This window comes from Protomyctophum bolini (assembly GCF_963924005.1).
Source record: "Protomyctophum bolini genome assembly, chromosome: 11".
Taxonomy (NCBI): Eukaryota; Metazoa; Chordata; class Actinopteri; order Myctophiformes; family Myctophidae; genus Protomyctophum; species Protomyctophum bolini.
The window spans coordinates 35,106,251-35,178,339 of record NC_137872.1 but is presented as its reverse complement, the minus strand read 5'-3'; the positions used below and the strand labels follow the sequence as shown (position 1 = coordinate 35,178,339).

General features: G+C 44.3%; 3 protein-coding genes across 4 annotated transcripts; 2 read left to right on the top strand and 1 right to left on the bottom strand.

Annotated features, from left to right (window-relative positions):
• Nucleotides 1–1,872: 1,872 nt before the first annotated feature.
• Nucleotides 1,873–5,628, bottom strand: LOC308323566 (migration and invasion enhancer 1-like). The gene is made up of 4 exons (XM_080775300.1): nucleotides 5,466–5,628; nucleotides 5,152–5,249; nucleotides 4,501–4,577; nucleotides 1,873–3,023 (listed from the first exon to the last, which is right to left on the bottom strand). The coding sequence occupies exons 1-4, from the start codon at nucleotides 5,492–5,494 to the stop codon at nucleotides 2,940–2,942; spliced, it is 288 nt and encodes a 95-aa protein (XP_080631426.1). The 5' UTR covers nucleotides 5,495–5,628; the 3' UTR covers nucleotides 1,873–2,939.
• A 2,988-nt stretch (nucleotides 5,629–8,616) lies between these two features.
• Nucleotides 8,617–14,486, top strand: LOC308323431 (GTPase IMAP family member 8; the record flags this gene model as incomplete). The annotated part of the gene is made up of 5 exons (XM_080775162.1): nucleotides 8,617–8,668; nucleotides 10,661–11,374; nucleotides 11,625–12,338; nucleotides 12,841–13,512; nucleotides 13,690–14,486. The coding sequence occupies 5 exons, from the start codon at nucleotides 8,617–8,619 to the stop codon at nucleotides 14,484–14,486; spliced, it is 2,949 nt and encodes a 982-aa protein (XP_080631288.1).
• A 16,506-nt stretch (nucleotides 14,487–30,992) lies between these two features.
• Nucleotides 30,993–68,624, top strand: ngfra (nerve growth factor receptor a (TNFR superfamily, member 16)). Of its 2 annotated transcripts, XR_013964830.1 has the most exons (7): nucleotides 30,993–31,397; nucleotides 35,359–35,521; nucleotides 44,877–45,239; nucleotides 55,272–55,515; nucleotides 57,213–57,412; nucleotides 63,659–68,121; nucleotides 68,292–68,624. XR_013964830.1 is itself a non-coding variant. In XM_080775372.1 (6 exons), exons 1-6 carry the CDS (start codon nucleotides 31,359–31,361, stop codon nucleotides 63,709–63,711), a joined length of 1,062 nt encoding a protein of 353 aa, XP_080631498.1. In that variant the 5' UTR covers nucleotides 30,993–31,358; the 3' UTR covers nucleotides 63,712–68,624. The 2 variants fall into 2 exon arrangements, 1 of the variants encoding a protein (XP_080631498.1); XM_080775372.1 differs by having other exon boundaries at nucleotides 63,659–68,624.
• The last annotated feature ends 3,465 nt before the right edge of the window (nucleotides 68,625–72,089 follow it).

The window sequence follows — 72,089 nt, the reverse complement described above, 5'->3', positions numbered from 1 at the left end:
ATGCAGCCAGATAAGATTTATGGCACTTGAATGAGTTTATAAAAGACCTGCGGTTAGATAAGAGTTATGCAATAATAATGTTATAATAAGCCCTTTCAGGATTAAATTCATTGGATATCAATCATGAGAATGCCACACAGTACATGCCTGCCCTACATACTCCGACACCTTCATCACATAAATAAACTAAGGCTAAGGTCTACTATTTATTACGCATATGCACTAAACTGTTTCTACTTAAACGCGTATTCCCCTTCAAGGAAATGTGTACTGCCATTGTGATTATGTCTACCATACAATGTTGCTAGGTTGTACTGTATCTGAACTTTTATTTTAACTGTCTACATGCACCCCAGATTTTAATGTATGGTGAAATTGTTATGTCAAAGCAATAAACTTTAAGGTAATATTGCTTAGTCATCCTGAAGTCAACACAAGGAATGACAGCAGGATAAGAAACATACTTGTCAAATTCACAGTAGAGTCTAGTCAGACCTGTTTACCCAGTAGGTCAATCACATAAACTCATTTCTGTTCTTTTAATTACCATCTATGATATGGGCACACGCCCAAATCAATTGTATATGTATGCTATTTGACATTTCTAAAATGTTTTAAACTTTCATAATTAGAAAATGGCTATGCAGAATGCAGCAATTATCTTAACTTGGCTTTTGATTATTGGGTTATTGTATCTATATAATTTGAAATGGGTTTTTTATGCTATGTGGGCGCACATACTTTTTGTTGCTTTTAATTTAGTGAGTATAAATGCTCTATAAAGTTTTATTTTATTCCAACAAAATCTTTGTTTTCATGGCTTGAACACTGATTTGTAGGCTGTCAAAAGTCTACAAATCTGTGAAACAGGTTCTACCAGTACTGTTTACAGTAACAGTATCCAGTGAGTCTCAACGATACTATTTTCACAGAGTGACACCATAATGCATTTTTTGATTACCCCCAAAAACTTCCACCTATAATGACATGCACAAAATGTGGATGGCGGGTCTAAAGTGGTTAAGAAACATTACCATTACCACTGTGCGTGATTTGACATTCTACAACAGGTCGTTTCAAGGACGCATTCTGATTACCGGTAGTTGAAACAGCCTTCTAGCCGTGCCTTAAACCAGCGCAAAGGAACACTTAATCAAAACATAGAAATCAGCTGCTCTGACTCTGTTCTACCAGAGCGAAGCGGACTGGGTTGATAAGCTAGCGAGTTTCTTGGGACATTTGTGGTCGTAGTGGCTACATCTGTCATTAAAAAAATGATTTTTTTTTTAGCGATTATCTTACTTTTAAGGGTAACTGTTGTATAATTGCATTACACTCGAGGGTGTTCTTTATCGTGCACTTCATTAAGGCGTGCATTAATGACAATAAAGAACACCCTTGAGTGTAATATATCGCATAATTCAGGGCTTCTGTTGGCATATGCATGCTACTATATATTATGGACTGTACAGGTAGCATTCTCTGGAGAGACTAATCACATGGCAGTGCTATTCAGTAGAGTATGACTGCTATTATCAGAATCGTACCACCTTCAGGAGTGGAAACGTAGGGTTAATTAGCATAAGGAAGTAGGAATTGGTTAACAATAAGAATGTGTTTTTCTTTACGCAAATGGAACGGAGAAGGAATTTTGGAGATAAAGGGAGTGGAAACGATGAAACAAAAACATGACTGACGCAGGTTGGTCGTTGGGAGTGCTGAACAGAGTTGAAGACAGATTCTGCTAGTATGAACACAAAAGCAGCAGCTGTCAATCCCCAAGGTGCAGGGGACTAATTAAAAAAGGGAAAAAAAGTTAAACCAATGGTTGAGTCAACTAGAGAGAAGATCAATCTTATAAAATAAGACAGCAATTATTTATACCTTTATTTAAAGAAAACCGTTGAGATTTTACATAGCAAACAGTTGAGTTGATGTGCGTAAGAAGAGATGACATAAGTGTGAGCCGAGATACTAGTTAGCATTGGTCCTCAGCCGCACTTATAATTGCCCTGGCCAGTTTGAGTCAAACAAATACCTTGATAGGAAAATTGAAGACCAAAAGAAACATGAATAACACAACTAATGAGTAACATTCCATTACTTTTTTGGAGGTATGTTTATGTTGCAAGTTGACAGATGCCCCAAATAAACTACCCCTTTACAATAATTGGTCAGTTTGTTTTAATTTGCTTATCACAAGATTTCAGGGTCAAACTGGCCTAACCTTGTAAAGTGCAATGAAAAGGAAAACAAATATGTAACTGGACATTAAATTGGCATATTGGCAAAGAGGTAAGAGTATGTTTAACCCATTTAGACATGATGGAACCTGTAACCTGTCGTTTTACCTTTGAATCCGGATGCTACATCTGTCTCATTAGTTATTGCTATACATGTACCAACATAATTTTAATACGATTTTGAAGGTTTAGGTTAGGTTTAAGAATCAGCCTCAGGTCCAAATGGGTTAAATTGTATAAGACCATTTCCATACCATCTTTTGTAGATGTCATGGTAGCCATTAACTAGAAACAAAAAAATTATAAAATCAGCTCGAGGCATTTGAAGTATAAAACAGCTTCCCTCTAGCATGCATGGTCTTCTCCCTGTCTATGTTCCTATAAGAGGGAACTTCCAAGACGTGGAACATCATACCGTAACGGTGTACATTTTAACGTTACAGTAATCATTAATGTCCTGGAACACCATAATGGGAACGTGGAGGGGAGACAGAAGGCACACCATAGCCTTGTTGCTCCATACCAGAAACGGTTAGCAAGTGGTATCAGTGCATCTCTGTTGATGTGTTAAGAATTTTCCTGTACAGTTGTGCTAAAGATGGATTAAGCAACACACGACAGTGGCAGTAAGGGATTGCACTGGCCTTTCTTGACATCTCCGGACGGCAGGGTCTTCAAAGCCGGAGGGAGGGCAGTTCACATGATGACACAGGGCGCACGGCTTTTAGTGATCTTCTGTACAGGTTTGCCATCCTGGGCTTTCTGGATTGCATCCATGATCTGCGTTAAGAGGGAGTGACACAAGTAGAAATCACTATACTATGCAAGTATGCAGGCATGGATTATTTCACGCCAGTGCCTTTCATTGTGGAAAAGGGCCTCGACCATGTCATGTGAACGTTAAGCGTGTGCATGCTGTGACTGTAAACGACCATTTACCAAACATTGGGTCAGGACCCATTTGTTGGTCACGAATCCATTTTAGTGGGTCTCAACTCGTGAGTAAATGTTCTTTTCTCCTTTATTTACCCAGGCTAGTAGCTGACCACAAGTTCTCATTTTCAGCTACGCCCTTCACATAGAAACACACAGACAGACACACATTAAAACCTGGGAGCAGAGTAGCTGACCCTCTTGGCCACTAAGCAGCTCCACTGGAACAGTTCAGTGCCTTGCTCAAGGGCACTTCAGCAGTGTTGGGTGAGTGATGACCAATCACTTCCCGACCTAGATTTTTCCGGCCCCTCCGGGGAATCAGATCCAAGGTTTTAATGCATGTCTGTGTTTCTCTTTTTTTTAAAAATATTTTTGAAGCTTTTTCTGCCTTTATTTAATAGTTTACAGTAAGATGACAGGAAATGGGGGGGGAGAGATGGGGAGTGACACGCAGCAAAGTTTGTCGGGATCAGGAGTCGACCCGCTGTCAGACTGGATTAGCAGCATAGGTGCCCGGACCGCCAGGTCGGCCCAGGCCTGTCTGTGTTTGTGTGTTTCTAAATTATGTGCAGGGCGTTGCTGAAAATGAGCAAATGAGCTCAGCTACTAGTACCGTTTAAAAAGAGTGACACCCTGTCGCTTATGGGGGGCATGACATGCTACAAAAATTGGATTTGGCTTCCACTTTGTTCAGCACTCCAATGACGCAGTGAAGTGTCAGTCATCTTTTGGTTTCATCGTTTCCACTCCCCTTCTCTCTTTTCTAAAGATTTCCACAGTCGAGGTGAAAACAATGAACAATTTATGAATAAAATAAATCACAGAAATCTCCTAAATTAGAAAACAAATGTTTATTCACGACACGTTGCGAGCTTGCAGAATGTCTATTTTCTACAATAAGGCGAGGACAGGCGGCCCGCCTGTCAAAAATAATTTCTGCCATACACAGAGAAAAAAAAGAGAGGGACAAATACCAGGCGGCCGGCCGCCTGTCAAAAATCATTTCTGCCATACACAGAGAAAAAGGAGAGGACAAATACCAGACCTGAGAACTATTGCCTTTCAGCATTTGTAGCCTACTCGTCTGACAGGTTACGGTATATCTCTTTGAAAACATTTAGTGCTTGGCCGGGACGACGACGACGAAGACAACACTTCTTGCCTGCCCAACATGTAATTCCTGGAAACGCCTCCGTTTTCACTAGTTTGGTGGGCAAACATCTGATTTATCTTTTGGTTCTTGCGCTAAAAGGTTTGGGAACCACTGGTGTTAAAGTATGTATGGTGAAAGGATAACATAACACACTGGAAGGATACTCACATCGTCTTCATAGGGGAAGCCGCTTGTCTCAAGCTTAGAGAAGACCAGCTGCCCATTGATTTCAACCTCAAAGCAGCCTAAATACACATTAAGAAATGTAACATCTCAGTTATTAATTCACTTATATTAGAACAGTGGCTCTCGACCAATGGAGAGTCCCTCAAGGGTTCCAGGCAGGTGGAATGCTAAATGGAAAGTCGGTAACCAAATGGACCCTGGTAGATATTTAACTCTTGAGTGAGTGTAAAATGAAACCGGGTCCATTTGCTTTCATTTTAAACTCAAGAGTAATTATTTCGTTAAACAGCTTCATTACTTAATTTACAATTACAAGATTTGATCAATGCTTGCCTGTTTCTCTCGTTCTCTCCTATGGTACCAGTACACATCAATACAGCATGGAATCTTAGCCAACGAGAATATTCTTTAGTTTTGCGTCGGTAGGCTAAATCTCATGGTTGTCCGTGACTCAAATCATATGCAAATGGACCTTGATATGAAAAGGGTTGAAAACCACTGACACAGTAGTGACAGTACTGACTTAATAAAGTGTTATTTGTTATTCACATTCACTACCGGCAACAACCATGATATGTCTGGGTTTAGTGGTGGTTACTACTTTAATTTACCTTAAATAATAATTTAACTTACTTGATCTTCCCGTGAAGCCTGATACCTCCGCATCGGGAAACTCCTCGGTGACAACCTTAGCGAGTTCCCGATAGCGGGGCTCGTACCCTCATCCACCGCTGAAAAAAGAAAACCCCATTCAATGACCAGCTAGAAATTGCTACAGATAGCTTAGCAGCCGGTTTAGCTATAGGGTTAGCGGCGGCAGCGCTAACGCTAGTTAGTTATAGACTAATTTAGATAATGTTACAAATACTGAAGCCATTACATAAATAACAAAAATACAATAATGTAGGTGTACTAGGTGGGGAAGAATAACACAGTGACATAGCTACCAATATTCGACTCGGACTTTCACACCCATCGCTGCTCAGGTTACGTGTATGATCTTCTAGAAAGCATAGAGTTGTGTCATGCAGTGATGCAGAGTAGACAGTGTGTGATGTACAAATGTACAATACATCAAGCGTCAACAAGCCGTGGCCATGGGATATACCGGTTCCGATACACGACACTTCCGATTGTACTTCAAAGTAAGAGTAAGACGCAATTTCACACATCCAGATAGAGCCATCTAATAGAAGAGTTGCGATATTGACGGGGCAGAAAACAGCCCGGTCACGTGGTTCATGTACTCGCGCGAGCCCATAGCCCAATGCATTCCGTAAACATGCATTCGGGGTTGTCCCCATGCTCAATAGCCCCATGAAGTGAATGGAGTTTGCGTAACTCTGTCTTAACTGGCTCTGCTCCACCAGACAGTCACTCTAGTCTATTCTATATGGCTCTACTACTCCATCCATACCATAGAGTTATTATACTCTAAGATCCATACTCCTGAGAGTCCTGACTCCTGACCCAGATGAGCAGGCTGGTACGTATCTTGCATAAAGTTGCATTGTTGCATTATATATATAGCCATATTGCATTTTCTAATGTAATTTACCTGCATGCAGACTAAATTATGTTATTAGTCTCCAAATGGATACAATTGGTATCCCAACTGAAAATGTCACTATTAAACTTTAGTTTTTTTTCAACCAAGGTTCATGTTTTAGGTTGTTTTAGTTTTAGGGATTTTCGCTGTTTATGACAGGGGGGGCGGGAGCATTTGAGCATGGGGCTAAATATATATTTTATAATTTATTGCAACATTTTATAGCGATTTTCTTTATTTATTATTTACTATAGTCCTACTAGACCCCAATAAATTACATCTGGCCACAAAAGATTACAGGATCTACTGAATGTGAAGGTAGCCTACTGGGGGGAAGCCACACTGTGTGTCATAGGCTCAAGATGTCAGTTTGACACATTCAATTGCTCACCTAGTTAACAATGAAACCACCACCAGCCAAGAAGAGATTCATAATTCATGAATCATAATTGAATCATAATTGTCACGGGGGATAAGAACTCGTCTCTGCAGGCTTTTTCCATTTATCCAAAGGAGATAGACAGTCAGTACCACTCTATAGTTGCCAATTTGTCAGTAAGGGGTTTGTCATTCAGATTTTTGGGCGGATAGCACACTATCCCCACAGTTGACATAGCCTAACTCTAAATTACCCTAACCCTACTGGCAACAGTGTTTGAAACACTATGGATATTGGAAGTTCTAAAGGCCTATTCATAGTCTGGAGTTTCGGTGGTGAGCTGACCACCGCTCCGGTGGTGAGGTGACCACCGGAGCTGAAATAACGTTGTGCGGTGGTGAGTAAAAACAGAGAGAAGGGCTGGGGCGGTGGCGTTGGTTTGCTCTTCACCGCGGCACATGACGTCATGTTGTAGTTCGGTGGTCACCTCACCACCGAAAATCCAGACTATGAATGAGCCTTTATTCTTCCAGCTCTAGATGTGTACCATGGCAGCAGATCGATGAGCTCTCTCATGTAACTGTGAGTTTCCCACGCAGCCACCTTTGTCTCCGTTATCAATACCATGTGTGTGAGGGGCCTCTCAGTGCTTGTGCAGGACAGTTGCATCCATCATTCTCTGGGTCACTGCAGGTACCGTAGGGACTTTGGCACTACAGGTCTCCTAACAGGGTCTGCATAATGATATGGTATAGTAATCCTTTATTACAGAAAGACAAACACCCTTCCTGTCAGTCAGTGTGCAGAATGTGAAGTAGGCCTACTACACCTACAGTCCTACACTACTACCTACACTTCCAGTAGGCTGGAATATCAGTGACTGTCCTATTATATCCGCTTCAGCTTTAATTAAATAGAAGAGCCCATATGGCCCCCAACATGTATAGTTACTCTACTACGATGCCACCTGTGCATGTGCAGTGTTCACGCTCCACTTGGCCACTGGAAGTGAGGATCACCCATGGCTTGAGCGGAGGTTAAGTCCATTCATGAAATGAAGACGTAGAGAGACTTCCGTCCGCCCGGAGCCGGCTCTGCCTGTGGACCTTTGCGTCTCTAGCAGTGTAGTGGCTAATCAACACATATGAACAATAAAACTTAAAAGCACCGGGCAGCGAATCGTACGCAGTTGGTAGGGAATAAGACCATTGTCCAGTCAAGGCAGCAACATTTGATGGTGTTTATTTTGCTTCTCCAGACACAGTACAAGATGTCATCATGTCACAGTGCTCTCCCTAACCTGCTGGTAAAAAACCATGGACCTTCCCAGTGCTCTCTCACTCCCTGTGTGCTCTCTTAATTAAATAGACTCATAAATAGACTTTCAATTTTCAATTTCCCATTTCCGCAATTTCCGCAATTTTCAATTTCCACAATTTCCACAATTTCCGCAATTTTTCCGCAATTTTCCGCAATTTTCCAGAACACTGCGCAATTCGTCCGCAATACTCGGCAATTTTTTCGCGACACTACGCAATACTCCAATTTTAAAAAAAAATAAAAAAACATGTGCTATAAGACATCGTTTTTTCCGCAATTTTCCACAATTTTTTCCGCAATATTCCGGATTTTTTTCCGCAATTTTTCCGCAATTCCTCTCTAACACTTTTTTTTAACTTTTTCTTTTTTTAAACACTCCGCAATTTGCTAATGTTTCTCATCCTCCGCAACACCGCAATTTTTCCGGTAAATAAAACACATTGAGCAGGGCACTGCAGGGAGTTGAACCCCGGTAAACCAGAAGTACCAGTACCAGTGCCTTAGCTTTTGTGTATTCAACTATTTGGGTAACATGTGAGCTTTATCCTCTAATTCATGGGCCTGGATTTTTTTTCTCTACAAATTTAACAAAAGCTATATCTGCAACAAAAATAATGGCTGTAAACAAACCAACATAAGCAAAACAAACTAAATAATACATGCATTAAATGATATAGAAAAAATACTGAATTAGCACAGATACTTAATAGCTCCCACAAGGTTCAAGGTTCAAGGTTCAAGGTTATTTTATTAGTGTCCCCGAAGGGCAAATGGTTTTACAGCAGGTCATAAGGCATTGAAACATGTGAATACATCAGTCAAACCAAAATGATTGCTGCTGGTCGCAAGCATGAGCTGCGCCCGGCCTACTTGCATCTTCAGAAAAGAAAGAAAGGGGATAGGTGGGGTGGGGGAGGCTTGGGGGCGGGGGGGGGGGGTAATGACAGAGAGGGAGGGGGGGGGTAGGGGCAGATTATCACACACATTACAGTTGCATTGTGCAGGCACGAAATGAGCAGCTCAGTGTAAAACCTGAAACATAAATAACATTGTATAAAGATGAATGAAAATGAAAAACAATAGTAGGCTAACAACAAAGGTGTTTTGGCTGGAAAGCACATTCAGTAATGGTAGCCTAAAGTTCCCTAAACAACCAAAATGTGGCTTAAGAGAAAGACAACGTAATGACAGTTGACCTTGGAGAAGTTGCTTTGTTGAGCTTAGAGATGTGACACAGAGAGGTGTGGTGATTATATGTTACCTTTGTGTGAATGATGGTTTCTAATTGCCTTGAGAGATTTATAATTTTGGAAGAACCACTCGAATATGTTAGTGCAAGTGTTACTGCAAGTGTTGCTAGAATTTCTTAATGGTCTTGTCTTTTTGATGCACCTTGTCAGTGGTTGAAACTTGAAGTTGTACGAGAAATTCCAGAAACGCTACTTATTCGCCAATACCAACAATAATCTGAAAGAAAGCTTATCATATCCTACAGTGTAGACTATACCTCATTTGAACTCAATGGATATAAACAGTGGTGGAGTGTAAATAAGTACATTTACTTAACACTTAAGTACCGTACTTCTACTTAACTTCTACTTCACTACAGATCTCGGATCCAAAACTATAAGCCTGCTCTGTAACTGGGTGTGGTTGTTCTCTGCAGTAATAACATGGTGTAGGCCCGCTGCCTATCTGTCCGGTTACACATTACAGGCAACCTTCAGACTCATAAACACGGGAAAACACTCCCCATTTGCCACCACTCATTCAACATCATGCTTTCTTTAAACAAGGACCAGGAAAGTAGAGACTGAGGAAGGTCTTGAGGAAATTAAAATCTATCTGCTTTACAGGATTTCGGCATCAGGCACCGTTGGCTTAAAGAGGGTACAGAAATTGAAATGGCAGCAAGAGATCTATCAACTTGTGAGTGGTGATTTCATATAGCTATACGTTTGTGTTGAATTTGATCAATTCTGAGCACGGCACCTTTAACTCCAATCACATGACTGTAAAATAATCTTTCATGACATAACATTTCAAAATTTTGTTCACAAATTGTGCCTATTACAGCAATGCTGGCAGAATACCTTAAGTTATTCTTCTTTTTGGATCTGCAGATTGTGCAGACAGTACCATTTTAGCACTTTTACAACCGTAAACATGACTTATGAATGGATTCACAACAGATACTAATGAATATTAATCAGTATATTAGCATTAGTATTATAATTTCTTCTTATTTCTTTCCCCTTTATTTACCTAGGGTAGTAGCTGAGCACAAGTGCTCATTTTCAGCAACGCCCTGCACATAGAAACACACAGACAGACACACGCATTAAAACCTGGAAGCTGACCAGTACAACCTCAGTCTTATACTGTTGGCCACTAAGCAGCTCCACTGGAGCAGTTGGGGGTTCAGTGCCTTGCTCAAGAGCACTTCAGTGGTGTTGCGTGAGTGATGACCAATCACTTCCCGACCCAGGTGTTTCCTGCCCCTCCGGGGAAACGAACCGTCAACCTTTCGGCAACAAGGGCACTCCTCTAACCTAACCCTTAGGCCACCGGCACGGCTGCCCAATTATTTATCATAATAATATGTGGCTGTCTTAATTATGTTCTAGCTTCATACTGTATAGGTAGGAATATAACTGCTAGGCTAGACTGTGACAATGCTTGCTTTGTTGTCTTTTTATTTTTCCCGATTTTGTCTTTTCGTTTTCTCGTATTCTTGCTTTTGTATTGCATCTTTTCTTTTTTGTTTTCTCAACTTGGTGACAAATTGAACCGTGGTAACACAACACAAACATTTAACATTAAAACGTAATAATCTTCCCCTCCCCCTCTATCCCTGTCCCTGTGTATTGCTTTCTTTCCTCTGTTATATATAGGGGACAACAGTGCAGGGTGCACAACATCCCACCTAAGAATTGTCTTGCTCGGTGGGCGAAACTCCGGAAAGAGTGCCGTGGGGAACCTCATCCTTGGCAAAGAGGAGTTCGTCATCAAGGAGAGGACCACCTGCTCCAGGAGACGAGGCGTGGTGGCGGGCCGGCGGCTCACCGTGGTGGACACCCCCGGGTGGTGGTGTGACTCCGGTGCACGGGACACCGCCGAGCTGGTGAAACGGGAGATCGTCGGGAGCGTCTCTCTGTGCTCGCCGGGACCACACGTGTTCCTGGTTGTCGTCAAGAGGAGCTCCGCCTTCTCCGGAAAACGTCAGAGGGCACTGGAGGAACACCTGGCCCTTCTCGGCGGCGAGAGCGTCTGGAGCCACAGCATTGTTCTTTTCACTGCCTGCAGCGATTGGCCAATAACGCGTGCCGCCGCCGCGGCAGAGGGACCCGTGAAGACGGGCTCGAAGGCCCTCGAGTGGCTCGGTGCAAAGTGCAGGTGTCACAGTGTCGTCTTCAGTAGAGATAATGTCAGCGCTCGCGTCAGAGAGCTACTGGCGAAGATACAAGGACTCATGACGGAAAACGGAAACAGGCCTTTCGTAGTGGAGGAAAGCATCCTCCGAGCAATTGCAGGACAGAAAAGGATAGTGGAGGAAAGGGCCCAGCAGAGGTTCATGAGGATGAAGAAACAGAGAGCTGTCCTACAAGGTAAGGTTTCCGTTTATTTGCTTTACTTTTGATTCGACAAATGCTTTCTAAATCAGTAGTTCGCAACTTCTCACACTTTCAAGATTTAAAAAAAAGAATCCAAAAATAGCAGATGTACAAGCTCGTAGATCTGCTGAAATGCAAAAAAACTAAAATCACAGATGCCTTCCCAGTTTTAATGGGTTAAACACTATAATTATTTCATTTTTAACAGTTTGAGTGACAGCAACACTTTGAAAACCCCCCACAGAACAGTTGCACGGCCTCTTGGACGTTCAAATTGTGCTGCTTGGAGCAAAAGGTTCCGGAAAGAGTTCCGCTGTGAACACAATCCTGCACAAAGAGCAATTAAGCCTGGGACTGAGCGGCAGGACAGCCCAGTGTGTGGCGAGAAGCAGTCCTGTCTTTGGGCGACATGTCACCGTGGTCGACACACCGGGCTGGTGGATGAACTACTATGCTACAGAAACTCCCATGTTCGACCGGAGGGAGATAGTGCGTAGTCCGTCTCTCTGCTCGCCGGGGCCTCACGTCTTCCTGCTGGCCATTCGTGTGGACAGGACGTTCACGGAATCCTATAGGAGAGCCGTGCAGGAACACCTGGAGCTCGTCAGTGAGCGAACGTGGACACACGCCATCGTTCTGTTTAACTTTGGGGACTGGCTGGGGGAGACGACAATAGAGCAATACATTGAGAGCGAGGGGGAGCCTCTTCAGTGGATTGTTGAGAAGTGTAGCAACAGGTATCATGTTCTCAACAATAAAACCAGAGGAGATGGGTTCCAGGTCAGACAACTGATGAGCAAGATAGAGGAGATGGTGTCTGGTAATAGTGGGGTTCATTATGAGATGGAGTGCAGGGAGATTCGACAGCTAGAAGAGACAATGAGGACAGATGAAGAGAGAGTCAGGGAGAGATTGATGGTGCTGCAGAATGGAAGACAAATGGCAAGGTCTCAGCGTGGTGAGTTAATAATTAATTCAAGTGATAACTAAATGAGTTTGCTTTACATTTCGAACATTAATCATATAAATTAGTTAAAGGACCACTTCACCACTTTTCAACTTATCCTCATACAATGTTTGTGATAAAATAGCACTATTTATTTCCCTATGCAGTCTGTGTCTCATAATTGGGCTATGGGCAGTTCAGAAACCTGCCACCAGTTTCCCCATTTAACCCATTAAGACATGGGAATCTGCACTTCCATCATTAGGCAGATTTATTTTTAAACAATATTAAAAAATATATATATTTAGATTTCTATTATCGTGAGAATGATGGCTTCCATTATCGCATTGCAACTTTTCAGGAATAGAAAGCCTGCCGTTTCTATTAGCGTGGATTCCCAATCGATGATGTCACTGGTGGATGGGTTTCTGAACTGCCCACAGCTCTCCCATGATTTTGTCATATAACAAACTTCCATCCTGTTCCTACGCTAAATGTTTTTTATTTCTCCCAGAAAAGCTGAACCGTCTACCAGAGCTGAGAATGGTGCTTATGGGAGGCAGAAACACAGGCAAGAGCTCATCTGGAAACACTATCTTGGGCAGAGAATGTTTCGATACAGAAAACCAAACTACTGTCTGTGATGAAAGACAGGGCAAAGTCAGCGGTAAAACAGTGACAGTTGTGGATACACCTGGCTGGCAGTCAATGACCCCTGACCTCCTGAGAGCCTCTTCAGCATTTGGGCTTAGCGTTATCCTTCTGGTTGTCAACGTCAGCTTCTCTTTCACTCTCTCTCTTGGGGAGGCAATAGCTAAACAGCTGGAGACGTTAGGAGAGGAGACATGGGGCCGAGCCATGGTCCTGTTTAGCCATGGAGACTGGCTGGGCGCCACGACCTTAGAGCAACGCATAGAGAGTGAGGGAGATGCACTGCAGAAGCTTGTTGAGAGGTGTGGGAACAGATACCATGCCCTGGACAATAAGAACTGGCTAGACGGGGCCCAAGTCAAGGAGCTACTGGACAAGGCAGAGGATATGCTAGTGGAGCAGAGACTGACTATTCTCCAGAGAGGTGTCCCAATAGGGAAGAACGTCACCGTAAACCATGACGGCCTGTTACTGGATGGAGTGACACACCACGAGGTGGCGCTCAGGAGCCATTCAGTTCAGCATTCCCATAACAGTAAGTACACTTTGTTTGTTATTGTTTAAACACAGTTACCGTGTATTGAAAATGGCTGGATTCATATTTTACAGCTGTTTGGTGATCATTGTACGCGACACAGCCACTGCATGCAGTCAACCATTATACTTTCTTTCACAGTGAACGAGTTAGCCACAGTTTATGTTCCGCTACTAGCATCCTGTTCAAGAGGTTCAGACGTCTGCGGTCAAGAGGTGGCCGTACCAGACACCGTGGCAGAGAGGAAAGCAACAGCAAGCCTAACCATAATGGACAGACACGGCTTCATGTCCAGCATGGCTGCTATGCTGCTCCGCGGTGGTGACGAGGGACTGAGGTCGGCTACAGAAGGCATACAGACACTAGTGGTGAATCTCCCCGAGTGGCTGTCTACTGCTGCGCATCCACACCACGGCTGCACGCCACTAAGCCAAGTAAGTCCATTTCTTCCACCCGGGCGAACCAATAACGACTGCTCATTGGTTCTGATGTTACCGTTAGAGCGGCCCCGGACAGAACATGACGTTCTGGGAGAGGAAAGGGAGGGTGCTATCGGCGTACGTCCCCTCTGCCATCCCACGCTGAGAGAGAGGACTCTTAGGAAGCTGCAGGCCACGTCAGGTGGTCTGCAGGCGTTGATTGACCAATGGGGGACCAGTGACTTGGAGGAGCTGGAAGCCTTCATTGACTACTACTTTGAGATGGTGTGGGAGCAAGCCATGGCTGCAGAGGTGGCCGAGCAACAGGACTGTCCCACTGCTGACTTCCTGCAACAAGAGGCTCTCGCAGAAGAGCCAGGCCGAGAGGTGTTGTCGTCCATTGACAAGAAGCTGTCCAAGCTGGATCTCCTCGAGGGGATCCAGAGGGACATGAGAGAGCTGAAGCAGAGCCTGGAAACCTTGCGGAGGACCACACGGGACCTCTGTGTCAAAAGCAAAGAGGAACAGGAGCCATCAGCACCTGACACAGAATAATCAAAAGATAAAGACTGAGGATGTTTAAGCTACTTTAATTATATGCTATTTCATCAGAAGGATTTTGATGTGAATTTGTTTCAGAAGTGACTCTACTATTCACTCTATTATCCAACTCTTCAAATATAGACTATTTGAATTTGAATGCATTGCACAAAAGTGGTTTGGATGTATGTCCTAAGATTTCTCCACAAGGGGGAGCTCTTAGATAAGATGACATTTGAATAACCTGCTTATAGGCTACTATTGAACCAAGATGTGACAGGTCTCAACTGAAAATCTTCTAATGAATTAACCCGGGTAGATTTCAAGAACATGCAGTTGCAGCGAGAGTCATACACACTGCATGTAGAATAATGGCCAAAATGCCTTTGAAGAATAAAGGAATTGTCTTACATTTGATGCAACATATTCTTTCCTTTTTCTTCTTTCTTTTCCCCTTCTTCTTTTTAAACCAGAGACTCAGCAGGCACGCTGTGCTGTTAGGAATACAACAAAGAGTAGAGAGGAGCCAAGTGCAGATGAAAACACACTTTCTATAACATTGGCACACGCGTCCTTTTGGTACAGGGAGAGCAGAGCATGAAACACTCTGCAGGTGCTGCAGATATAGCCTGTTTGCCAATCGGATGAGTCACCGTAGAGCATGTGTGGACAGAAGAGATTGTGAAGTGAACACAAAGAATAGTTAATAGGCATCGCGTGTGTGTGTGTGTGTGTGTGTGTGTGTGTGTGTGTGTGTGTGTGTGTGTGTGTGTGCGCATGCATTTTCATCTATTATAGTTACAAACATTCCCCTGGGTTTTGTCTCTCGTTCTCAGCGCACACATACATACAGTACGTGCATCCTGACAGCCACTTTATATTACTGCGTGTTATTCGTTATTCCAGCCACAATAGCACTGTCTTTGCCACTGACTGAGTCATCCATTTTCCTCAGGGAAGCTAGGCCCGAGGCTGGCTGCAGCGTCATCTAATTAGATGTGATTATGTGTACTGTGTGTATGCATAAGAGCGGACACGTGTGTGTGTTTAGTGTCTCATACCTCACAACTTACAAGGATGCCTGTAGCCTATAGGCTTGATCTGTATATAAGTTACAGTAAAATTGAGAAACCACTAACCACTTTTCTGGGCTGGGTCATAGTACCTTTGAGGCCACCCCCCAACTTATACTACGTAGACTGAATGCTCCTGTTCGCTGTAGTTTTTTAGCTTTTGTTCTCAACCGGGGCGGCCCGTAAACTTGGCCCGGCCTCGTCCCTTCTCATTCGGGCAGAGCATCATGTTCCTATATTCACATCCCATCTTGCTTACTTCTGTATAATTTATGCTGCACAACACATTATTTACACAGATATTTTCTGGTCACGTAATATGACTTATAAAGGCCTGCATTCTGTGTCTAATGCATTTCAGAACATGCTGTGCCTGTGTGACACTGCTGAGCTGTCAGATTCTTCTCTGAGCTTGTGTTTGCTTGTGCAGGCTAATATCTAACAGAGGATTACACATGATACGAATATTACATTATTAGACATTTACTGCAGTGCATATGCACTATACATATATTTCAACGATAGTACATTTTCTTCGTTTTTTAACCCTGACAACCAATAAAATTAAGCTTTCCTTCATTTTTATCTGCACTCTTTTCTGGGCAACAAAAAAAAGGCAAACATTCAGTGAAAACGCATTGTAACATGACGCCGGGTAAACCGTTCAACAAACCATAGACTATACAGTTTAAAATTGTAATTCAACTGTTTTCCCGAGGCATTGTGAAGCTTGTAGTTTAATTGCTGCGTTTTATTTCAGCATTTCAATGAGTTCAAAAGCTGAAAGTCTTTTCTGGGCACATGCAAAAAGCTCCCTTTAAGTGACATGATGAAAGACAAGAAAGATGAAAATGGTTGGCGTTGGATGCAACGGAGCGAGGCATGCAGGCTTTTGAAGAACATATTTAGTGGCAGTGTGTAATATTATAGTATAAAGGGTGATTTGTTGGCAATGATGGTTATTTATCTCTGTCTGTCTTTATCTCAGTCCTTTGTTTGGATTATATATATTATAATATAATAATAATATGTATACCCTCCGTCCTCTCACCCATGTCTCTCCTGTCTTATCATCTATCTCCCCCTCTTGTCAACATGTCATGCCTTTCACTCTATGCTGCTGCAATCCCTGCACGCGCATGCACGCACGCACACACACACACACACACACACACACACACACACACACACACACACACACACACACACACACACACACACACACACACACACACACACACACACACACACACACACACACACACACACACACACACACACACACACACTCTTATCTATGTGTCTTCAACTCTCATCTCATCCTCTCCCTGCAGTTTCTCTCTCTCTCTCTCTCTCTCTCTCTCTCTCCCTCTCTCAATTCATCGTGAGTCGTGAGACAGCCCTCCCCTCTCATTAAAAGGGACCTAGCAGCTGGGGAGGAAGCAGGAGAGAAATGGATCTCTCTCTCTCTCTCTCTCTCATGGTGGCTGTTTGGGAGACGGTTCTCAGCCCACATCCATCTCTATTAGCAGGACAGTGCAGCAACCAGCAGGACGACACCCACCCCACCCGACACACAGGATCACGTTTCCACCACCTTCTATTCTTCCAGGTGGACAGAGAATAAAGGATAGGGGCGAGAGAGAGAGAGAGAGAGAGAGAGAGAGAAAGAAAGAGGGAATGAGAAAGACGGAGAAGGGTCATTTAGGCCTAGTGAAGAAGAATTAGCCACCCTTCATTTCCTCTCTGTGCTTCGGTGCAATAACCACCATGGGGGTACAGTGTAAATCAACTGGAGTCATGAACCTCTCTACCCCATACGTTACTTTACTTTACTGTATGTGTTTATTTGTTATGGGACTACACTTTACAAATGTATAGTCCCTCATAATTATAAAACGTCACAACAAGAACAACATGACAAAAACAGAAAAGCGATTTACATTAAGCATGAGGAACAATACAAGGTAATACATCAAATACACAGAATTGTCATCAAGAATCATAAGCAACCTACAGTAGATAAACTGTATAGCCTGACTCTGACCCTGATGTTTCTCGCCAGACTCATAGCGAGAAACATCAGTGAACCCTCGCCATGAGTCTGTCTAAATCTAATGAAATGCTATGAAATGCCAATCTAAATGACATAAATGTAGCCCTTGCATATGCCTGTAAGGTCGTCGAGGCTAGTGCAAGTGCTATACGGCAAGTTCTACAGGCCAAGATGGAGTCTGAAGTGGTGGGCTGTCATAGTCTACGGCGGTACAATATACAACTGCCTACAAATTATTTAACACTCACTTCACACGAGGCCGCTCTTATCATCATACTGTACATCACATTCCATGTTCCGCCAATCAAATCATTCCGGGGCCAATAACTTTTTGCATTTTCACTTTTCTGCCTCACTTTAATCCTCAATATGTACTTTGCTCAGCCAATCAAATCATCGCTGTATGGGGTGAGATCAGCCAATCAAATCATCGTGACTGTGTTCACACAAACAGACAAAGCTGGGCATAGGAGGGGGTTTTAGCGCCCCTCAAAAATACCATACCTAATTTTAATTTAAGCCTATAACTAACCTAAACACCTAGTACCTAACCAATAGAATACCTAAACGCCTATTTTGACACATCTAGGATTTAAAATGTACCATGTTTCAGGGTGGGGGCTTTCCCTTCCTTATAGTGACTGGGAGGCTATCCATCGTAGGCTTCCCTTGATGGAGAGACGTTCTGTCCAAAAGTGGTCTGCCTATGATGGACCTCACTCACAGTCCCCACTGCCACGCCCACTGTGTCTCTTCTGTGGATACATGTACGTTACTGTACACAGGAGGAGCCAGTACATGCAGACACATGTTGCAAAAGCCTTAAAATTATCAAAACGTAAGAGGTGGTATGCTTTCTTGAAATGCTACAATGAATGCTATGAGTTTGTTTTTTCGTCTAAGACCTTGATGGCTCCCAGAAAGGCCTCTCATCTGCACGCAGAGTAATGTTTCACATAGTTAATTTACAATACGAGTGAAATATAGAATGGCATAGCAACGAGCCATATATCAGTGGCATACCAGGGGCTGCCCTGCTGGAGTTAGCCATGTTGGAAACACTTCTATCATACAACCACTGAGAAGTCTTCAGCATTAAGAAACTTAAATCAATGCTATACACAGCATGATAACAACAGTGAGAGGCAATCCCATGGGGCATTTTGGCACTGTGTTATCAAGAGATTTTAGTGCAGACAACAAGATATGACAAGTTGTGGCTTTGCCCTAACTCTAACTATTTCATATTTATGCCAACTGGCAACTGCCACTTGCAATACCAGTCAAGTAAACAGAGTAGATTCATATGGAATCTTTTGGTCTGTTCATGTCCCCTTTTACACTGTACTGCATTGTGCCATTATGTCTGTGGTAACAGTCTCACTGGGAAGCTCTGGGAATACATGAAGAAGGTAGTGCACACACAGCGTGGCCCAGGTGCAAGACAAGCAAAAATATCAAAAAGAAGAGTATAGTTTGCACACTGGTGGTGATGCTGAAAAAGCTCCTCTTAAGTTTTATTGCATCGTCAACGTTATTTCTTATTCGATCTTCATCGGGACATAATTGGCCATAAATGGTAAATGGTGCATTTATATAGCGCCTAATACATAGATTGTGCATTACATTCACCAATTCACACACACACATCCATCCACCGATGGCGGAGGAAACCATGATGCAAGGCACCAACCTGCTCATCGACAGCAATTATTGGTTTAAAGTCTTGCTCCAGGACACTTCGACACTAACTCTGGGGGGCCTGCAGGGATCGAACTGTGATCGAACTGGGAGCCTCTCTATACCGGCCACTCTACCCCCCCCTACAGGCTACATACACATACGTTTATATAGTTCACCAATCACCATCTATTCTACACACTGATAAGGGCAAGGGAGGTCTCAACAGTCAACTATTGTTGTCAAGTCACAGTATAGGACATCAACCTCTTATCCCTATTGAAAAACATATTAAAATTGTCCAACTATAGTCAATCTACATCAACACGTTGTGAGCTTGTAGATATTTGAACTATCCAAAAAAATGATTTTCAAAATAGTTAAAAAGGCAAAGAAGTTTAGGCATAAGGGGTTTAGCACTGGTTGGTACCCCTGAGGAGGACATAATGTGTTTATTGTGTGATTTGGAAGAAAGCGAAATCAGTTTTAGTTTTACTGACAAACTATTGTTTTATTTCAGTAATATAAAGGTTTTGCTGTAGCATTCTCTACGTAGGGCATGGGGAAAAGGCAAAATGTTCTGTTTGCTTGAAATGGAGTTTTAAAAAGTTTATATTTTATTTAATTGTGCAACTATGCAATGTTGATGCAGTGATTTATACGTTGTGTCATATAAGGGCTGGGCACCTTTGGTGCATGGCACAAAAATAAAGAATCTATCCAGTGTTTTTTGTTCAAACTACTTCGTACATGATGTCATATATTGTAGCTTGCCGCTGTGTTCCCTTGTTATTTTAGTACCTGATATATTTATATATAATGTATTAGTCTTTCTTGGGAATGGGATACTTTAAATGTAAATTATGTTTATTGCTTTTTGAATTCTGGGATACACACTGTTTATATTTATCTTTGCAAAGCCAGACAAATGATGAGTTGAGTTGACTGCTGTGACCTCACTTTCCCTTAGCCTATCAGTGTGCATGGCGTATATGGCCATTCCCGCATGTATATGTCCCGATGAAGATGGAATGAGATGAAATGTTGACGACGCGATAAAACTTCAGAGGAGCTTTTTCAGCATCACCACAGTGTGCAAACTATTCCTCTTTTTACGCTCTGGGAATAACCTCAAAGTTTAAGTGTCAGAGATAAATTAGGTGCGCTTATGGCTGCCACTGTGTCATGGAGCAGAGGCCGCTGCACAGCAGCACTTAGACCCTCACCTCCCCCATCTCTAACCTGGGACGTCCCTGCTCCCAAAATCACTTCAGGTCTCTGTACAGCCTTACCAGGATATCCCAGGTCTGGGTAAATCCTCAAGGGTGAAGTTCAGGAAACAATTATAGCAAATAATTGGGCACCAGTGAACTGAACCCCAGTTCCCTTTTTGAATATGAGCCTGTTTCTCAGGTCATTTCACCCATTAAATCATTAAGCCAGTGACAACATGCTACAAAAACAAAAAATGTTTAACTCACTTCTTCTACGTCCAAACTATGTCTGGTCTGCTAGATCTACTGATGGCAGGATGTGGGGGAGGTGGATGGGGGCGGGAGGAGAGCCCTTATCTGATCAATGGAGGTCCTGGACTGTGGAGTTGACCTTCAGACATTAAGCTACAAACAACTTCCAATCAAATGCTGTGCCAAAGAATGCTTGCACTGCAATTTATCAAAGAGATATGTCAGCAGCACTTAATTATGATATATAGAAGTTATAGAACCCCCAGTGTCTGAGGTTCGATAATGTGTGCACAGAATTACCTTGGAAAAGCGCAACATTAACATTGTAAACGTTTAACATTCCGAAACACATCTGATGCCTGAAAATGTCAATGTGTCTTGGAAGTTAAGATTTAACTTCCGAACACATTGACATTTTAAAGCAAATTAAGCATTTAATGCTTTAACATTATTTATTTTATTTTAATATTGAATTGCTCTGAAGATGTAAAATGTCCTATAGGTAGAAGATACAGTATAGAGTATATGCCTTCACTTTAGACGAACCCAGGCCGTGACCTAAAACGAGTTTGACACCCCTGATTTAGACTGTCTCTTTTCATCAGACATATATTTTCATCAACATATATTTGGATGGATCACTTTAATCACCACATATAATGGATGTAATTGGATGGATCACTGTAATTGCATGCAGCAAAATGGCTGTGCAGCCCACAGCGGTTTCCTGATGGGCTGAATGCATGACGCAATGGAGATAGTTGGCGCTTTAGAGACTGCAGTGTGGCAAAACAACACATTGATTTAAAGTGGCTGTCAGGATGTTGAGCCGCATTGTGGAGGTTTTGTGAAGTGATGGTGGCTGTCAGTGTCAGACAATCTGGAGGAACAGTGCAGATTTTATGCTCGAAGCATATCACAAAGCAGTTAATAGTTGACTATACTGTACATATACTGTAGCCCAGGAGGCACCATAGCGGGGGCAATTCGGTAAGGAGAGGAAGATGAAATGCACAAGCACACAAATATGCAGTACATGAGTTCATACACGTGAAATGTCGCACGCACGCACCCACGCACGCACGTGCACATACACAGCAAGGATGTTTATTTTCTTACAGCATTGAGGATTTCCAGGACATTAACAATGAGCCATGTATGCTGGCTGACTGAATGTGACCCATAAGAGAGAGCCCACACAAGGTTAGGGGCCTTGATCACCGCCAATGAGCCGGACAACACAATGGGGCTGCCACGTGCACAAACATGCGCACAGAGGCATGAGGACACAGAAATGCACACAGTGGTGGGTGTTTACTGTTGCTCTTCATTTACTAACGTCATATAAATCAAGTAAACACTCACGCTATATTAAATTATAGGTATAGGTACTATATTCACCCCATGAGACAATTAACCCATTCTGGGCGGTGTTGGGATAAAGTAGACCTTTTAAGCAGTTAACCATTACTTATAAGAGTGTGCACCCTAGCTGTGCTCAAGCAAGGTCACAGAGTGACAGAAAGATTTCTATACAGTGTCTGAAAAAGGAGAGACACGGCAGAATTCTCCAGGACAGACGACATGGCCTGCGCTTCAAGGGGCGCCCCGATCAACGGACTGTCTGATCGAATCTGATTTGTGATGTAACAGGTCGTATTTTCTTTCATCTATGTCTTTGCTGTTCATATATGCATATCACATGACCATTCAATTTGGGATAAGTATCCCGGGCAATCATTAAAATATGCCAGATCTATGATTCCATGACTGATGTGTAGAGCCTGTTTATTGGACTATCTGATAACTCTCGCACGGTAACAACGCATCAGCTTGGAACCCCTTTTGGTGTTTTACCCCTTCAGTTCTTGTTGCTGTATATATACTGTACATACCGGTATACATACATTTCCTTGCCAGTGTCCAAGGTGGAGAGAAGAGAGCCAGCATTCATAATCAGCTTGTTCAGCCTTAAGGTGTCACCCTCCCCCCAACATACCACCATACAGTATACAGCAGTGGTTCCCAAACTTTTTCATGTCAAGGACCCCCAAATTGACACTCATAAGCAGGGACCTCCATAAGAGAAGATTTTTACGCCTCTAGCAGTGATTCTCAACCAGTTTAACTTCAAGGTCCCCCAGTTTGACTACTGCAGTTTGAAACCCCCATTTGGCATTTCTATCTCTGGGACCCCCAATTTATATTGTAATATCAATGTTATTTTAACTCTGAGCGTGTACAAATGGAACCAAATGGACCCACTTTGGGAACCACTGGTATACAGCATTGCACTGGCCACCGCTGATGGGTAGAACATGTTCAGTAGAGTCCAGTACAAACCAAAGGACCCGAGAACCTCCTCAGGAAATAAAGCTGCGCTTCATGGCCCCATGTACAGGTCAGGACATCCATCTCAATGTCTTAATCACTTGATATTATTTAATAGTATCGAACTGTTTGTGGAAGTCCAGGGGCTTGGAAAGATCACATTCTAGCAGGGAAGGATGCTCAGAAGAGAGGGAGGAAGAGGATCAGGTTAACTATGATTACTATTCAATACCATTCTACCAGCCAATCAGATTACTCCTTTCGGTGTCTTGCCGTCAGTGGTGTTCCTATAGGGATCATCTGCAGACGACAGCTCATTTATCTCTACTATATCCCATGTGCCTCTGCTCTCACTGTTAATTCATCTCTTCATTCAGCCCACTTTCCTCTTTGCAATATCCTCTCAGCTCTCCTGTCATCCTTCAACATCTCTCTTCCTAAGTCCTGTCCATCTTAACCCACTGCGGGACTGAAATAGCAGTCGATCTGTTAACTAATTCCCTGACAATTACTCGGGCCGGCCTGTGTGCTTGATACCCGTCGTCGTGGTTGTCACTCCACGCATGCACCCAAGTCCCTGGGTTTTCCCAGGGCCGCACGTCGCTTTTCAATTATACTCCCAGCGGGGGCGGGCGGTCCTCGGACCGCAGGCTGAAATGGCATGCAGTCAATGTGTTTTAAAACCGGGAAACCTTCTGTGTCGTTTGAGATTTTAGCGTTGGCTATTCAGAAATAGCAGATCTACAAGCTCTTGTATACGTCTGCTATATTTTTAACTTTTTTGAAAGGTCCTGAAAGTGTGAGAACTATACTGATTTAGAAGGCATTTGTAGAATTGGCCTCAGGTCTTCTTAATGGGTTAAGAACTCTGCCAGTGTAGACCTTTAGGTCGGTTAGAAATTGTCCCGGGACACCCAAATGGAGCAGGAGAGTTTCGAGTATGACGACGGTCTCCTGGCCTGATTCCCATGTGCAGCCTCATTGACATTGAAACTCCTTTGATACTTTGTGAATGTCTGAGTCGTGCCACGAAGTTATAGATGCTGGTCTGGACTGGTCACCCTCTGGCTCAGACAAAAATGCCAACGATGTTGCTTCGGCTTAATGCAGTTTTCATGTGTTCTCAGTTTGCATAGAATCAAGATGATAAGTGCATAAGTGTGAGTTCTTGTAGTCGAATAAATTAAATCATCACAGTGTGTAATAATTCTAGCTCTGCTGCTTGAAGCAGTACAGCAGAGTTTCCTGCCACATGCTCATTAGAGTTACTGTACCTGGCCTAGATAGACCAGTCTTTCAACACCATTAATATTCACCTTTCAGAGAGCAGGTGATCAATTTAGGATGATTAGAGCTATTACATCATCCATGCCAAACCATGCAAGTGCCAGAGGAAAACAAGAAGCACATTCATGGGAAAAGAAACAGTACTGATCTCTGTTTAGGTGGATCATAAATTGTGCTGACATAATGTCTATTATAGCACGGGATTGATTGATTGTATTTATTAACAGATTAAATAATTTCAAAAGCATTAAAAAAAATCATTAATGCTAAAATAGTCTTTAGGTTAGGAACTCTTTGCCGTCGTATGAATTAGGAGTATTCTATATATGATTCTACAAACAGCCACGTGTCAAACTGTACAAAAAAAACGGAGGAGAATTATTAATACGTTTTGGATATTTCTCAGCCTCTCAAATAATATTTTCCAAACTATATATTTTGCCCTTACGTAATATTAAAATGTGAAGTGACATTTTTGCAGTTCTTTTTTTTTTTTTACATTTTGAGAAGCACTGTCTATACTGTTCAGTTTACTGTCAGTCAGTACCCCCCCTGGGTGAAATATGTGACGATTATACTGTACATTTCTTTCGGCATCACCTGTACAAATAGAGGCTGTCTCCGAGGCTTCCTTCCTGCAGTGTACGCTGCATGGTTCCCATGCAGGTAGCTACAGTATATCAGGGTCATCTGTTCTAGTGGGTCAGATGTTTTACAGCCCGGTTTGCCCTGTTTGTTTTCGTGCTGCTGCCTTCCCGTGGTGACAGCAGGGGAGCCCAGACGTTATGCCGCTAAAGCCATGCAAGTGTATATATCTTCAATTTTCTGTACTTTTACTTCTACTCCACTCAGAGGCAAATTGTTTACCTCGGTTGGTAGCTAGATTTGGATTATTATTATTATTACAAAACCACTTCAGACATGCTTTGGAAATTTGAAAATTGTGAACTTGATCCTTTTCAAAGGATTTTAAAATATGTGAAATGGGACCTTCTGCATAATAAGTACTTTTACTTTTGGTACTTTAAGTACATATTCATGCCAATCATTTTGTACTTTTACTCAACCGAACTTGTGTATACTTGTAACAGACTATGGTATCGATACCTTTACTTAAGTAAATAATGTGAGTAGGCTACTTCTTCCACGACTGCATAGTTGTCAACGTGGAGAAGGGAAGAAACACTAAAGAACCTTTACAAGTCCCCTGCTGTTGTAAAAGCACCTGTTCCACTGATATCGGCCCTATAGCTTTGTGTGGGTGGTGGTTTTGTGAGGTATGAGTCAGAGAGGAGGTGTTTAGAGGGTGTGGGGTGTCGGGTCACTGCGGACACACTGAACCATCTCAGGTGGTTTTCAGACAGCGCTGCAGGGCCTAGACTAGCCTATATGCTTTTTTACAAGCATCCTAGTTACTTGTACTGTACATCTGGTGGTGCCCTCTGGGACAGAGTGAGAGCTTATAACTTTTGCAGGCCAAAAGGTACGTACAATCGTACATACACAGCCAGGAGTCTTAATGGAACCTCTGATAAAATGGGTACATTCTGGTACATGAGTCTATACTATAGAGGGCCAGAGTATAGTTGATCAATACCTTTCAGGGGGCTGAACCCAAGGCTGCTGCATAAGGGCCCAGGTCAGAGTCTCTTCGCGGATGTGCGAGCAACAATCAGTAACAATCTATGGGGGTCTGAGGTTTGCTCTTTGAAGATCCCAGCGCACAATGTTAGAGAGAGAGAGAGAAACTGTAATGAAATTGGATTTGGTCTCCTGCAGGGCCGTCCTTTCAATAAATTGCATGTGTAGTCAGAGGCATTGTAAAAAGGCACAGTAAAAAAATGGCCCAGGCATCCGCGTATACACATGCACAGCACAGCACAGCACAGCACAGCACAGCACGCACACGCACACGGAGGCAGCCTAGTATAGACCCTTGGGGGACTCCGGTCAATGAAGTATAGGCCTTACACGAGCAGTTTCGTTCTGTTCTGACAATTTTCAGAAGAGGGCTTTTTTATTTTCCATAACGTATCATGGGGGCATTTGAATTGACCATATTCATATACAGGCTATACGCTATATACAGTATCTTGCTTTCAGTGTTATATTATGGTCAGTGGTACTGATGAAATCACCTAATTGAACATCCATTTTTATGGCCCCACATTGAACTTCTGTCACCATCTATATATGCGGAAACCTCATACATACATAAAGTCATAACTCAGTCAGTCTGTCAGCTGGGTTCACGAGAATGAAAATGTATACATGTTCCCCCACAGCGTTGGCCCGGTTCCACATTTCAACATGCATTTTCTGTGGTCCGTACCTATACAAACGATTTGCGAACGGCGAACACAAGTCCCCCTACACTCTGCACGGAAAAACAACTATATTTCATGTTTCTAGATGTTGGACTCTGTATATAACCAGTCACAGGTGATGCCCTGTTCCCTACTTGGCAGTCATTTTTTTTATTTTACTAACATATGGTGTCCACTTTGAACCCAAAGTACTTTCCCATCCACACAGCACACATGACAGAGAGCAGCATCTGTATTTTATATCCACTGAACGATATATTTACTGGAAGAAAGAACCGTTTTCAGATTGAATACAGCATAACTTGATTTCTGTTAGATCACAAGCCAAATGCAGTGGGGTCAACCTCACCAGCACCTTCTTACATTCACATCTTGTTCAACAGCACCTACTGTACATACTGTATATGTATATTCATTTTCTTATTTATCTGAGTATTTGTTGTATGTACTGGTATACCGTTAATGCAAAAGTAACCTGCATTGTAAGTAACTGTACATTGCATGCTATAATAGAAAGTGTTACTGTCAAAACAATTTCAACGTAGAATGTAGGCATTTAGCAGACGCTCTTATCCAGAGCAACTTATAAAGTGCAAGGTCAAAGTAAACGGCCTGAACTAGTCAAACAACAGGGCAAATGGACAAGTAGTAGAGCCCTGCATGCAAGGAAAACATGTGCTATACAAAGTAAATAGGATACCAGATAAACATAAACCTAGCATCTGTCTAAATAACAAGCTATCTTAATATCATACAGCAGGTACCTGTGTACACACACACACACACACACACACGCACACACACACACACACACACACACACACACACACAGCATAACTATCTACTGTGTAAAGACAACAACAGCGAGTGATAGACGAAATGAGAGGTGCTATGAGGTAAATTAGCCCGAGGAGTGAGTTATTACATCTGTTGCTATTTAACTGCATCATCCCATGCTATTTATAACCACAGGCCTATGTATACATGCATACAGTATTGATGCGCGCACGCACACGCACGCGCACACACACACACACACACACACACACACACACACACACGCACACGCTTCTGCATACAGGGGGGGGAAGATAAAGATCTTTAGTTAATCTAACAATGTCCAACACAGACCGCGTCTGTTTTCGGTCTGTCTTACATTTCAATCTAGAACACTCATCATGAGGAACGTCCAAAGTCAAGCCAGGCCTGATCAGAATATCAGAATAAGAACAAGAGACACTAGGGAACATCAAAGTACGGCGTAAATTGTTGCACCCTCCTTTGTTCCTTGTTCAGGGTTGACTGCAGGTGCGGTGGTCTCAAAAACATGAAAGAAAACTAGCTCTTTAGGACTCGCTCTTTAGGAAATACGGTTTACTTAGTCCATCTGTCTTCCTTAATAGTTTATGCAGAGACCGAGTTTCTGCCAGTTTCATGTACAGTAGTACTGTATATGGCAGCGGTGGCTCAGGGCATTGCAGTGGCTGGATGGTAACCGCAAGGTTGCCAGTTTGAGTTCCAGTCCCCATAGAGTTAGTGTCGAAGTGTCCTTGAGCAGGACACTGAACCCCAGATTGCTCCTGATGTGCTGGTCGGTGCCTTGCATGGTTTCCGCCGCCATCGGTGTGCGAATGTGTGTGTGAATGCACAGTCTATGTAAAGCACCTTTGGATAAAGGCGCTACAGTATATAAATGCACGCTGGTTTACCATTTGTATAGGTTGGAGTGTTATAGGACAATATTAAAATTGGCTCAAGGGAGGACCACGTATGTTGTGGACATAAAATAAAAGGGACAGTAAAGAACTACAGATACGGCAATCTCCGTGGCATATGGGTCTGGTCAGTGGTCAGCGACATCTAGAACTCACGTATAGGGCCACATATAGCAGCCCACACCTCTAGTATATAGGAAAACAACCCAATAGCCTATTGTCTCCACGTGTCGCTTTGCTGTCATTCCGTATCTTCTTCACTCATATAAACCATTTAAAGAGTTCATCGGGAACATACTTCACGAGCGACCTTGGCAGACTGGCATGACATTTCCTTTTGCTGACCAGTGATTAAGGCTGGAAACATGATATGTACAGCGACAATAACATATAGCTGAACCTAAAGCCCTGGTCAGCATAATATCCGTATCCATAATAGCACAACTTAAAGAGCGATCACATTTAGAGGACATTTTTCTATTCCCGTCTCGCTGGACGGATATATTTCATTTTATGAGTAGTACTACATCTCTGTTGTCATAATCACATACACGCATATCTACAATATACTTTTGTTTTCCCTTTTTTTCTTTTTTTTTTTAATCAAATAATAATAATTCTTTACATTTATTTGATCCTATATACCTGGAGAGCACGGTGGGTTGGATATGCTGCAACAGGTCAGTTCAGACCGTCTGCATATATTGCAGTATTGACACTTTGACTTACGAGTAAAAGCACTTTTTCCACCACTGCAAGAAGGCTACATTCAGGGGGTATAAAATGCTATGTCCACCTCTTCCAGAGGGGGGAGGAGAATGGGGGGGGGGGGGACGGACGACGACTCCTGGGAGGATGTATAGGAAGTATAGGAGAATTGATGTGTCCAGAGATCAATATTGGAGACTCTTTGGATCTCAAACAGTGTAACCAAATCATTGTGTGGCTGCAGTGCTACTGCCTGAGGGGCCGGCTCTGGCCTCTATCTCTGCTAGCTGATGATAGGTGCAGAGAAGGTGGGACTGGTCAGGGAAATGGTTAGATGTCAGATTATATCAGCTTCATTCAATGCGGACGGAGACACCCTCCGTGTGCGTGTGTGTGTGTGTGTGTGGATTTGGCAGCCTGCATGGGCCATGTCCACAGGCTAGCGGGCAGAGGCTTGAGGATGATGGGGTTGTCCAAGTGTAAAGCAAAAGCGCGCAGCTCGCAACATTACTGTTCCATCTCCTCCATATTAGGCATTCAGTCTATTTTGGAGGAGAAGGTGCTTTTTGTACCCGTGAGTTTCTTTCGGTGTTGGTAATAATAATATGACAGAGTGAAGTGACCAATGTTGGCTGTGAATATGAGTTCATGTGCATGTGTTGCCTATTATTCTGTACATTTAGGGCTTGTATATGGACTCAAGCACACATGATGTTACGAGTGTGTGGGATATCAAAAGCAACTGAAAAATATCTGTGCCCTTGATAATGTATTTTATAAATGTGGACTCAAATAAGTGTGTGTGTGTGTGTGTGTGTGTGTGTGTGTGTGTGTGTGTGTGTGTGTGTGTGTGTGTGCGCGCGCGCGTGTGTGCGCGTGCGCGAGCGTGGGGGGGCGGGTTAGTGTGGAGGGGGGTCCAATTTTTGGTCACAATATCTCCTTCATGGCCAAATTGTCTTGGATCAATATCCATCAACGCTGGTTTTCCTTGAGTGTAAAGGCTAAATACCTCAATGAGCACCAAACACAATCACAGTACTTAGTCGTGCATTAGTGGTATCTGAGTGGTCTCGCCAAATTTAGTCTGGCAAAAAAAGTCGGTGATGCATAATGTATCATTTAATGCTTGATGGAAGCTTTGATGGAAGTTATGCCTGTACAGCTTACGACTGAGGATCGTTCCAAAATTCACACTTTCTCAAATGGACTATGTGGACTGACAATATATGCCCCAATAAATACATAAGCATGCAGTCCAAAGGAATCAATGACATTACATTATGTGAACTTTGATACAATACTTTGTGAAACATGGGTCAATGTTAAGTGCACACGCTTCAGTAAATTGACTTCTCTCTGGGAAGAATGGTCAATCATCATTAAGTTCACTGCTTCAAAGTGGATGATCGAACAAGCATAAGTGTGAACTTCTGTCCTGAATTTAATTCAGCCGCCCTCTTGTGGCAAAATGCGACAATACACGTGCTTGCTCTGCACAGTCAGTGCTGAACATGAGCATCATAAAGCAAACACCACCAGCATCGAGATTTAATTAATATTAAACAGAGATCAACATTAAACAAAAACACGTGTGTAGCCGTTAGAAACAAGCTCGTACAATTACAACTATTATATAGGGAGAATATAACTTTATAGGTTCACGGTTCTATATCTATGCAGGAGATGTTACTCAGCAAGATAATGAGGAGGATGCATGGGGGTGGGGGGGGGAGAGAGAGAGAGAGAGAGAGAGAGAGAGAGAGAGAGAGAGAGAGAGAGAAAGAGAGATGGGGGGGGGGGGGGGGGTGTGTGACTGACTGGTATAGCCTAGATATAGTCGTCTTCTTACTGCAGAAGTAACAGTGGCAATCAGTGAGAGTGGACGTGCCCCTCTCTCTCCTGGACTCTCACGCGCACGCCTCCTCCGCAGTGCTGGATACACTACAGGATAGCCTGCCTATAATTATAGATAGGGACGCGCACAAGTGACCTGCCAGCCCAGAGGAGCGCGCTGCTGGCTGTGTACAGTAGTACTGTTGTATAGGCTATACAGTCAGAAGAGCGTGAGAGACGCGCCACCGCGCACGGACGGACGGACCCATTGATAAAAAAATACCGCCACTGGAATTATAAAAAATGCACACTTCGGCTTCATGATCAGCACTTCGCCGGCCTCCTCCGTTTAGCAGCTGCTGCCCCGAATGATCTGTTTATGTCACACTATCGCAGCAGAGCAAGCAACGCATGATGAGTACCTTATCGCTGGTGTTTATTTGTGGAGTGGTAAGTATAGCTGCCGCGCGTGATTTCACGAGATTCATAATAGAGCATGCTAGAGCATGCTAAAGATGCAGTTGTTTAATTCTTGACAGCCGTCTATTTATGCGCACGATTTGTTTGTTTTCACCTAAATATATGCTAAATCAGAGTTAGGCTGACTGACTGACTGGCTGAGTGAGTGCTGCGTGCACTTGGCAGGGGTTCCCTGCCTACTGTAACCTAGCGATTACCAATTAGTCACGGTCGGTAGTCAAGTCAGACTTCAGCGTGCTGGGGAAGCCGATGGAGACGTGCGTCTCTCCAGCGAGATCATTAGCATCAATTCAATTCATTTATTTAGCTATAGAGTTAAAGTCGGGTGTTGTGGGAAGAGTTGACTGCAGGCGATTTTGTTTAAACAGTCGCGGCAGCGGCTCAATTCGAGAATATTCACGTGACAGGTGCTTTTGTGGTCCATATACTGTAGGCCTACTGTATTGGATGTTGTATGGCTGTGTGATGATGGAATTAGGGAAGAAGTTGATGTTGATATTTGCAAAGTTTTATATAAGATAGTAGTCTATATTTCTACAAATTGGCAGGTTCTTTGACACTGATCGATGTCAACAATCAAAGACAATTAAGGATGAAGATGATGATGATGATGAAGGTGGTGGTCTGGTGGTGGTGATGGTGGTGGTTTATGAAGACCAAACACCACCACATTTACACATTGGAGGTCAGGCCATGTTCACCAAGAGTCTTGACATGTGTACGGCAGCTGGTCTAATTACATTCTGTATAGTCATCAGTCATCATGTGAACAGCCCTGCATGTTTAAGGCGGGACGCCGTTATGACAGCTGGTGTACAGTCAGGGTGCTGACACTGGGATGCTCTTGTAGACTTATATACATTTAAAGATAAACTCTCAAAATGACTATGAAATTGAAGAGAGTTCAAGCTGCAGCATCACAGCTGGACCCCTGTGTGCTTGCGTGCACGTGCACGCGTGTGTTTGTGTGTGTGTGTGTGTGTGTGTGTGTGTGTGTGTGTGTGTGTGACATGCGTCTGTGTTTGTGTGCTCCGATTATATACAAGTCTGTGACTAAATCATCTACTTAGAAATGACAGGAGTTGGCCCATCGGTGGAAGACTAATGTCACTCCCAGACAGATATGTAGGTTACAGTAGACCGACATCCGCAAAGGCACTTAATTTGCAATGCGGTGATTTTAAAAGCAGTTGTTTTCAACCCAGCCACATTGAAACAAAATCAGGAGATGGTGGATGATGGGTTTATAAGACTAGTGGAGACGAGAGTGACATGAGGAAATAACACGGGGGGAAAGCCAAAAGACGTGACATAAACAGAGAGCAGCTCCCACAGGTGGAAAAACAGGAAGCGGTGAAGACGAGAAGGTAAATACATGAAGAGAAGAGAGTGAGGGTGAGCCAGAGGTTAGGATAAAAAAGAGAGGATTGGAGAGAGTATACGTATGAGAGAGAGATTGAGAGCAGAGACTGAAGAGAAGAGACTGGGCCGTATACGTACATCTGTTTCTGAATGAAAATACGGACACGGCCAGGCTGAGAGAGAGAGAGAGAGAGAGAGAGATTGTGTGTGTGAGTAAAAGAGACAGAAAAAATGCTTCAGCAAGCAAGAATAATCATGGAAATTAGTTTTTCCGTTGGATAGCGAGAGCCTGCATATAACCCATGAAAGCATTTCAGTGCCATGTTTTTCATAGTTGCTGAAGTTCAGAATAAAGTGGTTCAGTTTATTCAAATGCCGTGTGTTGCGACATGTCAGCGTGCAAGTCTATGCTCCTTTACCAGAAAAGAGCCGTTTGTACAATCAGGAGGGAAAGAGTGTAACAAGAGGTATAACCAGAATTGCAACCACAGCGAGGAGAAGAGAAGAGAAGAGAAGAGAAGAGAAGAGAAGAGAAGAGAAGAGAAGAGAAGAGAAGAGAAGAGAAGAGAAGAAAAGAAAAGAAAAGAAAAGAAAAGAAAAGAAAAGAAAAGAAAAGAAAAGAAAAGAAAAGAAAAGAAAAGAAAAGAAAAGAAAAGAAAAGAAAAGAAAAGAAAAGAAAGAGGTGGCAATGATTGCAGTATATATCCTCTTTCTGGGAAAGCAATTCAGGTCATAAAACAGAGGAGGAGGACAGATGAGCAGCAGGAAGCAATAGTAAATCATGGCAGTTAGGATTTTGGAGCCTTTCATTCATTGTGAATGTATGCAAATGGCATTGCATGGAAAAGAGACAGAAGACAGAAAACTGTTTAGGCCCAAAATGAACAATGTACACGTATACAATTGGTCAATAGTACATTTATCAGTGTTCAATATGTAATGTATGACTGGCCAATATTCAATGCATCACTGATCGATATGCAGTGTATCACTGGTCAATATTCAATGTATTCAGTGCCAGTGGTCAATATACTGTATCTAATCAGCACAGTTTGAACTTGGGCTGTATTTTGCGTGTCTTAAGTACCAGGTCTTATTCCCTAACTTGAGTAAACTAAAGACCTGGAGGCGTGATCAATGCCATTTGGCTATTCTGAGTGGTCAAAGACTCCAGGTCTTTAGTTTACTCAAGTTAGGGAATAAGACCTGGTACTTAAGACACGCAAAATACAGCCCCTAGAGTTCAAAGAGGGACCTATAGTCCCCACCCCTGTTAAATTGACTGACAACAAAGTGTCTATACCACGTGCCCATATAAACACATGCTATCTAGTGTTAAATCAACCGTGCAACCTCATTGTAGACACTGTGTGGACAGAGAGGTAATGAGCCAGAGAGAGATGATCAGGGAGATACAAGCCAGGGAGGAGGGGTATGCTGTGTGTGTGTGTGTGTGTGTGTGTGTGTGTGTGTGTGTGTGTGTGTGTGTGTGTGTGTGCGTGCACACATGGGCACGACGCGACGCGTGCGTGTGTCTAAGAGAAAATAAAGGAGGCAGATTCAATTTGGTGTTGTTCACGGCTTCTCTCACATCTAATCAAAAAGGAAAGGCTGTTGTATTGTGTTGTAGGCTATGGATGTTTTCATGGCTTTCTTCTGTGGCAACAGGTTTCAATTCAATTTGATGTGCATTCTCGGGCTTTAAAGTTTGTAGGTTTTAGCCCATGGCCTTTTACCAACGCGTGTCTGATATTGGTGCAGACAGAATGATTGATGAGTTGATGACGAATGATGATAAGGGGTCCGACTTAAGGAACAGGTTGCACACCTGGGTGTAATTTTCACTAATATCTTTTTGCAGTTGTGTAAGTTAGTCTGAGTCTGTGTTTGTGAGCACGTATGAGAATGTTCATAATATAATGCCCAATATCTCTCTGTTTTGTCCGATTACAATACGAAAATAGGGCTTGGCTTTTTTTCTGTGTTCATATGCAGTCCGAGAAAGGTGTGGGTGTTGAGGTGTTGAGGTGTTGGGGTTGAAGTTGCAATAATTAACTTTCATATCGTACCGGGGATCCTAACAACCTCCACCCACACGAGAGCCCACATTTCTACTACTGAGCTAATACAGAAAGCCCATTTGGGCAGGGAATCGGGATTACAGCTTAATTTAAGCTTCATACAAATACCACTTGTCAACCAGCCCTAGCTTACCACAGGAGGTACATTTGTTAATAGAAAAGTAGGTAGACCAACGACCAGCATTAGTTCGCTCATGTTCGCTTCAAATTGGTCTAAATAAAATAAATATTCACAAAAAAAAGTTATGGACCCTATACTGTATACTTCAAGTGTACTGTATAGTCAAGTGTATAGAGCGTCGCAGTCCCGCCCCCCTTTCAGAACGACGAGTGGCCCCAGGAAATGATTCTCCGATGCGACGCTCTATATAGACACACTGGCTCAGTCAGTGTACTTTGGATGGATACAAATCTGTGCGCGCGTGCGTCTTGCATTCTATATGAGACTGCTTTCTGTTCCAACACACCACTGTCCCAACCTTTGACAGGTGGGGTTGCTGCTGGCGTCCAAGACAGAGAGGGCAGTGCTTCTTCCATGTGAATCAGGCCAGTATACCAGTGGTGGAGTATGCTGTGAGGAATGTCAACCTGGAGAAGGGGTGGTGAGGAAATGTGGTGCTGCACAGACCACCTGTGGCCAGTGTTTGGACAGTGAGTAGATACACATTTACACACACACACACACACACACACACACACACACACACACACGTGTGTGTGTGTATGCTGAATAATGCTTCAATTTTGCAATAAATGGACCCTGAAAACATTCTCCTATCAAAACCCCTTGAGAAGTAACTTAACTTCAAGTTAAAGTCTGTCTCTCTCTCGCTTTCTGCCTCTCTAACGCACGCGCATGCACGCGCACACACACACCAAAACTGGTGTACTGTATAGAAACACATGTTCATGGAAATCTTCCCCTGAAGGCATGACTAACACACATACTGTACACCCACACACACGTGCTTGTGGCGCACGCGCACACACACACACACACACACACACACACACACACACACACACACACACACACACACACACACACACACACAGTATACATCCAAATGACATGCATACTTGCACAAACACGTCAAGGCAGATCAAGTTTTCTCGGTTCAAAACAAAAACAGCATAAAGCAAACCGAACGTAATTGGTCCAATTTGCTCATTAGTGCTAAAGTGCCGTGCTGTGCCTTTTTTTTTTTTTTTACCAAATGTCCCAAAAAAACACAGACACAAATTCTTTGTTTGATGGTCCCAAAGTGGGCCCAAATGTCCTCACTTATACAGCTGGGGCTCAGGGCTGTGAACCATTAGCAGTTAGCAGCACTGATCATACAGAATGGGGACGGGAGAGGTGCCAACACCACAATGTCCCAGAGACGAACCAGCCAAGCTTTCATGCAAACAAAATCTCTCTCAACGTTATACATCTATTCACAGTGTTCGTTTAACTCTGGGAGCGTACCAATGGAACCAAATGGACCCTTTACATGTCCTACATTTGGTTACATTTGTACAAACTCAGAGTTACAGACATGTAATTGTCCATTTGTTCCTATCATATCAATCATTTAGCTGGGCAGGGGGACCCCCTGGAACCCTATAGCACCTTTGCCCTTTCAGAAGGTGCTTCAAACTCGTAGTCGGCCTTCTTCATAAACATCAAAGAAAACGGCATCGTTGCATATAGCTGGGGAGGAGAACTGAAGTACCGAAGTATACTGCGTCGGGCTGTAATGACTGATAGTGTTCATTTAACTCTGAGAGATATGGACCCATAAGGGTGCTCTATTTTCAGTCTGAGCAATTCCTAAAAGGTTATTTGAAATGTAATCCTTCAAACGTCAAATCAGCCTGGTGTTTATAGTCAGAATATAGTCACACAGCACGTTGACCCCTCATTGAAGGGTGCGCCAATCATTTGCTTGGATGATGATGATGATATACCTTTCTGGTGCGTGTTGATATATTACACTGTTGCACCCGCTTCGAATGTTATCAGCCTATAATCAAGAATATCCAATATGTGATTATCAGACATGCTACTGACACGTTATGGGGTAGCGCTTGCTTTTTGTGACCGTGACCATGATGGAGGCACGCACGCCGTTTCCGGTGGCCTTGAGCCACGCGAGGCACCGCCGAGCGAGGCGCTAACCGAGCGAGTCGCCGTGCCCAGTGTTTTGCGACGGGAGTTGCGCACCGATAGCCACAGAGTAGTAAATATTAGACCCCCCCTATACAGCTGCAGGGCTGCAGCAATGTCGGAAAACAGTGAGTTGATCAAATAGAATCCATTTTCGGGGGAACTGCTTCGTCTATTTCTCGCTCAAATGTTTTCAAAAACATTTTTTGAGAGCAATGTTTAGCTGTAAATGACATTGTGTGTCACTCACTAGTGTCACTGTGTGTGCGTTTACATGGCTGTCATGTTGGAAGCAGCAGTAAATCAAGCGGGGCGAAAGCCGCGCAGCTGGTGCTCAGAGGGTTTGATTAGGGAGCGGAGCGGTCACATAATTGACCAATCAGAATCAAGCTTTCAACCGAGCCATGTAATAATGTGTACTTAATGCAGTTATAACATGTGAATCCGTTGAATAAACCCTCAGTTTACGCCGCGGACAAACCCTCAGTTTGTCGTGACAAATCATGACAATAAACACAATGTTTTGGGCCAAACAAAGAATTAGAAAGTAGGAAAAAAACGGCAGGTTACAACAATCTTTCTTCTTTGTAATTATTTGTTTGGTCCAAAATATTGTGTTTGTTGTCGTGATTTGTCACGATTCGAGTTGGCTTCGCACGACGCTTAAAAGGTCTTTAAATAAATACTTTATGAAATGTCTATGGGGAAAAATGCATTGGGATTCATTTCCTGGGCCTGGCGTCGTCATGAAAGGGGGCGGGACTGCGACGCTCTATAGGGGTCGCTATAGTGCAGTGACTGGAGATCGTCCTCCAGTGCTGGCTTTCCACCCACGCAAACACGGCCACTTTGGATATTTGTTGGAATGCCCGGCCAAGCCAGGGGGGGCTCCGTGTCGTAATCGAATCCCAGTATCCATATTGGCGGGCAGAAACGTTACACCTGAGCCACCCATGGACACAATGTACAAAATTGCCGAGACTATAACTTGCCAAAGTAAAGGTCAGACAAAATGTATAAATTAGCTCCTCGTGCCTTGCACAAACATTATTATACATTCAGTCATGCTGGAGAAGGAGAAGAAGGAGAATAAAAGCAGAGATTTGGATGGAAGACAAAAGGGGTGAGGAGGAGGAGGAGGAGGAGGAGGAGTAATTAAGCAAAAATAATTACAACCAATGACTGGAGCAGGAAATTAGTCGAAGCGAGATCAAGAGGTGCCCGGTTTCTGCAGAGAGAAACAGCCATGCTTCACAAGGGCCTGTTCAATGTCACAAAGAATACATCATCATACATAGTATTCCTTTTTTTAAAGTCCCACAGTAAACATCAGCGGCGCAAGACGACGTGCATGGCAAACATCTAACTATACTGCATCTTCCAATCATGTGGTTGTGCTGCCAGAATGCTGCAGCTTTTTTTCACCCAGTCGCCCATTCCATTCCAGCCCCTCCTCAGTCGGTGTGACTCATCCACTAGTATTAGGGACTAAAAATGGGATTAGAGTGCCGGGCACCAAAGGGGGCCAGACGTGCTCGTTCATCATGCATACTGTTACATCGATGCATCTTTAACTTATTTGATCCTGCATGCTGATTAAACCGCATTGAACATGCTATTGTGCCTCTGAGACAGGAGCACTTATCTTGTGCTGCAGATACACTAGACAGCGTGTCTGTGTGTTATACAGTATTCGCCGGTGTAACACAGGGCTATTATTAACACACGGCTATTAAAATTAAATCCAGTCACTTTCCGGCACATGTCCAGTTTAGTTTCATCTGCGTCGACATGATGGGGTTTTCTTTTTTTCATGATACAATTCATCTCAATCTACCTGCCTCTGAAAGCATTCGTGCTGACATAAGGTTTGAGTGGGTCTTACATGAAAAAGCCCACAGGCCGACAACACAGAACCTTACAAGAGCTATATGGACATTAGATGTGTCGCTATAGTTCTGAAGTGCATATATTATGAATAATTAAACAGGAAAAAAAAAACATTCAGCACACCCATTTCCTGTTTCACGGTAAATATGGGGGAATCTTTATTTACCATGTCCCCTCTTAATTGGGCACTTCCTGTCAGCTGTAACTCTCCTCTCTCCATCATGCTATGGGTCTAGACATGCTGCCAGTGTCAGCAGCCCTGAAATATTTATCAGTCCTTTTCCACTTTCTCCTCCCGTGCCTGTCATGGGAGACAACACAACCGGAGCTGCCACACTTAGTGGACCATTCAAAAAGCTCGCCAAGCAAACTGACTGCAGGGGAGGGGATGGTGGGTGGGTGGGTGGGTGAGGGGGGGTCCGTGAGGTTGGCAAGAGAAAAGACAGAGCCCCCCCACTACTCACTGGAGCGTTTAAGAAGTGCTCTCGCTAACTGGGGTTCAGTGGGGATTCAAGGCAAAGATCGAGGGGGAAAGTAGAATCGCAGCCTTCCTCCTTTTTACGCTGGAGATTGAAACAGAGCGCCTTGAATGGCCTCCCACTGCGGATCAGTGAAGAATAGGGAAAGACGGGAAATGAGACTTCCCTCTGACAGGGTCCCCTGAGACCGTGGCAATGGAAGCTACTTTGCTACACCGCTGACCCCAGGAAAGACCCCCAAAAATAAGCAATGCTCAGTCAGGGAAGCAGGGGGGTTAACTGTTGATTGTTGTGTTATACAGTTTTGTCCGCTAAAACCCTTCGTTTTGTGATTTGTTAATCCCATTTAAACATGTGTTTTGAATCGGGTGGTTGAATCGATCAAAAACCCGATGAAGCAAAGCAATAATTACATCCAGAAACGTTTCGCGTTTTACAAGACAAATAAAGCCGACACGCAGATTTTCAAACGCTGTTAATCTGGTGCATGGAAACCGGAGTCAGGGGGGGGGGGGTCAGTTGTGTCACAGTAAAGAAAACAACGTCGATGCGTGTGCTGACAGATGACCATAACACACTCAAATAATGTACACAGTACTGTCAGATACTCTATAGTGTTCATAACTCTGAGCGTGTACAAATATAGTAGTAGTAGTAGTAGTAGTACAAAGTAGAAAGGCTGGGTCTCTCCGCGCACCTCCAGCAAAAATGTGCTGATTGTGAAGAACATGGGGGCTAGTTTCAAGGCCACTCAAACGTACATTATTGATGACACTAATGGGGTTAAAACACAGGGGGGGGGTCTTCACTGGCTGAAGTGGCACATTTGTAGTGCACCCCCCCCCCCCCCCCCCCCCCAATGCACGACCAACCCTCCCCCATGCATACCTAATACGTGATTTACAGTATACACGGTCGCGCACCGTGCAGCCATGTACGGACGTGGGGATGGATTGAAGATACCCCGACATACAAGGTCACGATGCGTCACAAGCGCTACACTCGCCGTGTACTTCTTGCTATATATATTGGATGTGCGACACCGGGGGTGCAACTAAAGTGAAATTCAGGCTTCATCGCTTCTTCTTATACTGTAAATAATAGTATACGCTCATTAAGACCCGCCGCAGTGGACCACCGGACCCTGTTCAATTCAAGACCATTACTGTACATGGTGGGCCATATTTTATGGGACTGACATTTATTATGCACGTAGTATAGAGAGCATACTGTACGGGGCAGGATTCCTGATGGCCACTTATTTACTCCTCTCCCACTCATGCGTGAATGTACTGCTACAGTACGTGTGCACGCACGGCACGCATGGCATCTGTGTGTGTGTGTGTGTGTGTGTGTGTGTGTGTGTGTGTGTGCGCGCGCATGCATGCAGGCGCACACACACACACACACACACACACACGAACACGCATTTTTCCTCTGTGTCTGTTGAACACTCCGTGCATATGGTCACATTTAGACATGTTTATACACAGGGACGGCAATGAGATTCATGCACGCAAGCTAAAATTAGCCGTATAAAGCGTGTGCACTGTGGGGTTTCTCTAAAGAACAAGACGCTGCGGCTATAGGCCTGAGGGAAATGGAAAAAAAAACAACAGTTTCGAGCTCACAACCTCGAGTACCAATCTGTCATTTATGTCAGTTCCTGTCACAGTGCGAGGCAGGAGAGAGGACCCAAACGCAGACAGTGAAGTCGAGACAGAGGAGCTCAAAAACAGGGAAAACAGGGCACAGGTGAACATAACTAATAATCAACACTGCGATAGGCTGGGGAACCAACAGGACAAGGTGGAAACACTATAGGCTAATCATGGTGAGACAACACAGGCAACAAAAGCAACAGAGGAAACCAAGAGACAAAACGTACTACAAAATAACAGTGCACATAAAAGTGCAAAGGAAACTCCAACTGGAACTAAGACACATAACAAAAACATAGGAAAACAGTAAGGAAAAGCACTAACTAAGTACAGAACGTGTCACGGACCGTGACAAGTCCATTTTAAACATGCAAGATATACGGGACAGTACAGTGTAAAGCCATTCTTCACTGCTACAGTACCTCTGCCTCCATATATGGCCGTGGGTTGTTGAGAGACTGTCTGGCTATGAAAGTCTTTGATGTCACCTTTCTATAGCAGCAGCTAGTGGTTCCCAAATGATGTGCCAAGGCAAACTGGTGTGTCGTCAGAAACCAACACATTATTATTGCAATAAACACCATACTATACAAAACGTTGTTAATAATTATTATTATTGAAATTTTTTGATTTTTTTTTATATTAATTTCAAAAACGTCTGACACTAAAACAGTAGCTATACTTTGCTATACAGGTGTGCAGTGTGTGAGATTTTGACTTGCTCATTGATGTGTGCCTCGGACACCACGTTTGAAAACCACTGCTATAGAGTGATCTAAACCCATTTCTGTGGAGTGAACACATACCGTACGCAACGACCACACACCCCATTTGGTCTGGTCTCCATGAACTGCATGCCCCCCCAGCCCCCACACACTACTAGTGGTTTGGTTTCTAGAAGCAGTCAACATCACCAGTCGTGTTTGGACCAGTTTTAAATGAATTGCATTTTTAAATGGTGGTTGGACTTTACATTCCAGGCAGCCCACCCTCAAAGAATTCAATACAGCCAATTATAGTGTATCAAATGGTCAGACGAATATGGATACAGAGCTTGTTGTGTTCCTGAAAAAAAGAAATCAGCGATCTGGTAAATAATAAAGCTTAATTATCCGCCAATACCAGTTGCCGGTTGGATTCTAATTGGCGGAACGTTCTGCCACGAGCAGTTCATTTGTTAAGAAATGGACCCTCAGACAGCTCTTATTGTCAGGGTCCTTGCAGTCACTGTCTCAAGATTCCGAAAGTAGCCGCTCTACTTTCTAAGAATTTACTAAACGTTTCCAAAATCTTCACCTATGACATTATGCCCTGAATTGAGGGTATAGGCTATGCGTGTGACATCACCATCATATCCGGAAGTTATGCGGGAATGCCTATACTGAGTGCTAAAAAACTACTTTCTGGCCTTGACAGCTCATATACATTCAAACAGAAAAGTCCTATTTGATTGAATGAAATGACTTTAAACAACATTAAATTCACTTTGCCACTCACTTTGCCACTCGATTTGCCACTCGATCTAGCTGCCATTCACTTTATGCATACCCTATATAGGGTTGTCAGGGTTAAAGTGGGTATAAAGCTCTGCTAGCACTTGCTTTCCAAGCAGAGCAACATGTGAGGCACAGCCAGCGCTGAGACAATGCTGCAGGGCTTTTCACACAAACCATTTAGGCCGTTACTCAACGCAACCGCCACACTGCTGCTGTAGCACTTTGCATGCAACATGCACAGGTACATTATACTTACATCCAGAGCCACACGCTGGCACGTGCACAGCACAAGCATACACACACACACACACACACACGCATGCACACATGCACGCACCCACCCACCCACGCACACACACACACTCACACACTCACTCACTCACAAATAGACCTAAAAACTCGTGCTACGCTGTCTCACTCCAAGAGCGAGTCAGACGATAGCGGTAAACACTGGGCTGCTCTCTCAGTCTGAACCACAGCCCTCACAAGGTGACCGGCGCTCTCATGTTCGCCTCTGCATCAGGACGTCACACACACACACAAGGAGAAAATGAGATTTAGGGAACACTCTTGTTTCTGTATTTCTGTGGCCGTGCGCCGAGCCATGTTATGGTATATGCTAACTTTCACACACGCACGCGCGCACACATGTACACACACACACACACACACACACACACACACGCACACACACACACACACACACACACACACACACACACACACACACACACACACACACACACACACACACACACACACACACACACACACACACACACACACACACACACACACACACACACACACACACACACACACACACGCCATGCATAATTCAGGAGGCATCCAATTATATCTGGAAATAATTCTATATTCCACATGCAATATTAATAGATTACAGCGTGCCCCCTAAGAACTCTGGGCGTGACAGACGTGGAGGTCGTGGCTTCCACAGGAAAGTGCTTCGATCCCGACCGATCCCGCTATATACAAACGTTCGGACGCGCGAGTGTCGAGCGTGAATGAACAGATTGGGGTTACCCTGCCAGTCAGTGCCTGGTTCTGTCCAAACATCACTCACCAGTCACCGCACTCCGCACAATCCTGCAGTGTTAAGCCTGATTTATACCAAAAATCACACCCGTGGGAACCGAGTGGTGCAACTCCCCTCTCTCTCCCCCCCCTCCTCTCTCTCTCTCTCTCTCTCATTAGCAGGCAACAGTCTGTCAGCACTGTCTCTCTCTCTCTCTCTGTTTCTGCATGGCACAACAGCGCCCCTACTGGTACTCATTATATGATGCTCATAGTCACATGAACACATAGGTGAACACATAGGTGTACACGGATATTGCTGGTTGTAGGAGGAGTGGTTGCACCACTCAAAAATACGACACAAGTTGTCATATCATAACACGCTTTGAGCTTGTAGATATGGCTAATTTCGGAGTCACCAGACAGAGCCATGCAGTGTGACAAAGTGTATAGGCGACCTATAGGCCGTCACGCAGACTTTGCAGTGCCCGACTCCGTAGCATGCAGTGCTATACGATATCCGTAACATCCTTTTACGACTTCCTACAATGTAGCCCAAGCAACACAACACAATCCCGACCTGATGCAAAAAAACAGCACGGTTATCTCTGCATGTGTAAAGCTAATATCTATCTCATCATCGGTCTGTGCAATTAGCTCCGGGGACGTGTATTGTGTACACCTGCCCCGGCTCATTCTGTGTATGATTGAGCCTTAAGCAGTTTACTCACCGCGCTGCGCAAACACACACAGCTGGGATCAATATCGTAATGAGCCCAGCAGGCCTTTGACTCAATCCCCCCGACAAGAGCACCTTTCTTGTCCCAGAGCACGAATCACTAAGAGCCCAGTGGATCAATGTGTCCGGCCCCTCTAATGATGTGCAGTACTAAACATGATTAATGTCGTTAAAGACTCTCTCTTTTGTCCTTTTCGCTCCTCATATTCCCCCCCCCCCCCCCCCGCTCTCCTCTCCGGCTCAACCTCTCTCCAATTGCCTCCATTCTCATCTCCTTATACCTCCCTTCTAAACTCGTCCAACTTGCCTCCATTCTCATCTTCATCTCCTTATACCTCCCTTCTAAACTCGTCCAACTTGCCTCCATTCTCATCTTCATCTCCTTATACCTCCCTTCTAAACTCGTCCCCTCGCTTTCATCTTCATCTCCTTATACCTCCCTTCTAAACTCTTCCCCTCGCCTCTCTTCTCATCCTCGTCTCCTTATACCTCCCTTCTAATATACCCCTCTCCTCATCCTCGTCTCCTTTGCCATACCTTCCCCTTCGCCACAGGCGAGACCTTCTCTGAGAACTACAGCCACACGGAGACGTGCAAGCCGTGCACCATGTGCACGGGCCTGATGCGCATGCAGACGCCGTGCACCGACTCCAACGACGCCATATGCGTGTGCGACTACGGCTACTTCTTCGGCGACATGTCGGGCCGCTGCGAGCCCTGCACCGTGTGCCCGGTGGGCCAGGGCGTGCTGGCGCACTGCGACCACGGCCACGACACGCTGTGCGAGGAGTGCGTGGACGACACCTACTCGGAGCGCGAGAGCACCCTGGACCCCTGCCTGCCGTGCACCATCTGCGACGAGGGCATCGAGATAGAGGTGTCGCCGTGCACGCCCTCCGGGGACTCCGTCTGCCACAGTAAGTCACACACACGCGCACGCACACACACACACACACACACACACACACACACACACACACACACACACTAAGGATACACATGGCACCTTCTCCTCCACACAGACAACTGCCTATATAACAGCCGAAACAGAGCAGTATTTGGGAGTAAGTTGTTTGGCTTTGCTCTTTGTCATGCCAGCTATTGTTAAGCCACTCATGGTCAGTTTGTGTACATGGCCCAGGCTTCCGAATACACACACAGTCACACACACACACACACACACACACACACACACGCACACACACGCACACACACACACACACACACACACACACACACGCACATGTCCACGCACACACACATCATCTTAACAGCTTATTTGGGGGATGACATATCTATCGCAATATTGCCTCTTGGATGTGTCTCGGACAGGTCAACGAGGGTGACTGTTTAAAGAGGTTAGGGTCAGAGGGCAGCATGTGGGGGTCAGACCGTGAGATGGCAGGAAGCTGAACTAAATGCTGGGGGGTTAAAGGTCACGGGGGGGCAATAGTACATGCTGAATGTAAAGCTGTATAAACTCACCAGATCAGGATGATGGAGCTAGCATGACATTCAAGATTCAAACTTAAAAATCTCCGCTGGCATGATGTGCCTCACAGCCTCTGAGACGACTGAACTGGTTGCTGTTGAATCCGCCGCCCGGGAATTATTTAAAAAAACGTGATATTATACAAATAGAGCATGTTAATTCCATAATAGAACATGTGTGCACATTGTGCAGTGGTTGAAGCTATAGCTGCAGGTGATCTCCCTGCTCAATTCCACTATGAGGCATGTAGAGCCTGGTGGTGACTGGTAGAACACCTACTGGTTGAAACTCACAAGTGCAATATCTTCCAGGCCAAGCAGGCATTCTGTACGTCTCTCCATGATGCGGTAAAAGTTCAAATCGTGGGTAGTGTCACGGTGTGTGTCAGGTTGAGGACCCAGATGCAGAACAAGCAGGCAGGCAGGAAAAGTCCAGTATGTATTAGACAAAGAACACTTACATGGTGACGAGGCAATAGCAGGACAAAACAGGCAGGAACACACAGTGTGAGAGCAGAATGAGTCCAGTACAAACACAGGTGAGTGTCATCAGGCGACTGCAGGCTAATGACAGAAATGGAGACAGGTGTGTAACAGGGGATGAGGTGAGACAAGACAGGCAACAACTATAGGCAAAACAGGAAACACTAAGCATTTTCAAATGCTCTAAATGTATATATATAGGGCTGAAGTGGGTAATGTGTGATTTTGTAATAATAACCAAAGTTAATCAAGTTAATCAAAGGCTAATTAAAGTTTTCAAATAAATGTAGTGGAGTAAAAGTACAATAATGTGCCTCTGAGATGTAGTGGAGTAGAAGTAAAAGTACTGACGAACTGGAATACTGGAAAGACAAATAAAGTACCACAACATTGTACTTAAGTACATGTACTTGAGTAAGTTACTTTCCACCACTGCATAAATGTATCCTTTTGTAACTCTGAGTTAAAATGAACACTCAGGAAAATGAACCTGAAGATGAGCAAAGACATAAGGTTCTGTCAGGGAGCGCTTGGACGTGCCACGTCGCAACTGGACTTAACCCATTCTGACCTGAGATCAGATTCATACGAGGTTTTCCACTGGACACACACTGGTCTTGATTAACCCATTCTGACCTGAGATCAGATTCTAAAAAATGTCAGTCGTTCTTCGATTTTTCAAAAAATAGCAGACCTACAAGCTCGTAGCGCGCCACTCGGTGGCGCGCTACGAGCTTGTAGATCTGCTATTTTTCAATAGCTAAAGCATAACATGATGCTATAACACCAAAATGGGTGCCCGTTCAGAATGGGTTAAAGAATCCGTCAACACCTGCTGCAGTGTATAGTGGACACACTAGTAGCAGATGGTATAGTTGTAGATTCATGTCCTAATGCGCTGTCATACTGTACATACGAACCAGCTGGTGCTGGCCCGCAGAAACAGACTGGCTTAGACGGCACTGTCACGGCAGGAAAGAAGGAGGAGACGGCAGGTGAGGTGGGGAAATAATTGATAATTAGTCACACTGTTCCACACACGCATGCATGCACGCAGACACGCACGCATGCGCACACACAGTACAGTATGTGTGTGTGTGTAGTAGCCTACATGTGCGTGCGTGCGTGCGTGCGTGCGTGCGTGCGTGCGTGCGTGCTTGCTTCAAGAAGACAAAAAGATTGCTAAATTGCTTGGGGATAAGATGAGAGAGAGAGAGAGAGGGGGGGGGGGGGAGAGAGGGGGGGAGAGAGAGAGAGAGAGAGAGAGAGAGACAGACACAGAAATAGATGGAACAAGTGAGAGAGAAAGGAAGAAAAATGGGAAAGAGAGAGCGAGAGAAGGAATGAGAGAGAGAGAGAGAGAGAGAGGCAGGGTGATAAAGCAGTGCAATTAAGGTTTCCTCAGAACCTCTGCTGCAGCACAGTACAGACGGCACAACCAAGCGCCAAACCAAACAAACGATGAAAAACTAATGAGATAAAACAAGTGAGCAGCGAGTGTTTGATATGGCATCAGATGTTGCATGAGAGAGAGAGAGAGAGAGAGAGAGCAGTGTGTCACACAGGCCAGGGCTCTGTCACTGATCAAATCAAAACTTGCACCATATGTCTCCGTAATAACACCACCAGTGAACAGCCGGGATAGCCATCCTAGAATCCTTTGATGTACAGTATAGGGCACAGTACGGCCTTGTGTGTATAGCGCCCACCCATGGAGCTTTTCTCACCTTTGACCTGATGTGGCCGTCTCCCACCCGCGCTGCTGCTGCTGTCCAGTGTTGAGCGAGCGAGGAGGGCAGCAGCAGTGGACAGTGGACAGATAGATGGCCAGAGCAGTGAGAGAGACAGGCAGACAGGCAGGCAGGCAGACAGAAAGGCAGGCAGACAGAAAGGCAGACAGAAAGGCAGGCAGGCAGGTAGACAGAAAGGCAGGCAGACAGAAAGGCAGACAGAAAGGCAGGCAGACAGAAAGGCAGGCAGAAAGAAAGGCAGGCAGGCAGAAAGAAAGGCAGGCAGGCAGGCAGGCAGAAAGGCAGGCAGGCAGACAGAAAGGCAGGCAGGCAGACAGACAGACAGAAAGGCAGGCAGACAGAAAGGCAGGCAGGCAGACAGAAAGGCAGGCAGACAGAAAGGCAGGCAGACAGAAAGGCAGGCAGGCAGACAGACAGACATTGTGCAATCATACAGGACTCGTCTGCAGGCTGTCTCAAAGCAGAACCCTGTGTCACACATCACACGGTCACCAGAGAGAGAGAGAGAGAGGGTGTGTGTGCGTGGGGGGTTAATGGTTGTAGTCACATGTCTGTCATTGAACACCATGTTTCCACCCATGGTGGTCCACGAGGATAATTATTACTATTCTGGCCCATAGCACTTAAATTGTAAACTATTCTGTACATACGGTAGCTGTCTACGGTAGCCGTTACTTATCTCAGTACACAACTAAACTCTGGGAGTGTGACATTGACCCTTACCCCGCATTTCTCTTCTATTTCTCAGAAACTCAGAAATATTATTTATTTCTGAGTTGATTATTGATTGTTTATGTTTTTTGTCCTGTCGGCGTGTACACAGTATATGCGTACGACGCGCATGAGCATGCACACACACGCCTATGCAATGCGCAGCAAAGTTACGAAGACGTGGGGTGCATTTTTTTCCAAATGCCTTTTGTTCATATCCATCTGTCACAACGTGTCAATTACTTGTGACACGTTGACGGAGAGTGAGAGGGAAGGAGAGAGAGAGAGAGAGAGAGAGAGAGAGAGAGAGAGAGAGAGAGAGAGATCAACACAGAGGGAGAGAGACAGACCAAAAGAGAGGGAGAGAGAGACAGAGAGACAGAGAGAGAGAGAGAGCTCTGCAGCATATGTGCTGTGCTGTTTCTCTGAGCTGGACGGTCGATATGAGTCCTGGGATTTCTTCTGCTCATGCTCAGGTTTCGCTGAGTGACCTCTATGAGCACCCACACTCAACTACAGGACACACACACACACACACACACACACACACACACACACACACACACGCACACACACGGAGGGTGTCCAAATTGAACGAAGCTGATAGGATTAACGCAGTACTGTACAACATGCATGCAGTGCTCTCTTGCCAAGCACATTTAAACTCAAGCCGTGTTGTTCATTAAACTGTACAGACACGCTGCACGTGTGCGCGTCGTGTTTGATCACAAATTGAAAACACCTTTGTGCCAGAGCTCGTATAATTTCCCAAAGCACTGATCAGCTTTTTGAGTCAAGCGAGTCAGGTCTCTATATTAACTCTGTTGAACCGTGCATGTCTGCTGTTGAGTGAGAGGGAGAGAGAGAGAGAGAGAGAGGGAGGGGGAGAGGGAAAGAGAGAGAGAAAGAGAGGAGAGAGAGAGAGAGAGAGAGAGAGAGAGAGAGAGAGAGAGAACCTGACAACTGACATCGCCTCCTGTCTTCCCTCCCTCATTTCTCCCACCATTCACTGGGTCCATTGGAATGGATGGAGGGGGGGGGAGGACTATGGAATGGATGGAGGGGGGGGTGGAGGGAGGGATGAGGGAGGAGGACTATGCTGCTGCAGTGTAATTACTCCTGCTAATCAGAGCACTTTACAGCAGCGCCTCTGTTCATCCACTCCTCCATCCGCTCCCCAAGCCCCCCCCCCCCCCCCCCACCTGCTCCCCCCCATCGCAGCCCCCAACTCTGTCCCTCCCTCCCTCCCACACACACACACACACCCTATTAAAGTATCCTCCAGTCTACACACAGAAGGCAGAACACTGCCTGGAATATTTTCAAGTGCGCGCGCGTGCGCATGCTGGGGGCACGTGCGTGCGTAGTGCGTACGTATGCGTATGCGGGCGAATCATGCACACATGTGTTCATGTGTGCTTGTATGCGTGCACGTCGTCAGAGTGTCAGCAGCAGAGACAGAGGAGGAAGATAGGCCGAATTGAGACAGAGGAGAGAGTGTTTGGCAGCTGATAAAGAGGTCATTGTGCGTGTGCCGTGTGTGTGCGTGTGTGTGTGTGTGTGTGTGTGTGTGTGTGTGTGTGTGTGTGTGTGTGTGTGTGTGTGTGTGTGTGGCTGATAGGAGCTGTCCTCCACCCTGGCAACTGGCAAACAAGCCAAGAGATTGCGCTGGCTACACACACACACACACACACACACACACACACACACCCTGGGCTTAACTCCACCGTAAAGACCTTAATGGCAAATAAAAATTAAACCTAGTTTTTTTCTCCTCCACACCCACTAATAAACACATCTCCCTGCACACAGTGGTGCTCTTGTAAAAACCCTGGCATGCTTTTATGCATTTCAGGGCCGTCTTGAATTCACTTAAAACACCAATGAAAATTGTTAAAGCACCACCGCCTTGTCAGGGTTCAACTCCCGACCCACTGAGGCAAGCACAGCCTGGAGACACAGGTTTATCACCTGATCTACAGCCAGCCTATCAGAGAGAGAGAGAGAGAGAGAGAGAGAGAGAGAGACAGACAGAGATAATTTTGCTTTGGAAATGTGAACGTATGTTTTCTCATGCCAATAAAGCTCCTGGGAATTGAAATTCAATTGAAAATTGAGTGACAGAGAGATTAAGAAAAAGAGAGGGAGGGGAGGGAGGAGGTCAAAGAGAGGTGCAGAGCGAAAGAATGGAATAACATGGATTGAAAGAGAGAGAAATAATGGAAGCGAGTGATGAGAGAGAGAGAGCAAGTAACAGAAAAATAAGAGAAAGTAAAAGAGAGCATGGGAGAGTGGCATGGGGAGTGATGGAGAGAGGTGAGGCAGAGTGAGAAACAGAAACACAGAAACAAAGACTGAGAGTGAGTGAAAAAGAGCGCAAGAAAGACACACAGACAAAGAAAGAAAGAAAGAAAGAAAGAAAGCTAGACAGAAGACAGATCCGTGGTATACTGTCTGTAGCTGTGTTGAGTGTGACGTGAAGCAGACTCCCTGGAGGCTCAGGATGAGAGGAGACCGTCATAACTCACCCACTGGCTCCTACGACTACGACTGATGTATATGTCTGAGCAGTGTGAACATTCTTTGCTCCAAGGATGTGGCACTTCATGCATTATGGGCTCGTTGGAACAAAGAAATAATAATAATAATAAAATAAAATAAATCACACCCGTGTGAAGTGAGGGGCGCAGTTATCGTCATTAATCGTCATACGTCATCTCATTCCGGCCTATCACAATTTGCGTCCTCCTCACCTTCGTCTTCAATTATTTGTGTTTTCACACAATCACTCAAAGCTGGCCATGCATTGTCATTGGCATTCGATGTTTGCGTTTGCAGTTGCGCAAACACTCAAAACTGGCCATTCATTGTCAATGGCATTCGATGTTTGTGTTGGGACAATGTTTGTGTTTACACAAAGCCTCAAAGCTGGACGTAGAAGGGGATAGCGCCCCCCAAAAACAAAAAGAGAGAAGTGAGATATAAGTCACTCTGCTAGGGCAGAGAAACAGGGTTTCCATCCGTAGCGGAGGAGACCGTTTGTCTTTGACGCATTGTATATGGCAGGGCCAGACAGTCTTCACACACTGCATTCACACCTTCATACCTTTGCATACAGCATTATCCTATTTGGAAGCTCATGTTCCATCGCTAACTCCATTAGCCGGGCCCTGCATTAGCCAGATGATGTATGGTACTGCTGAGGAAACCTGACTACTTCCAAAGAAAGGTCAAGAAACGCATGTAATGCAGACACCCATAGAGTGCTCTCTCGCGAACGCTCCCTCCTTTTAGACAGACCCCGAATCAATAGCGCAGCTTTAAATAGGCCGTGCATTATTTTTGTGTTTCTAAGAATGGCATGCACATGTGCACCCGTGTTTGTCTGCTCTTTGGACGGTATTCTCTACAGTTTCAGTAAACCAATCCTTCCCTGGGAGACGGTGTAGGAATGCCCCGTCATTGTGAAGGAAACGGCCCGGGCAAACGAATGGCTCTGGGGGGGGGGAGCAGCAGAACCCTGCAAAAGCAGTACGTCCACATCCTGTAGTGTGGATAGTCCATCAAGGTCCCGTCGGATCCTTTCAATATGCAATCAATATGCAAATGATGCAACAAATCAATGTGACGAAACCTGACAATCTGCCTCGTCAGTGAAAAGACTTTGCATGCTTATAGTGTCCAAAGCCTTATATTGGATGTTATATGGTACCCCAACTTTCAGCAGCTGTCACAAAGTTTCCCAAGGGAGTTGGGTTGGAACAAATTTACATGTGATTGTAGACTCCTTTATGAACACATTTTGTGAAGAAAGCTATAGTGGTAAGCATTTTCTTTTGTTGCAGATTTGCCACACATTTAGCAAATGTTCTCCAACTAGTAGTTGAGTTTGTTTTGCACCCTTATGGATCCAATTGTTCACTCTCAAGAGTTAAATGAACACTGAAGATTTTACTGTGCAATCACACAGCTGATATACAGTAGACACTGCAGGACGACCACCCCATTATGGGTGGGATAGAGGCGAGCGCCCCCAGTCCAGTCTATACCGTAGTAACCTTGGCCATGGCGTGAGCCCCTCAGAGTCTCCACAGGGTTAAGCCCATATGTGAGCCAGTAAGAATCCACCGTGGAGCAGCGACAGGGCGCCAGCCGTGGGTTGATTCAGCTTGGAGATTACTGGCTCACGTCTTGACTCTGAACCGGTGCCATGCAACTAGGATTCATTCCCACCAGGAAGTTTTGGTTTGGCCGGATAGGCCTGTTCTATACTCTGGGCTGATGTGTTGTATCATGGCCTCAGGGGGGAAATGGAAAAAATATGCAGACTGTATGCTTTCTTATATACGCGTGTAGCACGATCCTTTCACTGTTCCTTTATACAAAAGCGGGGCAGCTAGACTGAATGGACTTGGGTATGGGGGGTGTCTGTTAGACATATTAAAAGCCCCCCGACATGCGTGGCCGGTTACAACTAAACCCGCGGTGGGTTAAAACCAAACAATGGCTCCCGACATGCGTGGCAGGTCACAACTAACCCGTGGCAAGGTTAAAACTAACATGTTGCTTCACAACGTCTAGTTTCGGGTTTTGGGTGTCGGACTCATGACTGTATAGGACTGTTAGTACTGTACGTCAGACCAAACACACGTGCACTCCTTGGATATTATAAGACACCTATGATAGCCATGAACAGATAAACTGCTTCTTGTTGTGCAACCGTCGTCAGGGTTGGGCATGTGTCCCGGCAACATGGAAAATTACCCCGGGATCATTAATGCGGTTGACGCACTGTAGGAAGAGGAAATGGGACAATTTATGAAGATGACTTGTTCTTCACAAGCGTAGCCGTGACAGAAACCAGAGCCTTCCAGTAGCACAGCGCTGTTCCCGCTCTCCTCCTCCTGTCCTCGGCTAAAGGGGGAGGCTCAGTAGTATACAGTGACCTCTCTAAAGCCCCAGACTTTGTACTACACGCATCCACATGGCCACGGTGTCACGACGAATACATCACAGTTTCACTAGGAAACAGATGAGGACACACAGTGCAAGATGCATGCTGCGCACACAGGACGCCAATTGAGTTCTGTTCTTTGACTATATAGAAGTGTCTATTTGTATACGTCTCTAAATGTTATGATGAATTGAACAAGGTGGACCGACCCTCTTGTAAACAAGTGTAATGCTTAATTGGGTCGTCCACAGTCACAGTCAACAGTCTTTGTATTGAGTTTGTGCTTGAAATGTACTGCAATTCTGCAAAATATAAATATTTCAATCAATCAATCAAAGTGAGTGACTGACTGACTGACTGAAAGATCACATATCTATCTACACCCCCCCCCCCCCCACACACACACACACACACACACACACACACACACACACACACACACACACACACACGCACACACTTCAAGGATGCATTCCTCCTCTTGCTCTCCAAATAGCCGTCTCAGCGCCAGAACCCATCTGCCTATTAGAAACAGCCGTCACATGTGTATTGTGTATCAGAGACATCTGGCCAGGGACGTGGCAAACACAACCACCCTGTCAGGACAAGGGGGAGGAACACACACACAGCATCACTGGAGACGTGCCGACCGCAGCGAACCAATCAAGTGTGACGGAAGAAGGAGTCGCACAGTCGCATAGGGCTATAATACCACGACGCAAAGCAACTATATTACAACGTTTACCAATGTTTTGACATCGTTCGGGGCATTGATATAAGACCCTGTGAGACAAGCCGTCATAACTAAGACGCATACTGTACTTAAAGTACTAACAGTACTAGTACTATAGTACTGTATATGAAAGTATATCTCTCTTCATTTATAACGCCACATAATTTATTTGTCTCTCCCAAGGCTGGAATAATTAATCTCTGTCACTACAGCTGCCAAGTAGCATCTGTTGTGACCATAATATACGGCATTGTCTCTCATCTGAACACATGATGTTCAGCTGGGTGTGTATAGCGAGGAATTCCTAGGCTCTGCGCACATACAGCGTGTATGTATGGGCAGCCCTATAATCTCCCACGACTCAAATTCACCAAGATATAAGACAGATAAATAAGACATTTGAAGGACGGAACTTCATAACATTACCTTATAAGTATTCCGTTTATTCTTTATTCAAAACACCCCAAAGAATTTTGCTCCATCCCTTATGTTGGTGATCTAACTGATCTCAGAAGTCAGTTCCTAGTCTAATACACTATATTCTACCCTGGCTGTTTGTTTCTGCTGGTGGTGAACATCTGTGTATAGGTTATACAAAAGTGTGATATGTGGTTTGAATCTACTGTAATCTATTGTAACTGTATGTATTTTTAGTTACATCACCATTATTACGGTTGGAATTAGATTCGACCGATTACCGAAAACGTACACATAGAATTAAGTAAACAGATCTTTCTATCCGCTACCATTTATTTTTTGCAAAAGATGAACTTCTACGAGACGCAATTGTCTCATTGGCGTTCTCCTCTCTTCTACTCCCAAACAGATCCTCTGCTGCCGACGTACACCTCTCCCATGGACCTCAGCCCGTCACCTCCCTCCTTCACGGAGAGCGAGTTCCTCCCCGACGGCTCCAACAGCCCACCGCCCGCCGGGGGCGACACAACCACCGCTAGCCCCGGCTCCCCTCGCTTCCTCGGCCACGGCTTCAACGAAAACCTGATCCCCATCTACTGCTCCATCCTGGCCGCTGTGGTCGTGGGCCTGGTGGCGTACATTGTCTTCAAGAGGTCAGTTTAAAGGAGAAACGGTGGGGGGGGGGGGAGAGATGTGGCTCAGCACATGTGTGTGTGTGTGTGTGTGTGTGTGTGTGGCTGACTCCTGCATCTCTCATGTGGCTATACGGTGGAGCGGGTAATATAAGACACGGGGGTTGAATAGTGAAGAGGCTGCATGTCTGCCGTGGAGGGTGTTGTTGGTAAAGACTGATGTAGCCCCGGGCTAAAGAAGGCCACAGTCACGGTACGGCTCTGAGAAGCAGATGCCCTGTGAAATACTCTGGCCTGTCCTGGTTGAGGGGGCGAAACCTTGACCCAGTTCCACCACCACATGAATAGACTCTGAAACTGAAAATACACCACAATGCTTCTGTTTGGTTTGGCTTTGTTGAAACACAGAAGGTTGCAACACTTGAGAGCACAATAAACACACATATAATGTACATGCACAAAGACAGACATATACACACACTCACCCATGCATGTAGTCATGCAGAGACACACAAGGACAGTGCACAGGCTTCAAACACAGCGTAGCAAGTAAACAAGTTCAGGATGACCATTGATTGCTTGAAAAATGCTGACCAGGGTGAAATTTGAGAGCTATATTTATCAAGCCCCTGCATCACGCAATGTTCCTCACATCTGGATAATTCCCCACTCGTATTTATTTCCGTGTATAAACATATTGCAGATTTGTTAGAACGTTCACCGTATGTCATTGGGAGTATTATTGTCGACGTATGCTCATCCACATAATACCTCATGAAAAATTGAACTATTTAACTGTCATGCATTTCTTCACTATTTATTTTAACCAATTAAAACCGGGAAAGCATCTGTGTCATTTTAGATTTTAATGAAAAAAAAATAGTCTACCTATAGTCCCCGATTATAATACGACGATAATACGACACGCGTTTTTTATATTCAGCACAATAGGGTATTTGTATTGTTTCTGCATGTTAGCTTTAGGACAGTGAAGAGAGAGAGTATGTACAATGGAGGGTTGGTCGTGTGCATGGTCAGTGCAGTATATGTGGCGGAACCACCACCCCATATATCGCTGTTCTTATTCAGTATTTTAGCCGTGACGTGAGCGCCCCCTTCAGAGATATTTCCGGGTCCTACTTTTGTGTCCCCACTCCCCATGGAGTTATACTGTGGCGCTCCGTCGGACTAAATCTGAGACGAAAACAACCACGAAAGTCTCATTTTACCGCTTTCCTCGCAACAACAAAGCTGCTGCTCTCCCAAATCTGGCTGTGACAGGCCGTCTGCCCCACACGGAATACTATCGCCATTTTATTTCATTGTGTCAACTAAATCCTCATTAATTGCAAACTAGATTCAACAAACTCAAGCCTGCACACATTCTAAATATGCCCCCGAAATATTGTACACTGAGCAAATGGACTATGTTGTTACCACCTTCAATAATAATGATAATAGTTTTTATTGTCTCCACATCATATATTTTCTTTGTCATGGACACTTGTACAAAACATTAATAATTCTACTCGAGTTGGAAGCATTTTAACCCTCAATGGCTTCCTTTCTGAAAAATAACGTCATTGTAAAAAGACTCACGCGTTTAGATATTCTATTTACAATGAGATGCGGACGGGAGCTAGCTGGTGCCACTTGGACCCGGACGTAAGGTATAGCACTACAAAATGCCTAACTATTCTGCATAACACCCTCGTCAGGTGGAACAGCTGTAAGCAGAACAAACAGGCGGCCAACAACCGCGCGGCCACCGCCGCCAATCAGACGGTGACCCCGGAGGGCGAGAAGCTCCACAGCGACAGCGGCATCTCAGTGGACAGCCAGAGTCTGCAGGAGCATCTGCAGGCCCAGGCTCAGGTCCAGGCTCCACCGTCACGCTCCCACACACAGGAGCAGATAGGTACGTAAGCCTTTTTCATAATGTCTGTTGACAACTATAGCCTGGAACTCACCTAAATGCTTTCTGTATGGCATCATAGGCAGCTCCCGGCAGGATCCGCCGGGAGAAACTGTGCGCAGCTGCTGGACATGAGACTAATTAATTAGAGCGACAGAGAGAGAGAGAGAGAGAGAGAGAGAGAGAGAGAGAGAGAGAGTGTGTGTGTGTGTGTGTGTGTGTGTGTACGGGTGTGCGTGTGTGCGTCAATTTTACAAAGGTGCAGACGATCAGAAATCAGTAGAGAGTGATCGACGTTTGCGCTACTCTATGCCAAATTGAAGTGGACTCGGACCCAGACTTTTCTTTTCTCCCTGGAAATAAAAACGTCTGGGTTTCCGAGGCTAGTTGACAACGGTGTCGTGGGGGCGACAAAGATTATACTGTGGATTGTCCAAAGAAAAAACAAGGGGTTTTCCCCTCATTTTAAAATAAACAATATTATATACACTTATATATACACATATTTTTTACGTGAATCTGTAAAAGAAAAAAGAAAGAAAAAGAAAGACAAAAAATCTTCCTTTTTTTCTTTGAGAATCCATTATTTTTGTTGGCAGACACTGTCGACAGACACTTGTCTGAGCAGTGTTAAAACAGCCTTAAAAGGTGACATTTTAATGCCTGTGGCTGTCAAGAACCTGACCTTCTGACACATACTGCTCACCAGATATGTGGGGCCATAATGCCAGTGTGATATTTTTGTCAACACATACAGTATTTAAATGATATATTGTACAACAGCCTTAAAAGGTGACATTTTAATGCCTGTGGCTGTCAAGAACCTGACCTCCTGACACTATACTGCTCACCAGATATGTGGGCCATAATGCCAGTGTGATATTTTTGTCACCACATACAGTATTTAAATGATATATTGCCTATTGCCTGTGTGGGAGATTTGTGAGATTAGTCGGGTAGTTTTGTAAAGATGGCAGATGTCTACAGTATGTATATATTTGCCTTTATATAAGTGACTAAACTCAAAGCTTGACATATTATTATTAGAATGAAGGGCTATAATAAGGGCCTATAGTTGGCAGCGTTTCTTGGTCTATTCCAGTGTATGTATCAAATGGATAACATGTAAAGAATGTAGCTACACATGTTTCATCTATATTTACATCTAGTGTGTGTATTTACATCTAGTGTGTGGAGTAGGACGTATTTAGGGTGTAAGCATATCCTTATGTCAATAGAGCGCTGCAAGGCAGGCAAGCCCTTGTAAGTTGATTGCTGTGATGTAAGGTCTGGACTGTAAGGTTAATGTTGACACAAACAGCTTAAACAGATTAATTCATTTCCAAGATGGACGGTGAAAGCAGAACTGCGCTTCTGAAAAAGTCATAAAGACTCTAATAGATGATCATAATACTGTATATATTTTGGGCTATAGTTCCACCCAAATGATTCTCGTTGTTTTTGTCTTTGTGAGAATAATAAGCTACGTAACATCCAGCTGTAAATTCCGGCACAGGGATGGCAAACAATGCTTTGTGCTGTTGCTGCTATTTTCCTCACCTAGTTTTATTTTATTTTTTTAATATGTTTTTTATCCCACGATTTTGTAACCCATTTCTCACCCCTGTGTCAATATCTAATGTGATCCTGGGCTCCACCAACCTAGTCCCCATATATGGGGGACAAGGGGAGAGCAACGGACTTGAACTCATGATTCCTTCATGCCTGAGTGTCCAAGTTGCTCCTTTACACCTGACAGTTTCCCTGGTTGGACGTAGCGCGTGGAAGGAACACGTTATTCCAACTAGTTCCTTTCCCCTCCATCAGGCGCCCCGGCTGGCCAGGGGGAGGCAGTTTAGTGACCAGGATTACTGCATATTTTTTGTGAGGGTACCTACCCTAGGGGACACGGGGAGAACATGCAAACTCCACACAGAAAGGCCCTTTCGCCAACCCCGCCTTCGGGTATGGGCACTGACGACGCGGAGGAGGAAACACGCCGCCAGCACCCACAGCGTCCCGAGCGGGAATCGAACCCAGGACCTTAGCAAAGTTAGCAGTGAGGCGACAGCACTACCAACTGTGCCACCGTGCCCCCTCTGGGTTTTAGTGTCCTATACTCTCATCCACTAAAACAATATCGAGTCTGCTGTTCACGATCTGCCTGAATCCATGTGAACAGAGCGTAAACCCGTCAATAAGTTGTAATAAGAGAAGAACAGCAGACGAGAGAACAAAAGCATGTACTTCAGGAATCTGACGTATGTGAACTTTTAATAATAATAATAATAATAATGTATTATTATTATGTTATTATTTGGGAAATGTTCCGCTATAGTGGCACATCCAAAATATGGATGCCAGGTTGAAAGTGGTTGCAGAGAAACAGGACTGACTCTTACAAAGACAATGAAGAGGTTCTTCAAAGTCAGAGTTCCACCATCCTTCATTCAATCTCTTTCTCTATTCTCTATTCTACACTTTTGAGAGCCTTGAAGATATTTATTAGTGTGCTAAGCAAGTTCTGATGTGGATCTTGCTATGGTGTCAGATACCAGTTTCTTGGTGTGGGAAAAAAAAATCCTTTTCCTTTTGATAGATGAATGGAAAGAAATTAGAATAAAAAGCCAGTGGAATAATGAATAAAGAAATGCATTCTTTCTCACGGACTGGTTTATTGCGAGGATGACAGTCCCTTTATGTCCAAAATCTTTTTTGTCTCATTGGCTCATTAGCTGGTGTTGTGAGATGGAATTCAGGCCAACTGTCTTTTAAAATCGGATCCGGCATCAACGTTAAATGGGTGCTAATTAGCTTTAGCACTATCTGCTTGTGCGGAAGCCATTAAAAAAACAGCCACTGCTCCCATGCTGTGGGCTATAGTCCTGCGCAGCTAATGGAGACTTGTTAAAATACCCAAGGGGGTGAGAATATGCACAATAACTCCATAATAATCATACGGGTTTCCTGTTTGAAATGAACCATGTTTTACTCAGGCCAAAATAATTGGAACACCTGTTGTCAAAACAGTCGGACAAGCTTTTAAAATAGAATAATAGAGTGATAAAAAAATGCCCATCGAGTGGGAGTTCATAGCAAGGCACACCAGCGGATAAGAACTGCTGGTGCATGCAGAAGACCTTTTTAAAAGGATCAATTTGTCTTTTCGACACATATTGACGCATATTGAGTGTTTAACATTTAAACAAGGCTCTAACCCCTCATCCGTTGGACAGCCCCTGGAGCCACAGAAACTCTGTCAAACAACCAATTGGAGGTGAAAGGTGAAAAGATAGGACTATGACACTGATCTCAGTCAAACAACGTCTCTGTGTATACATGAGCAGACAGCACAGAACGACAGCTTGTGTTGTATATAGTATGCCCCCCCCCCCCATGTGTACATTTTGATTCTATAAGTGAATCAGCAGGGTGGCTTTGGATGCAATCAGCGTTTCCAGTTAATGTTGATGGTGAAAAGACTAGAAGGTCACCATCAGAGACTTGTCGTTGTTGTCATGGGGACCTTATTCCTGCCCTTGACAGGAGGGCTTGATACACGTTGTGTTGCCAGTCTACAAACTCACAATGCATCTCGCTGTGACAGACACGTTGTGAGCTTGTAGATATAGGCTAGATATATTTTCCAGTCTTCCTTACTATACTGGCACACAACTCAACATAATTAAAAATGTGTGTGTGTGTGTGTGTGTGTGTGTGTGTGTGTGTGTGTGTGTGTGTGTGTGTGTGTGTGTGTGTGTGTGTGTGTGTGTGTGTGTCTGTGTGTGCGCGTGTGCTCACGCGAGTAAGTCAGGAAGTGTTCCATATATTCCAACGCTGCAGTGTCAGTGTGTGAGCGATGAAGAAGAGGGGATGTGGGAGATCTAAACAGGAAGGAAGGAAGGAAGGAGAAGAGTGTGGCGGGCACTGGACAGAATCAATGTGGACACGGAGAGGACCTGTAGACCACAGCGATGTCAATATGCACTTATAAAACAGTGTGTTATGAAAGAATGAAAGAAAGGAGAGAGCGAGAGAGAGAGAGAGAGAGAGAGAGAGAGAGAGATAGATAGAGATATGGGATGGATGGTTGGTTGGACGGAGAGCTAGAGAGCGGATGGCGAGGTTAGGGAGGTAGGGAATAGGGATTAAGAGCATGAGAATGGAGGGAGGGGTATATTGATGAATGAAGGAACAGAGTGAGGGAGGGAGTGAGGGATATGAATGCAGACCATGTTTCTGCACACAAGCTAGAAACCCTGGCATGATGACGTCATGCTGCAATTCAGTCAACAAAATGAGACCCTTGAACTTTACACACGTTAAAGTCGTGAAATCATAGAGTGTAACAAGACATTCATTCCATTTTTAAACTCTCATTTAAATTAACACCGAAGACTTATAACTGCACAGTGGTGCTCTTGTATATGCGAGACCTGTGTGTCCCTGCTTTGCAACAGGGATGCAGTGATCAAGACCAGAAAAACAAACCAGTGCAGCCTGGAGGTCAAAAACAACCACTGCATTCCATTGCAGGCGTTTCCATGGCATCGCTCAATGGAAGACAGGTTGCGGGGTTTCTGTCAAAAGAGAGCATTTTGTCTCCGGTCCTTATCCTGCTAATGATTCCAGTTTAGCTGGTTGGGACGAGAGAGTACAACCCCACGGGGCCCCCTACAGGGAAGAGTGTGGCAAATAAATAGGGGGTTCCACACAGCGCTTTCGTGCAGAGGGCATTCAAATAGCGTACGTAGGCATTTGCAGTGTTGGGGAAGTTACTTTGAAAGCGTAGCTTGTAAAGCTACAAGTAGCTCACCATGGCAGTAGCTTGATCAAGCTACATAGCTACCCCTGGAGAAATGTAGCTTGTAAAGCTACAGCTACATGGAAAAAGTAGCTCAGCTACTTTTTATTTTTCAGCGTTAAATTGAGAATGTACGGTGCAATATGCGGTGCATACGAAACAAAATATAATATCCTACAAAAAAGTCACATGCCACGATGCCAGCTGAAATATGCCTCTCAACGGTTTTATTTAAAAAAAAAAGACTTAGAGACTTACACAAATAAAAGAGGATCTGTTGAGGATACTGTGTGTTATACATGGCATTTGATCGTCAATGTTAACACATCTTAACTGTAAAAAAAGAGACCCTTGTATAATGAGATAACTACACCTACATTATAACTAAACAACTGTTACATGATGACATTTGATCGTCAACATTTGAAGACCCCTGTTCTAGACAGATTTTCCCCCATTAAAGAAAGGATAAAACAATTAGAGGCAGCTGTTGGCTTGTCAAGAGCTGACATGCCCTCAAAGCAATCAGAAAAAGGAACAGTCCTTGATTTTTCAAAGGGGGTTCTAGTACAAGAATTAACAAAATGAATATATTTATTTCATGTTATTGCCCAAAATTGTAGCTTGTAACTTGAGTAGCTAAGCTACCAAAAATGACCCAAAAAGTAGCTGAGCTACTTGACGAGGTACACCAATATGAATGTAGCTAAGCTACCACAAGCTACAGCAAAATGTAGCTAAGCTACGTAGCTCAGCTACATGTAGCTTAATACTCCCCAACACTGGGCATTTGCTTAGAGGACAGAAACAGGCTTGTGAGCAGAAGGTTGCTTAGAAAATCTTGTACGCGCACGCACGCATAAGAGCACACACGAACACACACGAACACACACACACACACACACACACACACACACACACACACACACACACACACACACACACAGAGTTTAAAGTAAAAATGTGGTTAAATTCGTTTTTGTGCATATAGTTCCCATCGTGTCATTTTACAGGAAATACAGAAAGGGAAGAATAGAGAGAGGGGATCAAGGAGGAAAGAAGTAGGTTTTCGTGCTTTTACCACAAAAAGTAAAGGGTTTCAGATGATTATTAGAAGCTTGTTGGGTTTCTCTTATCTTATTTACTATTTACAGGCTGTTGTACAGCTGTACAACCAAAGGGAAGAATGTTGCCTCCTTCAACAAATATTCTCTTGTACCGGCGAACAGATCGACAGTGTGTATTTCATTACACTTGTACACAGTGACATTGTAAACAAATCGACCAAGAAGGTCATTTGGTTGTATATACATTAATTGTTCTCTTAAATGAAAACATCGAGTCTATACTGACTGCGGCGACCGCTGCAATTTTAACACAACAAATGGTCTCGTGAACATGACACTTTATCTGTCTCTCTCTCTCTCTCTCTCTCTCTCTTCTAGTGGTGAGGGTGGACGGGGCCCCCCAGCCTGGCACTATTCCTCATGGAGTCTGATGAAGAGGAGGAGTCGATGAAGACATGGGAGAGGAGAGGAACAGTATAGTGTGTATAGCTGTGGACTCATTGGAGATGACGATGATGGGGGACGCATGTAACACGAACTGACTGGACAATAAATCAGGATGTCACCCGTTGTCACGGCTGAAGTGGCCAAATGGGGGGCAGGTGGCCTGGAAAAATGTGCACCTCTCCCTGTAGGGACTAGTGCAGGGACCTCCCAGCGATGGACTAACCCTGGGCAAACCACAGTCTGACTCTTTATGTGTGCGCGTGTGTGTGTGTGCAGGGGGTGCGCACGTGTGTGTGTGTGTGTCAGGGGGTGCGTACGTGCATCCGTGTGTGTGTGTGTGTTTGTTGTTCCGTGTTTGTTTGTGCTTGGATACAACCTCTATGGCAATATCAACCACCAACTACTGTATATCACTCAATCTTGCAGAGCTGCAGATATCCCATCCGTCACAAAACCTCCCAATCCAATGAATATTCCAGTCGCACACAGTGTACTGTACTGTATACGTATACAGTATAGTGCTGACGCTCAGCGCCAAGCTTCATGTCCTTGGACCCCCTTTTCTTTACTGTCCGTTGTGTCTCACACAAGCCATGACATGTCTGTGCCTAAAAGGTTAAAATAGGAAGAACGTTTATCTTGCGTTTTGTGTGTGCGTGTTCACTCTGTCTCTCTATCACTTTCTACCACTCTGTGTACCCTCTGCTGGGTGCCACCAGTGTGTGTGTCCCACAGAGGCGCAGACAGACCCCGCACTCTAAAATACAGAGTGTCCATTTATCCCTTTGTTTCCCCCGAGATGGTATACTGACGGAACTGAAGTAGGCGTTATAGCTATTTGCACACTCTCAAGAGTTCAATTAACGCTCAGGATTTGTTTTCTTCCCCCAACAGCTCACACATCTCCTCTCTCTCTGTCTGTGTCTGTCAGAAAGCGCACCGCTGTTTCCCATGATGCAAAAACTCAGTGGGGGTTGAGATATGAGTCACCCTGAACCTCTGAACAGCGCCAGTCGTCTCCCATCCTTTTTTTTGTATTATTTAACACGGGTATACTGTATTTCATTACCCCAGCATCTCAAAAAATGCTTAGGTCATTGGTTTTTAGATCTCCCGTATATATACCGAGCGTCAGAGTGTGACTCATATTTTGGCTCTACATAAAACATGGAGGCAGATTCCCATAGTTCTGTCTGGCCACATCCTGTTTTTGTGTTTCTTCCCCCCCCCCCCCCCCCCCCCCCCCTCCAACAAAGACACGTCTTCTTCCTCTCCTCAGTCTCTGCTGCCCCTTCCCGCACACGGACACACACACACACACACACACACACACACACACACACGCACAGACATCACACATCTAACACGGACGGACCCTCGACTGTAATCCCAGGGATTGTGTTTCTGTAATTCAAAGCAGTTGATATAGAATGTAACAGATCCAAATGTTTCGCTTCCCCGTGTTTGTGGCGGTCCATTAAGAGCCTCTTTTTTTGTGGTTTGAGTTACACAGCTGACTCAGGAGGGTGGCTCCATGGCCCCCCAGGGAGCCATGGGGGCGATGCAATATGAGTCGCGGAAATATCTCGGGACCGCTAAGCTGCAGAACTCTGCTGAGTCACAGAGCAGTCCCTGCCCCTCTAAAAATGAAGTAATAACGTCATCACAGCAGTGATGCAGGAGCTGATGGAGAATGTTTACAGAAAGGCAGCCCCGGATTTAGAAAAATGACCATAGGATCCGCCACAACAGTGGTTCTCTAACTTTTTTTTTAAATTTACAGGACACCCAGTTTGATATGCATTACGAGGACCAAGGACCCCCCCCACCATAACTCTGAGAATGTACACATGGTCCCTTCGGGTCCATATTCAGTTACATTTTTACACTCTCAGAGTTACAGATACGTTATAGGGATCATATTTGGTTCCTAACTATCAATAATTTAGCATGGGGATCCCCTGGAATGCCCCTTGAGGACCCCTGTGGGTCCCCAGACTCCACTTTTGACAACCACATGCTTTAAGTCATCACACTTCACGAGTGGAAACATGGGATATTCCTGCGCCATTCCTGCGGCAACACGCTCCCCCCCCCCCCCCCCCCCCTTCCCCCACCACCACCACTAACCCAAACACAGACACACACACACTAAGACAGGAACATGCACGCGAGCACAGACACACAGTGACACTTATATACAGATCTGTCTGCATGGATAAGAGCCTGAAAAACAAGTGTTGAGCCACTAATGCATGGGCAGCGTCAACACAGCTGGGCCCATTAAAGAGATATGCCCTCCTGACAGGCAGGTAGTAATTACCTCAGGGTTATACTTTCAGCTTCATTTACCCCCTGCCCTGCCCCGGCGCTCGGCTCGCCTCGCCTCGCCTCGCCTCTCATCCGGAATAATTGGCCATGTTCTGGACAGCAGAGGGGTGTGGGATATGCGTGTGTGTGTGTGTGTGTGTGTGTGTGTGTGTGTGTGTGTGGGGGGGGGGTCTCTTAACTGTGTCCGAGGCCATTTACTGTTCCTCCATGGCGACACGAAAGCACTCGTCGTGGGGAACCTTTTGGTCACCTGGTATAATTTGGTCGTCACACCCCCCCCCCCCCTCAATGGCATGCAGTGAGGCAGTATAGGCACAGTAGTAGGCATACTAAATATCCTGTAAGAAATATAATTATGGTAGCTGAGCTTTGATTGTATTGCTTTTACGCTGGATTCCAGTCCTATACAGTAGGGGGGGGCACTACACGCTTTCTCAGGGTCCCTCTAGACGTGGCTTGAGTAGAAGCTGTCCACAAATCTCTAGAGGTTTTTAGACAGAAGTGTTAAACAGTAGGTAGGTACAGATGTAAAAAAAAACTGCCAAAGTGTTAACCTTATATGTAATGTTCACAAATATAGGAAGAAGAGTTGGAAATACATTATAGGCCAGAGGGATGGTGTATACGGATCGAGGCACAATTGATAAAATCCATCATTTGTTCCAATCAAATTAAGACCATAGTGTGGTATAGAAATTAGCTGAGGAGAAGACTCGGTTGTTTGTCAGAATAAAGAGTTTGTAAAGATGATTGAGCAATTATAGACAGACAAGAATGATCAGAAAGAGACACAGTAATATCCTCAGGGTGAATTTATCAATGTATAACTTGAGTGGAACCAAATGGAACTTTATGGGTTAATTTGATTCCATGTTGTACCCTCTCAGATTAAAACGAACACTGAGGATTTTACTGTGCAGGAGGAGAGAGAGAGAGAGAGAGAGAGAGAGAGAGAGAGAGAGAGAGAGAGAATCATATTGGGCTGAATGCTGCAGGGATGGGTCACCCATTGAAGCTCTGAAGCTTTTGGATGCTTTTGAATGTGATTCATATGAATTACCAATTAGGTTTGAAGGTTTGCGAGTGTCACGTGCGGCAAGGACATGTGACCACTCTTTGTGACACATGACGCACACACGTGCGTGCACACACACACACACACACACACACACACACACACACACACACACACACACACACACACACACACACAGTGAGGCTATGATTCACACTTGTATTGACAGCCGGTATGATTCATCGCGTGACAGACAGGATGCTGGTACAGTATATAAATGTGCAGAATGTTGATTACAAAAATAACTAAGTCCTTAACACTGACTGCGTGTCCCTCCAGGCAGCAGACAGTCAGCCTTCAGTGTCACACAGCTACAGTGATTGGTCAGTGTCACACAGCTACAGTGATTGGTCAGTGTCACACTGCAGCTACAGTGATTGGTCTTATTCTGTTTGCTACTATACGTCATTTACACTTAACCACATGGTCATGTCGCCAATCATGTTCAACTACCCTAAAAAAAAATAACAAAGGAAACACAACGCATCAGAAATGCTTAAAAAACAAGGCATACATTGTAGGAATGTAAAACTCGGTTGCAAACAGAGATATGCAACATACATACAGTATTCAAGGATAAGGTTGAATTTCTTTCCTCGTCCTCATAAAGTTTTGTTTGTTAAAATGTGTTCAAGTTTAGTTTAGTTTTTTATTATGAATAGTATTACAGTCAGTATTTTGTTCTCTGCATTTTGTAGCACTTACTACGGTGTAATATGAACACACTCAAAGAGTGTGACACAGTTCAAGTGCCTGTGTACAGTTTCAGGTTGTCTTTAATTTCATGTTTGATTTTTTTTCTTACTGTAGGTTTGATTTTTTTCTCATGTTTTTTTTCTCCATGTATCTCTTTGACATTTTGAGTGCAAATGAAGGTTTTAAGGAAACAGTCCCTCCCAGGGTGAGAAAGATAACTTGGGACTTGCTGTGTGAACATAACATGAATGCAATATGCATTCGACACCACCAGAGACTAACAATTGTTACTGTAGTCTACTTATATTTTTCCTAACATGGCAAAACATGCTGGTGTCACTGATGCGATATGATAATATGTCGCCATCCCATGCTGAAAATAGAAGATCTATACAAGCTAATACCATGTGATGAGACGCGTTATGAGGTGGCACATTGGCTAGTTTTGGCATGGGACGCTAGTGTCACATGACAAAAGAACAATTACATTATATAAAGTGCATGGTACAGTATCATTCAGTTTCATCATGTACAATCAATGTACTTCCTCATCAGTATACTGACAGGACCTATATGAAATGAAGACAATGACAAAGTTCACTGTGATTCTCTATGACGTGATCAAAAACTAGATTTCAAACCCTGCTTCCCAAAAATCTGAATGTTACCTGTACTTACCTACTAATGTAAATTGCATTGTGTAAATGTGAATTTCTTAGAGTTGTTACGAGATACAAATATGCTACAAAATGTACAAAAAAAAAAACTGAGCAAAGGAAATGACTATAACACAATAAAGAGAAATGTCATTGCAAACTTGGCAAATTATTTAGCTTTATATTGACTACAGCTGGAGAGATGATTCTAGAGAAATGTGATGACATAGTACAAACACAGGCCATAACTCAAGTTTTAAGTACTGCAGTTTAACAATGGTTTCACTTACTTTAAACGTAAGTCATATGGTCACTTGGGTAAAAGGTCGAGGGGTTAATGGCACAGCCCCTATTCCACAGATATTGTGCAATATGGGCTATATGTCTTGATAAAAGGAATTTAAGGAGGGTATTTTTAAATCCCTAGAGCTGGAACATACTCAAAATGTCAAGGCATATCCAGAATACACAATAAAATCATACACTGAGGAGGTTTACTGTGTAAGCTACATATTGTAGCTATAGCCTATAGGCCATATTTTATTCTCAAGGAAGTCTCAAAAAACGTTCACTTTTAAAAAAATAAAACATCCCAAAGTATTTTGTGAGAACAACCTCAAGCAAATGAAAATGAAATGTTGAAGCCACAAAGTGTGTGGAAGCGATAGCCAAAGCCACAGTCAAAAACAGGACCATTATGTGAAGGTCCATTGGCCACAGAGCCTGGTTCCCGTCTCCTCGCATCACCAGCCCATGTTACTGTACGTTCCACCATTCTGAGAGTTCCAACACTCGTGGTTTTACTCAACATTGACTTTATTACGAGAAGAATCCTCGGGGAAGAATCCTACTCAAGACTTTAAACAGCAAATAAGGACACACCATTACATAACCACACCGACAGAGGTGGCGAGAAACTAGTTACGACTACTCCCGTTGTGGTGCTGTACGCGAATACATTTGTGGATTAACACTAATTTGATTATCTTTTTAATAGTTATTTATTCATTTTTTATTAGATGTGAATGATCCCAGGACAAGCTAATCGGATTCAGATGGGGAGTAGGGCTGGGGGGGGGGGGTTATAGGCAGATAGTCTGCAGAGATTTGATTAACATGGAAATATTACGGAGGCTCTAATCAAATGATGAAGTACATTTTTCTATGTCTAGATTAATCAAGACCATGAGTCGGCTGAATTCAATATCTTTAAAAGATAAAAGGAGACTGGTGTGTCAGTTCTGGAAAAATGAAAAGGAATATATATGCAGAAGGCTTGAGGCGATAAAATATTCAAAGACTCCACGTCACTGCTTGATCTCACAAACCAATACTAGTACCCTACCTTCAACAGGCAGCATGAATCATAGTGTTTGCCATCGGCCACTTCATGTTTAAGTCATTCCCCAGTTGCACTACTCGAGTGGAACCAAATGGAACCGTAAGGGTGTACTTGGTTAAATGTGTAGTGGCTTACAAATGCAGTGGCATGCACAGACATTTAGAGGGGCAGGTACTCAAGTGAAAAAAAGGGGAAATTGAGTCCCTATTGTTTACAGTGGGTGCAGCTTCCTCGTCCGGTCTGTTGTTATGATCGCCACTTTGGAATACCTTTCAACTCTACAATGAAGCGCTTATACACCATTTTAAAGTGGTTTTTCAGGACAAGCAACTCAGCGGTCGGTGCAGTGGCTGTTCAAAGGTGACTTTAAACATAGGCAGGGAAGCCTGAAGGACGGTCGTAAATGGTCGGCACGGATCCTGTTAATAGTGTGAGATATATAGATTTTGGGGCATAAATAATATATTAGAACACACAGGCACAGGCACAGACACAGACACACACAACTTTCTTCACTTAGCTTAATTGGGATACTGTGCGCACACGCATAAACACCCTACTTTACAGTGTGCACACACACAGAGCTGCTAACATGAAGTGGGAGGCCGGGACAATTGCCGTCCCCTAATCGCTATCAGATTATACTGCTGCTCGTGTTGCTGTTGCTGCAGTGTGTTGTATAAGTTTAACACATGTTTTGCTAGGTGTTTGTTTACAAGCCTCGGCAGTCGGTGAAAATCGTCATGGGAGAGCCGACTGACTGACTGACTGCGGTGCCGGAGGCCGTCCGTGTGACGCCGCCAGCCTGGAAATGGGAGAATGCAACATGGTGGTGGTGCACATGAGGAAACCATCTATAGACCAGCGCCAATTAACACATAAGTAAATCAACCCCAGCCCCACCCTTCTCTCCTCCATCCTGTCTGCTCCCTTGTCTGCCTGCATCCCATTCAGCATGTCACAATGCATTTAGTGTAATAAAAGAAAAGAAATGGAATAATAACTGGGAGCAAGGATAGATAATTTATACACTTTTTTTTTACCAGGGGGGGTAGAGAGAGAGAGAGAGAGAGAGAGAGAGAGAGAGAGAGAGAGAGAGAGAGAGAGAGAGAGAGAGAGAGAGAGAGAGCGAGAGAGAGAGAGACTATGCTTCAGAATGATGGAGGCCATCTGTGTGAGACCCCGTCCCATAACACCCTCACTCTCCGGCGGATACACACAGCCCACCTACACACGGCCGGGCCCCACCCTATATGTCCTCGTCCACACGTTTTCCAAATCAAATAAAGACAAACATTTATTTGACTTTATGATATCACAGTTATCGTTGAGGGAGTTACATGGTACTGTATGCCAATAAAAATAGAAGAAGGAATCATTTGTCCTTGTAATGGCCAGAAGTAATGACCTTCCTGTGTATCACAAAACACAACCGAGTCACAACTATTTTGCAGCCCTGGCAAAAAGAAATGAAGGAATAGCCAGCACACAAGAAATGTCCTTTTCACATGGTTTATTTATCTCTATGAATATAGCCTATACTGTAAATAATACCTGTCAATTATTATAAAAACCAGGCATGCATATGTGATAATGTTTATGATAAATATAACATGGCTGGCATGAGCTTTATAGCTTTTTCAAGGTCATGAAACTCTTGAGGCCTGCTTGTATATGAACAAGGATTAAGCTTTAACCTTGGATCAATCAAAAAATGGAGTTGCCACACAAAGAGAGAGAGAGAGAACACAACTGGTGAATGGCGTTTATCTCAGTGTGGGCTCTACTTTTAAACCAGGCACTGTGACATCACTGTGATGTCACTGTGACGACAAGCGACAACCCCCCCCCCCCCCCCCCCCCCCCCCCCCCCCCCCCCCACACACACACACACACACACACACACATACCACACAGCCATAAGCCCAAATAAGGAGTTGAACTTTTTTCTTCCTGTGATGTCACGCTGACCTCCTTCTACAGTACACTGATCGGTAATGTTAGGTAGCCACTAGCCAGGGCAACGCAAAACAAATCTACATGAGATGGAATCTCATGCAGGGTTCCAGGAGGGAAGAACTTGAACGAACTAGCGACATGTGTGTATGTAGTTTATCTATAGTTCAATGTTTTGTTTTATGAACGCCATTGACAACGAAGGGAAAGTTTACGTCATATTGTCCCTCATTATACGTCATATTGTGTCTTTAATGTTAATGGCATGTGTGTGTGTTGGCACTGTGTTTTTACATCACCATTACA

What these genes read in the sequence shown, in the direction of transcription:
- ngfra (XM_080775372.1), top strand. Translation starts at nt 31,359, where the DNA reads ATGATGAGTACCTTATCGCTGGTGTTTATTTGTGGAGTG. An exon ending in GCGTACATTGTCTTCAAGAG is followed by an intron (nt 55,516 to 57,212) that starts GTCAGTTTAAAG and finishes CACCCTCGTCAG; the next exon opens with GTGGAACAGCTGTAAGCAGA. An exon ending in CCACACACAGGAGCAGATAG is followed by an intron (nt 57,413 to 63,658) that starts GTACGTAAGCCT and finishes TCTCTCTTCTAG; the next exon opens with TGGTGAGGGTGGACGGGGCC.